The sequence below is a fragment of the Aythya fuligula genome, chromosome 26, assembly GCF_009819795.1.
Source record: "Aythya fuligula isolate bAytFul2 chromosome 26, bAytFul2.pri, whole genome shotgun sequence".
Lineage (NCBI taxonomy): Eukaryota > Metazoa > Chordata > Aves > Anseriformes > Anatidae > Aythya > Aythya fuligula.
This window is the reverse complement of record NC_045584.1, coordinates 4,741,217-4,791,851: the sequence shown is the minus strand read 5'-3', so window position 1 is coordinate 4,791,851 and position 50,635 is coordinate 4,741,217. Positions and strand designations below refer to the sequence as shown.

General features: G+C 54.6%; 2 protein-coding genes across 2 annotated transcripts; one reads left to right on the top strand and one right to left on the bottom strand.

The window, feature by feature from the left end:
* Positions 1 to 3,810: 3,810 nt before the first annotated feature.
* On the top strand, positions 3,811 to 19,677 carry ATP8B3 (ATPase phospholipid transporting 8B3). Its single transcript, XM_032203951.1, has 27 exons — positions 3,811 to 3,865; positions 4,451 to 4,542; positions 4,970 to 5,083; positions 6,029 to 6,127; positions 6,597 to 6,658; positions 7,331 to 7,403; positions 7,495 to 7,565; positions 8,155 to 8,237; positions 8,830 to 8,988; positions 9,523 to 9,611; positions 9,725 to 9,918; positions 10,589 to 10,797; positions 11,681 to 11,715; positions 12,137 to 12,293; positions 12,724 to 12,912; positions 13,338 to 13,450; positions 13,804 to 13,968; positions 14,300 to 14,411; positions 14,698 to 14,773; positions 15,168 to 15,306; positions 15,948 to 16,215; positions 16,643 to 16,866; positions 17,456 to 17,539; positions 17,754 to 17,993; positions 18,284 to 18,422; positions 18,739 to 18,869; positions 19,444 to 19,677. The coding sequence occupies exons 1-27, from the start codon at positions 3,811 to 3,813 to the stop codon at positions 19,675 to 19,677; spliced, it is 3,606 nt and encodes a 1,201-aa protein (XP_032059842.1).
* Positions 19,678 to 27,505: 7,828 nt separating this feature from the next.
* Positions 27,506 to 49,517, bottom strand: ONECUT3 (one cut homeobox 3). Its single transcript, XM_032203678.1, has 2 exons — positions 48,441 to 49,517; positions 27,506 to 29,450 (listed from the first exon to the last, which is right to left on the bottom strand). Exons 1-2 carry the CDS (start codon positions 49,468 to 49,470, stop codon positions 29,158 to 29,160), a joined length of 1,323 nt encoding a protein of 440 aa, XP_032059569.1. The 5' UTR covers positions 49,471 to 49,517; the 3' UTR covers positions 27,506 to 29,157.
* Positions 49,518 to 50,635: the final 1,118 nt, after the last annotated feature.

The window sequence follows — 50,635 nt, the reverse complement described above, 5'->3', positions numbered from 1 at the left end:
GTGATAAGCATGAGCTGGCTGCTGCCAGGCATCTTCATCCACTTGCTCATCGCATGGCGTCGCCCATGGGACAGGGCATCTCTTGTTTTAACCCTATTTAACCAGCAGCATATTTTAAACCTATGTATTTATATATTTATTTGTTTATTTATTTATTTATTGTTTTAAGCATTGCCTGCAGGGGCCCCCATGTATGGGGCTCAGTGAGACCATGTCCAGCAGCGGGCAGACTCTGGTCTGACACAGTCACCCTACTTTTCTGAGCCTCCTCCAGAAATACAGGCACCCCAGGCAGCTGAAACCCAAATGTGATTAATTCTGGTTAAAATCTGAATGTGTGCACTGGGATTAATCACCCTGTTTTGAGCCTGTGGGAACCACGGAGCTGGAGAAGCCCCTGGTGCTCCAGGAACGGGGCGATGCTGGGGGTGCTGGTGGGCAGGTGAGGATCTCCCAGGGCTGTGGGATCGGGGTCCCGGGGGAGCAGGACACCAGCTGGGGCCCCGCAGGGACGCAACAGTCAGGTAAACAAGCTCAGCGATGCTGAGGCTGCTTGCGGCAGTGCCCACGATCCAGCAGAGGTGAGGTCCCCGGCGGGTTGGCACCAAGACCCTCACTCCCTTGTTGTCCCGAGGGGACGTGAGGTTCCCAGGGAGATCCTTTGGCATCTTGGCCAGGAGGTGGCTCGCCCTCAATGAAAAGCAAAGTTGCCAAAACATGGAAAGTCAGGGAGACAACTTAAGCAGATGCTTGATTTAAAACCACAGATTTCTTTAAAATGGAAAACTCAGGTCATCTGAAGCTGACACCATGCTGTCATTTTTTCCCTTAAGCACTGCTGGAGCTCTTTTTTTTTTTTTTTTTTCTTGTGGGGGGGGAGAAGGGAGAGGGGAGAGCAGGCAGGGAAGAAACACAACCAGAAACCCCCAGTTCCGGGCGGTGGCTGCTGTGGGTCTGACAGATGCTCCCAGGGAAGCAAGCACTTTTCATACTAACACCTGTGCTGACCAAAGCAACAACCAAATATTTATGGGGCCATTTCAGAGGCAAAACCATCACAAAATGTGCTGTACAGCCCTTTAACGGGGGGCTAGGGCACTTCAGCCCCTGACAGTCATCTCCACGTGTTTCACTCTCCCAAGCCAGTCCCATTTGGTGCAGTGCCTCTTCCCATTTAAATCCGGTTTATTTGTGTTCATCCATGCAAACCTCCACTAGCCCAAAAGTATAGTTTTGGGTGAGAAAGCCCTGCTTCTTGCCCAGGGCAAAGTGCAGTGTCTTGTCAGCATGAAGCAGCCTCGCCTTGCTGATTTGCAGCTGCATTTTGCTGCTGAGACCCCGGGGACAGACAGGACCGGCCGTTCCCCACTAGGTCAGAGCGCCGGCAGCTGGCGGAGCTTCCCGTGGGCTCGTTAATCGCTGTCAGTGCAGCCGGAGGCTGTCTTCTGCCTTTAGCCATCTCCAGCCCTTTCTTGCCCCACGATGGAGCTCGTGCTCAGGTTTGCCACCTGCCCTGGCACCAGATTAATGCTTGTTCCCACATGCCCAAGGTGTAATTTTTATTTTCAGTTATCAATGTGAGCTCGCTGCTGGTACGTCTTTGGAGCTGTTTCTGCTGTGCTTTGAATCAGTGTTATTTTCCCCTTTTTTGGCCTTTCCCCTGCTCTTAGGGCTTGGATGCAGGGGTTGTTTTCCAGATTGTCTGTGCACAGTGCTCAGCTCCCCAGAGGTCCCCACATCTGACAACTGCTAGTTCCTAATTAGCTGCACCTTCATTTGGCATCATCCAGGAGCACGGGTCCTCTGGAGCTGAGGAGCAGAGCATGGAAGGGGAAACATCAATTGTTAGGTGGTACCAGGGGGCTCATGCATGTGGAGATATGGTGGACATCCACCTTCAGGCCTGATCCTGAGCGCAGAGGCACCTCCTGCAGGGACGGCCACCAGCAGAGCTGAGGTCTTCCAGTGTTTTTCGGTGAGACTCGAGGCAGCATGGACTTAGACTCTTGATCAAAGCAATCACATGTTTTGTTGGTTTGGAGGCAGCAAGCCCAAGCAAACACCTTGGCATGCATCTCTGCCAGCCTCAGCTTTCATGCCTATGTCCTGGAGCAAGGAGCCAGGAGATGCTGTGAGTGATGGGTCAGGGTCCCAAGGGCCCTACCAGGGGTTAACGGCCTCAGCTGGCTGCCAGTGCCAGAGCTGATCCTGACCTGCCTGCTGACTCCCAGGCTGTGGACCTGCCTCATCACCACAAGCCTGCCTGCAGAGCTGGGCTTGGGGGCTGATCCTGGCTGCCATTCCTGGGTCCGCTGGGGACTGCAGGGTGGGCTCGGGCTGGTGAGGACCTCGCTGTGCCTCCCTTGTCTCTTTGCAACATGATGTAGCCCTGGTTATTTGCAGGGGAAAATATCCCCAGCTGACAGCTTCGTGGTTATTAGTGTTCAGCTTCAGGGAGGAAGGTGGGAGCTCTGCATCTCTCTCTGTGTCAAATCCCTCGCCACCTTATTTTACCCAAACCAAGTGGAAATAGCCAGGCTGGGCACTCGGTTCCTGTTCTGTGCAGGAATCTCATCTCTCCAGGCATCCCCACTCTTTCTGCTCCCTCCTATGGAGGAGGCCGTTGGAGCTGTGGGGCTTTGCATGAATATCTCACCACGCATAGCAGCTCTTCTCTGTAGCATCTTCCTTCTCAGTCATGCTGTGAAAATGTTGATGGGACCCAAATGTGCTGACTCTTCAAGTGCAATTTAGGATTCAACTACAAATGCAGAGTCTTTAGTGGTAAAGAAGGATGATGTGGATAAGACTTATTTTTGGCCAAGCTCTTGGACATGGGCATAACCTGGAGCCGAAGTGCTGCCTGTGTTTGGGGCCTCCTTGACCCGGGGTGAGGTGGCAGTGCTGGAGATGGTGGTGTCACCCGAGAGCATCTCAGGGCAGTGACGTGTGTCAGGACCAGCTGATATCAAGTTTGCCTTGTACCAGGAGGAGTGACAGGGAGAGGAGTAGCCAGTTAGTGAAAGAATGGAAAAAAGAAGTGATCAAAGATAAGAGATAAGAAATAACGGCAGGGACAGACTTCTGTGTAGGATTATTTAATAATAAGGTAATTAAAGCTTTACACCTCACTGGCTTCTTTCATGTAAGGATCACAAAGCACTTCACAAACATTAATTAATCTTCCCTAACATCCCTGCAGGGGAGGTCACTGAGCTACTGAGTGTAAGGAAAATTCTTGTCGTTGATGAAGGTGGTTGCTCCCTCAGCACGACGGATGCTTGGGTGTGATGGCAGGATGGGGAGAATTTCTCCTCTGTGCTGTTGACTTCAATGATTTCTCACAACTTCCTCGGAGAGAAAATTTTTGAGTTGTCACAGGCAGCTGGGACTGGGCAAGATGGGTCCGAAAGAGGCTCCACACCACGTCGGATCTTAGCTGTTGCTGGGCCTGCAAAAGGCAAGGAAAAGGAAATCAGGTTTCAAAGAGAGAAGGAAGTTTTCTCATAACAAATATTCAGCCTGACACCCCCCTTCTGTGGCATTCAAGTGGCCACTGAGGACCTCATGTCAATATTGAGGGTGCAGTTTTAACTTTCTGGAGTAGTAAAAAGATCTCGGTTAGTTTGCAGCTTCAGGGAAGTCATCCTGCTGTGCTCAGAAGAAATATCCCTTCTGTGTGATGTCGTGCCCTGGAGGGGCGAAGCCCCCAGCTTTAGAGCCTTCTGGTGGGCCCATGTTGTTGTTGCTCAGCATTGCAAATATTTTTGTGCTTGTTCCTAGATCCAGTTTGTTCCTAGAAGTGTCAGCATGGATGACTGTGACCCAGCCTCAGGCTGCCTGCACGAAAAAAAGAAGCTGCCAGGTCAGCATGCAATGGGTGTGGCTTGGGGTTTTTCTTTATTTAGAGGTGGTTGAGTATAGGACAGGGGATGTGAGGTGGGGAAAATGTCCAGGGGAAATGGTCTGGAAGGATAGGCCATCAGTTGGGGTGCAGGAGCCGGGGAACATGGCTGTGGTGTCCTGTGCTTGGTGCTATCTGCGCTGGGATAACAAAAAATGAAACTGGGAGGGGAACAAACAGCTTTAATAATAGCAAAAATTGTGCCTGGAGGAGTCATTCACCTGCCCTGATTATTCACTGTTAAACCAAAACCTGAGCACAAATGCTTACCCTGAGGCTTCAAGGGGAAGCGTGGGCAGCAGTACTACACCTCTGGAAACTTCTGTTCTCCTGCCAGTTCTGTCCACTCCATAAACCCAGCTGTCCCCAAGACCCAGCTCTGTCCCACCTACACTTGTCTGCTCCCAAAGTGTCACTGCATTATGGAAAGCCCATCTCAGCAGAAGTATGTCACCATGAGCCCAGTGACACCAAAACGGGTCCTCCTGTCCCTGGAGGCCAGAGGTTGGTGGCCAGGGCCTGGCTGATGACCGCTCGCTTTTCCAGCTTTCACCTGGGAAGTGAGGGCCAACAACAGAAGCTACCACATGCAGTTCAAGAAGAAATTTGCCTTCTGCTTGACCAAGAAGAAGTATGCGGTGAGTCAGATTGTGCCAGTCCTCTCTACCAGCTCCTGATGCCCTGAGCTGGTGGTGGCCGGGGGGTGACCTGACAGAGGTGCCATAGAGATCCCCAGTAGGATGGAGAGTCACAAACATAATCCACAATGAAGAGGAAGGGCAGCTCTTTGCCCTTTGCCCTAAATGCCCTCTGGAGCTCTGAGACAAGGAGCAGAACTGTATGAAGGTCAATTTTTAGTCTGATGATCAAATCAAAAGAAAGATTTATGAAAAAAGTTTGGATTGAAAAAAAACATTTTTTTTTTTTTTTCCCAGAGCTAAATAACAAGCATTTTGTTGGGGATCAGTAAGATAAGTTACAGATGATCAGAGGCACAATATTTTGTTTCAGTTTTAAGTCATATAACCTTTTTTTTTTTTTTTTTTTTTTTTTTTTAATTGGAAGGGCAATGCCATTAAGACAGCCAAGTACAACATCCTGACCTTCCTGCCGCTGAACCTTTATGAGCAGTTCCATCGAATGGCCAACGTCTACTTTGTCTTTGTCATCCTCTTACAGGTGAGATGAACACCAAGGTAAAAGCTCCTGTGTGAGAGGCTGTCCAGCTAAGGAGGGTTGGCTGGTGTTCGGAGTACGGGGCTGCCTGACAGGGTACTTGGGTTCCCGTCTCCAACCTTTCTAGAGGACCACTGTGGGATCTCAACCTGTTACTTCTCCTGGGCTTTCTGTTTGGTTAGATGCAGCCCTAAAATATGCAACTATATTCACTGAGCCATCTCATTCATTATGAGAAACAATTCTTCTGTGTGAGGAGCAAAAGGAAGATCTGTGTCTCACAAGATCAGTTGCTGAGACCAGGACAAACTCATATACCCTCCAGGCATTTGAGGTATGACTGCAGAGCAGGTAAGGGATTAAGAAAGCACGGTTCACAGCAAAAGCCAGTAGACGAAAGTCCTGTTGGTGCATGGAGGTGAATCAGATGTTGAAGGAATATCGTTCAAGAGGTTACATGGTGCTTTGAGAGCTTTTCACAATGACAGTAGCCTCATTATTTAAGATTATTTTCTGCAGTTAGTTCACAAAATTTTGGTACGTCTGGTTGCTTCACTAGAGCTGAAGTCAGTTCTTCTTTTGCACTGACAGTATAAAATGGTGTCAAACATACTGGTTTTCAGTGGTGTTCATTGCCTTTTGGGAATTCTGAGGGGCTGAAAATGTTCATTATTTGGCTATTTTGGGTTATTTTAAACTGGTTGTGTTTGGATATAAGCTAAGATCACATAGACAATTCCTAAACAAAACTCCTACCCTCCTCGCTCAGTGATCCACATAAAAAGAGGTAGAAATTTAACAAAGCAGTTTTGTGTAGACAGAGATGCTAATTTGATTCATGTTAGGTTCCAGCCATCCTTGGGCACTGCCTAGGGAGGAGAGCTGAGACCTAAAGTGTCCTAAGGAGGGATGAAAGTTTTGCAGTGAGGTACCGTTCTTCTTCCACAGACCATTCCTGAGATCTCCACACTGCCCTGGTACACGCTGCTGTTCCCCCTGAGCTGTCTTCTCACCATCCGAGCCCTACGAGACCTGATCGATGACATTGTGAGTATGGGCTGGAGGGAGGCTGGGAGTGTTGGGCACAGTTACTGGGGAGCAGGTCAGCAGGAAGGATTCCTTTGCTCTGGGGTGAACTGGAAAGTTTGGGAGATGCCATCATTTGAGGTACCATCAACTCTACCATGTCCAAAGTGCTTTGTTCCCTTTGAAAGGATGTGACCAGACAGTTGCTTTCCTTTAAGACTTGGAGTCCCACGTCTGTTATCCTGTAATGTTTAATATCCCAACCGATGGCTATATTCCCAATTTGGTCCCCAGGGGGATCAATCTTGGGGGATTTCTGCCTCTTTATTCATCAGAATACATCTTCAAATTGCTTCAAAAAGCAGATCTTGTCCCAGGACTGAGGAACCCAGAGATTATGACATTTAAGGGGGTTGTTTTCATAGAACAAGAAAGTCTGACGTGGCCTATGCCTTTCTTTTGGCTTCTTATTTTGCTTGCCTTTGTGCAGGGCCGTCACCAAAGTGACAGAAACATCAACAACAGGCCATGTGAAATCCTGTCTGGGAAGAGGTGAGGGGCTTTGGGGAGCTTTACCTGTGTTTTCTTTACCATCTTGCAGTAAATATGTGTGGAACAGTGGATCATCATGGTGCTGAGCACCCTTGGATGTAGCAGTTATGAAAGGTTTTGATGGGACCATGCCTGACTCTGCAAACTAGCACCACTCCCCAGAATCTGTTGTAGGTTCAGGTGTTTCCCTGTAGGGATGATCATACCCCTTCACAGACGACAGGTCTAAGAAGCATTGGTTTGCTGTGATAAGCTGGGAGGAGAGTTTTCCAGCCACAGAATTTCCTCCAGGTCTTCATAGCTAACCCATTGCTGCATTTCTGCTAAACTCTGATCTAGCAAAAGAACTGGTCCAGGGAAGGACCAGCATTTCCCACCAGGTGCCAGGGCTGAGAGTCAATGCCTCCAATAGGTACATGGGATATGGACAAATAGGTCCCATGCCACTCTCAGTGCTCATCTGTGCTTTGGTCACACAAATAGGAAGCCACCATGATGGCAGAGGAACCAACAGTTTGCAGCCCCAGTTCATGCAAGAAACTGGGGCAGACAGGCTGGTCCAGAGGGCAGAAACAGTATTTGCCTTGCTATGATCCATGTTCCCACTGCCCCATGAAGGTAAAGCACAGCCTCCAGGTTTGCAATGTCCATATTTTCCCCTAAATTCTTCAGCTTCCGCTGGCAGAAATGGTGTGACATCTGCGTTGGGGACATCGTCCGCCTGCGCAAGGAAAGCTTCGTCCCGGTGAGTGATGCCCTGGGGCCAGCAGTGTGCTTGGGCAGAGTATCGTCAAGGAGAGGCTCAGCTGGGTGCTCTTTTCCCTTTGCTCTCCAAGGCCGACATGCTCTTGCTGTGCAGCTCTGAGCCCAGCAGCCTGTGCTACGTGGAGACTGCCGACATCGATGGGTGAGGAGGGTGGCAGGAGATGTCCCAGCTGAAGCCTCCAGCCTTGGGGACCACCAGCACCTGGGGGGGGGCATACTGGGAAGGCCCAAGTCCAGCAGAAATCAGGGCACTGGGGGGCTCCTCCAAAAGCTAAACCTATAGACGCTGCAGAAATGCAATTAAAACCCTAATCTTGGGCCCCACATTTCAAAAATGAAGGGCCAAGAAATTTCTGAGGCAACAGTCTGGGGCCTGTCCAGAGCTGGGGAAAACCCCGAGTCCTGCATGAAGCAGCTCGTGACCTTGGGTCTGTTTCATCATCCCCCAGTTCCCCTCTGCTGCATGGGGACACTGCCTGCCCATCCGCCCTGCCTGTCTGCAGGGTGATTTAATGACAGGGTCTCGGGGCCAGGCCTTTCTCCCTGCATGAGTGCTTGATGCCTGCCATGATAGGTCCCTATCTCGCTCTCCATCGCTAAGCACTACTGTCACTCATGTAATCACCTGATAATTAATGGCAGCCTCTGTCCCATGGGTCTGACAGCAGAATTAACAGCTCTGTCACCCTGCAGGGTTGTTTCAGTTTTCCCTGCCTGGTTCTTGTTTGCAGGGAAACAAACCTGAAGTTCAGGCAGGCCCTTCCAGTCACCCACCGGGAGCTGACGAGCGAGGGCAGCGTGGCCGCCTTTGACGGTGAGCCCCCTACACAGGCCAGGATGTGTCTGTTCCCCTGGGATCACACCCATGTGGCCTCGGGAGGTCTCCGTACTCCTATTGGCCTCACGCTGTCCCCTGGGGCACCAAGTGCCACCACTCTACCAGGAGGCTGCATGTGTCCCTGCCACAAGGCTGGAGGCTGGCTCTAGCTGCAGGCCCTTGCGTGGAGGCCATTCCCCAGCAGCGTGGTTCTGCAATGGGGTTGTGCGCCTTTCCCCCTACCTTGGCTTCTGTTTTCCCTATGAGAATCGAGCACTTAGCTCCCAAACTTGAGTTCAGACCCTGGATTTTTCCCCTTTGGTGCTCCATAGGATGATGTTGGGGGCTCTGGGAATGAAGGGGATTGTGTCCAATTTTCTAGCCCCCTGTGGTCCCTGGGCTGAGCGCCCTCCTAGCACTGAAGGTGGGCGCTCCAGCTCAGCCAGCCTTAACCTGAGTCACCCATACAACAACCACACTAGAGAAATCTCAATTTCCCCTCTTCTCTGGAGGGGACAGGCACGGGGAGGAGAGGAAGGACCCCATGTTTCCCCCAAAGCCAACACCTGCATCGTATCCTCTGATCAAGGGAGGGTGACCTGCGAGGAGCCCAACAGCCGCATGCACAGCTTCACCGGCACGCTGCAGTGGCAGGGCGAGACGTACTCGCTTGACAGTGAAAGGATCTTGCTGCGAGGCTGCAAGCTTCGCAACACCGACTTTTGCTATGGCTTAGTCATCTACGCAGGTGAGTGTCCAGGTCGGGGGGAGAAGGGGGCAAGAAACATCCAGGGCCTCAGGGATTTTAAGCTGCCCAAGTGCTTTCAGTGTCAGGAGGTCCCATTCTCTGCTGATGCAAAGTAAACAGACCACCAGGACTTGCTGCAGTAAACAGACCACCAAAAGTTTCTCCCAAGATTTCCTGGTGTTGGTCTCACTGGTAGGCAGGTGATGTGGTGGTTCCAAACATCCCCCTGTTCCAGGTTATATTTCACCTGCATCACATCCTGGCTCCACTTCACTTTGTTGCCTCCTGCACAGACAGCACAGACAGCTCAGACAGCTGAGAGCTTGGCCACGGATAACTCCGGGCAGAGAGGAGGGATGAGCGCTGGTATAAGCAGCACTTTGAGTGTGCAGATGTGGCTTCATTAACCACTGATCAAGGGACATGGTCCTCTGAATCCTTTAGAGCCAGGGCAGAAAGCAGCATCTCTTAGCTGCAAGGTGACCTTCTGGGGACTGTGGACTTGTTTTTACTTCTAAAATGTTTCTCGCACAGGATTTGATTCCAAAATTATGAGGAACTGTGGAAAGATCAAGCAGAAGAAAACCAAGCTGGACCGCATGATGGACCGGCTGGTGATCATAGTAAGTGCAGTGTGAACACACAGTTAGATGAGACAGACAGACTAGCAGGGCCCATAGAAAAGGCTGGTGGGCTCTGTGTGATGTGGTGCTCTCATCCTGGTTTCCCATCTCAGATCTTCCTGGTGCTGTTGGCCATGTCATTGTGCCTTGCCATTGCCTCCGGGTTCTGGGCCAAGACGTTCCAGGAGAAGCACACCTACCTCTCTGCTCTCTACAAACACACTGCTCCTGCCAAGCAGGCCTTCTTCAGCTTCTGGGGCTTCGCAATCCTCCTGAGCATCATCATACCCATGTCCATGTATATAACGTAAGAACGACAGAGATTGCAAACAATCAGCATTCAGCACCCTTCTCCCTGCCCTTGACCCTCATCTGGCGCCTTGGATTTTAGCCACAAAATAGGGATGCATGCAAGGTCCATCTGAGCAAGTCGTTTTCGTGTGTTCCATTGGCTGTAAGAGGGTATGGGTGGAATAAAAACATTGATAACATCCTTTGAGGTCTCCTCAGAGGAAAGCCGGAAAAGAGACGTAAAGACATGATGTACTGATGTTGGAAATTGGGGCCAGACTGAAGAGGACAGACTGATAAAGGAGGTGTTTCCCCATGGAGCAGCAGCGGGGTGGGGAAGAGAAGGGCACAGGCATTACAAGCAGGCGCTAATCACAACTTGTGCAGGGAAAAGCCCTTGACAGACTTTTTAGACCCTCCACATCTATGAATTTTGATATCAAGGACCAGATTTCCAGAGGAGTCCAGCTGCCTGGGACCCAGCGGGCTCCCTGTCTGGTGTGATGTGCCTTCTGGAAACCTGGCCACCAACAAAAACTTGCTTATCCCCAGCTCAGAGCAGCAGGACCTAGGCAGGCAGTTCCTCTCTGCCCTTTCTCCCCAAGGCAGATCCCCAAGTCCCCCTGGGCTGTGACTAATGCATTCTCCTTCCCTGGTGTAAGCTTTCTTCCATTCTCACTCCATAGGTTTGAATTCATCTATCTGGTGAACAGCTTCTTTATCAACTGGGACTTGGAAATGTATTATGCTGTCAAGGATATTCCAGCAAAGGCCAGAAGCACCAGCCTCAATGACCAGCTTGGCCAGATTGAATACATCTTCTCAGACAAGACTGGCACCTTGACACAAAATATTATGAGCTTCAAGAAATGCTGCATTAATGGGACTGTTTACGGTAACTTTTATTGGTAGCAGGTTTGTGGGGACTCCTGAGTGAGGTAGACCTTGAATTTAGGCTGCTTTGGTTCTTTTCTCTCCTCCTGGCTTCCTAGGAAGCTTGGGGCATGTGGGTGGATCTTGGTGGTCTGGTGTGTGGGGCTGAAGACACTGTTTCCAAGTCTGGGTACTTTGAGACTCTTGGGTGACCTATGGTGGAGGTAGAGAAGTCATCCTTCCTTTTATGTTGTTTCTTTATGGCGAATGCATGTAACGATCTTTTTTTTTTTTCTTTTTTTTTTTTTTCTTTCCCCTTAGAATCCTAAGAACTGCCAAGTCCTTCCTTCACTTACTGCTCCATTTATTTGAGTTCTTGGCTGCCTTTTGGGGGCTGTCACGGTGCTTAATTAGTGAAAGCAGTGAGGGCTAGAGCTTTAGTATGGAGCTCCTTTTTCCTGAGATACTTATCAACCACTTGAGACAAATGGATAGTGACAAAAGCAAAGAGAAGGGAAAAAAAATCTAGCAAAGTTTTTAAGCAGGCATAAAAACAGTTTTTCTCTGTCTGATGCATCATGTTGCACCTCTGATAGCAGCATCGCCATAATCCTTCCAGTCTCCTGGGAAATGTGGATGAAAGCCAGACCTGCATTTTTAACAGGAAAAACATATAGTTTGAACAGTCTGAACTGTCCAAGAGCCAAATAAGTCAAATGTGGATGTCCTAATGGAGCGTGGCTCACAATGGACAGACACCAAGCAGGTGCTGAAAATCTTTCCCTTCTTGCCAGTGTTTTTGGCCAGCAAAAGAAGCAGTTCATTGTAGAAATAACTGCTTGAAGCCCTTGCTAGTCATGCTCCCTGCCAGCTCTCTAGTAACTGAATTATTTTTATTTTGGCAGGTTTGGGCACGGGCCGTGAGAACAAACAGCCATCGGTACGTAATTCCCCTCTCCTGCGTAACTCAGGGCCAAACGCTGCTCATCACCGGGGCCAAAGCCGTAGCAGTTACTGGTTATGGCAGCAGCAGGAGATGCCTTTTGCTGTGGAGCACGGCTTTCTGACAACTGTGGTACCATCCTGTGAGGTGGAGGGATGTGCTTCCTTGGGCTGGCGGGTTTGCTGCTCTTCAGCTGCTGGTAAAGGACAAGGGAACAGGGTTATAGAACGCTGCCAATCTGATTTTCTAGCCTTTTAATACTCACCCCCTTAGTGTTGGCAGCAGAAAGCAAGGTTTCTGACTTGGATCAGACCATGCCAGCACAGGGTTGCTATATCACACCCTAGCAACACCCCCACGGCAGAGCCTTGCAGGGTGGCCCCATTCTTGGTGTCTCAGGTGCCCATGTCTCTTGCAGGGGTCAGGGCTGACCTGGAGCCACCGTGGGGAGAAGATGTCAGACTCCAATGATGTGGCACTACTGGAAGCTGCTCGGCGAGACAGTGACCCTGTGCTGAGGGAGTTCCTGCGGCTGCTGGCCCTCTGCCACACCGTCATGGTAGAGGAGAGAGGCGGTGGGTCGGCTGCACTGTCAGCTCTGTGCGGGGTCCAGCTCCCCTGCAGGGCACAGGGGGGCTGCGGTGGCTTTTCCACCACATGGCAAAGCTCTGCTGTGGTGAGGAGAAGGTGCCCTGAGAGCCTGGGGATGCTTTGGGGCAGTCTTAGCATCAGCCTCTGGCCCAGACATGGGCATTTTGGGGTTGTTTTAAAGCCACATAGTTGGAGCAGAAGCACAGGGAGGATAATCCATCCCTGTCTGGACACTTTTACCACCCAAGGAGCAGAAGAAAAGAGACAAGAGGGGCTGAGATTCCTTAGCTTGGTGGCTTGGACTTCAGGCTCTCCATAGATAATGTTGGTGCTGGGCAAGAACGAGGTGTTTCAGGTGTGTAAGAGACTCTCGGATGGGATTCTCCTTGCCCAAGCCTTGCTCCTCTTCCACAGACCAGCTGGTTTATCAGGCGGCTTCACCGGATGAAGAAGCACTGGTGCTGGCAGCCAGGGACTTGGGATATGTCTTTCTAACCCGAACACAAGACACGATCACCATCAGTGAGCTGGGAGTGAAGAGGACCTACGAAGTGCTGGCCATGCTGGACTTCAACAGTGATCGCAAGAGGATGTCTGTCCTGGGTGAGTGGGTTGGGGTGTCTCAGGGGGACCTTCTCTGCCTACAGAGGGTCCCCTCCTTTCTCAACCCTACAGGGGGTGGCACCAGGGTGGCTGCAATTGATGGCAGCTGGCACAGGAACTCCAGTCATCTCTGTGGTTTTGCTTGCCCTGATATCTTGGTGAAGGCAATAGAGAAGGGTATGAGCAGCTGAGAGAGCAAGTAAAGCAGGGGCCCAGAGGAGGTGTGTAAGGAAGTGACAGCCCTCGAGGCCTGGTTCTGCCTCATGGTGATGTAGATCTGGAGAAATTCCTGTGCTTCCTGTGACTGTGGGTACCAAACCACCAGTGTCACCTGCGGTGCCTCCTGCAGCACAGCCAGGTTGGCCTGTGTGGGGATGGCAATCCCCAGATGGGGTGGCAGCTCCTTGTCCTTCCCCTCCTCCCAGTGCGAGACCCCCAGGGCACAATCCGGCTCTACACCAAGGGGGCTGACACCGTGATCCTGGAGCGACTGCGCAGCCGAGGGCCCAGTGAGACCTTCACCGAGAGGGCGCTGGATGTGAGTCCCTCACCAGCCAGGGGTGGGATGGGCTGGTCCCTGCTGCTGGCTTTGGGTTGGGTGCCCCAGGGTCCCCTGCAACTCTGCTCCCACTCTGGCTTCAGAAGCTGGCTCTTCCTTGCTCCCTTCTGCTCTAGGAGCTCCACCTGCATGTGGGACAGGGGCTAAGAGGGCATCAAATCCACCCTTGGGGCTCTGCATGGACTGGTTGCATCACTGGGGATGACAGTGGGTGGGGGGACAGCCAGTGCCCAGAGAAAACCCTCAAACCCTGGTGGGTCTCCAGCTCTGACCATGGGGACACTGAGTCGTCCCGGACAAGGCAAGGGAACCACGATGTCTTGTCCCTGTAGCGCTTTGCAGAGGAGACCCTGAGGACTTTATGCCTGGCCAGCAAGGTGGTGAGTGAGGCTGAGTACTGCGAGTGGAGCCGGAGGCATCAGGAGGCCAGCATCCTGTTGCAGGACCGCGTGTGGCAGCTGGACAGCCTGTACGAAGAGATGGAGCAGAACCTGGAGGTGGGATGAAGTTGGGGATTAGGAAGAAGCACCTGCACTGGTCCCCACAGCCCATGAAGGGCAGGAGGGTGGAGTTCAGCTATTTGGGGTGATGGGGTGTTCAGCCCAACACCCACACCCTGGGTAGGAGGGCAGGTAGAGATACCCCTAGGGTGACTTTGTGACATGTCAGTAGACACCCAGATGGAAACCTGCTGGGTCATGTCCACCCATGGGAAGGAGTGTGCAGGGACACAGGACCCCTGGTTGGATCCAGGGGTAATTCCCACCTCTGTATCTTGCCCTGGCACCCTGCCCCACGTCATGACACCCCATCCAACCTTCCTTCCAGCTGCTTGGGGTCACAGCCATTGAGGACAAGTTGCAAGACGGAGTTCCTGAGACCATCCAGCTGCTGAAACTGGGCAACATTAAAGTGTGGGTGCTGACGGGAGACAAACAAGGTCAGTGGAGACAGCCAACACATTTCAGCTTCTCCCCAAGCCAGGGCCAGAGAGTGGATGAGACCCTGGGAGGAGGCAACAACCAGGCCCTGCTGTTGCCTTTAATATACAACAGCATGTCCCACAGATCATGTCACCCATGGGAAACCGAGGCAGGGGAATCCATCTGCATGTTGGCACAGAGCTGGAGCAGAGCCCCAGCATCTGCTGCCCACCCAGGGCTGAGGGACCCTAGGGTGGGGGCTGGGACAGGGGGCACAACAGACCACTGATGCCCTTGTTGCAGAGACAGCAATGAACATCGGCTATGCGTGCAAACTGCTCACAGATGACATGGAGATCCTGGAGGAGAAGGAAGTAAGGTGAGTCTTCATGACCTTCTAGCTCAGGACATCAGGTTGGTGGGGACACATGGGTGCTGAACATGCTGAACACACTCACTCTTCTCCATCCCAGCCTGGATGGCCATGGCCATCACTATCTGCTAATGTCTTCTCAGTTCTCCCCATCTGTTTATGCCCCTATAGCTCTCTTCTTGGCAAGATTTGGCCAGAAAGTGCTTAGCCTGGTTCTCTTGCCTCCATATCACATGGGCCAGGGCTGATTTCTGATATCAGGGAGCCCCATCTCTGTCCCCCCTGTTCCCACCACTGGGTTACCAGCCCCTTCTCTCTGGAGCTGGCTTTGAGACGGCAAAGGCCAACCATGCTCTTTGGCCAAAACCACTCAGTGTGCCCGATGTCCCCTCCTACACAGCGAGATCCTCGAGGCTCACTGGGTGAGAAACAGCTGCAGCAGCAGCAGGAAAGCCCCTGGTAGCGGCCGCCTCTCCCAGCAGCACCCAGGGACTTCGTGCCACAAGAAGAAAGCTCTCGTCATCAGTGGGGACTTCCTGGTAAGGTGGCACTTGGGAGGCACCCCTGCTCCTGTCCTTGCTGGCAGATGGTTGTTTCTGCCCCAGGGCTATCAAAACATTTGGTGGCACCAGCACTTGGAGGAGGTGACACCCGTCCTGCACAGGGTGGGTGGGAAAAGCCACAGGAACCCTGTCTTGGGCTGGGGAATGGATGATGGAGGCGGAGATGACCTCACACCAATTGCTTGGTGTTGGGGGGTTTCAGCCACACATGTCCAGCTGGTCTGCTGGTGGGTGATATCTTGCTCTGCTGGTCATTACTGGGACAAACTGGTCTCATGGTTATATTTGGTACTCCTAATGCAAGACAAACTTGGAGAAAATGGTTTGTTTTTCTGAGCTTCAAGAGCATCACTGAGACACTGGGGACCCTCTCACTGTGACATCCCTGGTGGTCTTTAGAAAAAGTCAGCTCTGAATGTTATCCTCTTTCCTTGCCCATGTTAGTGTCCCTACAACTGAGGGGATGCAGAAGTGCATTTGTACCTGCCCAAAATTTGTGTGAATGTGCAGGAGATGAGACCAGCCCCACCCATCCCTGCTTGTGGGAGAGCCCTTGGGCCTCATCCCTCTGTGCTGGCCACGGCAGGAGGCCCCAACCACGTGTGCTCTCTCCTAAGGACAAAATCCTTCACACGGGAGAGGTGCTGATGAAGAAGGAGGGGCAGCTGTGGCAGTGGCTGCCTTGCCGTGGGGCCACGGACCCGCAGGAGCAGGGCAGCCTGGTGGAGAGGGCCTTCGTGGACCTGGCCACCAGCTGCCAGGCTGTGATCTGCTGCAGGGTCACCCCCAAGCAGAAGGCCCTCATCGTGCAGCTGGTGAAGAAGCACAAGAAGGCCACCACACTGGCTATTGGGGATGGGGCCAACGACGTCAACATGATCAAAAGTGAGGCGGGGGGCTGTGGTAGAACTGGGTTTTGGCCAGCATGGCCCTCTGATGGGGGTGGGGTGTCCCAGTCCCCAATGTGGCTGTGCTGGGGGGGGGGAAGGAGCAAAAGGCATGAGGCCAGGACCAGCCTGGGGCAGAAGCAGGGCCCCGCTTGCTTTGGCAGTGGAGATGGTTTGAAGTTTCTTCAAGCTCCAGCCTGGGCAACTGGCAAAGAACTCCCTGCCCCTCCAGCAGCCCCCGATATATGGCTGCTACTTGCCCAGCTTTGCCTGGCGTCACTCCAGCAGCTGTGGGACACGCAGGAGGGCTTTTCCCCTTTGCCTATCGCTTCTGGATTCCCCCTCTGTCCATCAGCCTGGGAGCAACCTGCTGGGAAACCAAACATCGCAAAGGGCTCCCCAAAAACCTCCCGCGTCCTCCGCAGCTGCTGACATTGGGGTGGGCATCAGCGGGCTGGAGGGCATGCAAGCCGTGCAGTGCAGCGACTACGCCCTGGCGCAGTTCTCCTACCTGCAGCGCCTCCTGCTCGTCCACGGCCGCTGGGCCTATCTCCGCATCTGCAAGTTCCTCCGCTACTTCTTCTACAAGACTTTTGCCGGTCTCATGGCCCAGGTCTGGTTCGCTTTCCACAGCGGATTCACGGCTCAGGTGAGGGCTGCTGCTGGTGTGTTGGGAGCGTATTGGCAGGGACACATCCATTCTGTGGATGTCCACAATTCACCTGCTGGGGACCCAGTGCAGGTTTCACGCCTGGTACCACCCAATGGGCACATGTCCCCATCACCACCCTGGTCTCTTTTCTCCCTGGATTTTTGGGGTAGCCGGTTAATTGTGTTTGGGATGGTTTGATTGGGAAAAGCACCCTGAGGAGATTCAGGGTGTCCTTGGAGGCAGTGGCAGCTCTTGTGAGCAATAGCTCAACCTTACACAGATGTAGGGAAAGATGCCACTTGCCTTAATCTATTTTCCCCCAAAATGGAAGCTTTTACTTAGGGACAAAGGTCATCAGCATGACTTGACCACCATGGTGTGGCTTCAGCCCCCTGACCCTGCAGCACAGTCCCATGGACCTGCAGAGCACTGAGGACAACCCAGGGCTGATGCAGAGTTCAGAACAAGTCCATAGGGCTTTCCCTGGGGTTTGGATGTGAGACTTACACCTTCCACAGTGCCTGGGCATCCTTTCTGAGTCTTTTGAAAACAGCACTGAACTCAGACACTTTATTCTCCCTTCTAGCCTCTGTATGAGGGCTGGTTCCTTGCTCTCTACAACGTCTTCTACACTGCCCACCCCGTGCTTTCTGTGGGCCTTCTGGAGCAGGTATGGGTTCCCTGGGCTGCAACCAGCCCCTGTACCTGGAGGCTGCATCCTCAGCAGGTGTAAATCAGCCCAGCAGTAGGCTGGATTCCAGTTCCCCACCCCTCTGGGACAAGCAGGTGGAGGACGCGCTGCAAATCTCCCAAAGGGTGTCACGGGTGGGGTGGCCCAATCCTGGCGGGGAGGGTGATGCTTAGCACCCTCCTTGTCCCAGCAGGACGTGAGTGCCAAGAAGAGCCTGGAGTTCCCTGAGCTCTATGCCATCGGGCAGCAAGACGAGCTCTTCAACTACCGCATCTTTGGCGTGACACTCCTGCATGGTGTCAGCACCTCACTTGCCAGCTTCTATATCGCACTCTGGGCCTTCAAGGACTGTGTTGGCAGCAAAGTCGTGGGTGACTACGAGTCCTTTTCGGTCACGGTGGCCACCTCGGCTTTGCTGTCAGTCCTCGTGGAGGTGAGCACCAGTCTGCCCTTCCCTATGCTGATCTCTGGTGCCTGAGTTGGGAATGGGTGGAGTGTGGTGGCACTGGAGGCTGCTGGCAAGGACGTGGGATTGAAGGCCACCAAACCAAATGGCACATGGGTTGTGAGACAGATGGACCCTAGGCATGTTCCAACACTGCCCAGTGTGGCTGGGGGACAATCCCCCAGGAGACTGGGGAGGAATTAGAGACAAGTGTCCAAATGAAAGGGGGTTCCCCCAGCCTCCATGAGGCACTGTGTGCTCTGCCATTGCCCCTGTAGATCATCCTGGATATCAAGCACTGGACGGCATTGTCCTTCCTGATGGTCACAGCCAGCCTGCTGCTCTTCTGCCTTTTCTCCTACTTGACGCAGAGCATCAATGCCTTCAGGATAGCCCCTGCCATCTTCCGCTTCCCAGGTGGGATACCCCAAGCATCCCTGCACACCGTTCCCTTCTGGAGCCAGGGGAACCCACTGGACTCAGTGCTAGCGGCTGTTCCCCATGTTGTAGATCACGGCTTCTCTTGCCTAGATCACATCCCTTGGCCAGATCCTCCTGCTGTATGGTCCCAGGGGACAAACTTGCTGGCTCTTGATCTTGCTGTGTTGATTTCTGACTCTAGTTTAGGAGCCATCTTCTCTTTAGACCCCTCAGCAACTTTGCGGGTGGGGGCCTGTTCCTTCCCCATTGTTCTCTCTCCTCTCCACCTCCACTGCTTGACCATTGCCCACAGATGCCAGCCAGAACGCCCTGACAGATCCCTACGTCCTGCTTGTGGTCCTGCTGTCCCTGGTGGTGAACACCATTCCCTCGCTCACCGTCCGCTCGTACCATGCCATCACAGGCAGACGCAGCATCCAGCAGGTGAGGGCTCTGGGGAGGAGGATGTGCCTCCGACCAGCACAAGTCTGGGGCTGGCAAGGAGGTTGCTGGTGCTGGGGAGGGTGAGGATCCCTAGGGAAGCCACCAGGGCCATGTCACCTCTGCTTGATGGCACCCTGCTCTCAGGACACTGGTGCTCAAGTCCGGTTCCATGGCCCTCTTCCTGAGTCAGTTCATGAGGAGGAGGCTGTGGGCAGGCTGCTCCAGCTTCTGGAGAAGGTCTGCAGGCAGGAACTGGCTTCCAGAACTCCCAGGTTAGGAGGCACCAGGTCTGGTTCATGTCCCACTGCTGCCCCCTATAGCCTTGGGTCCATCTCCATCCATGTGTCATCCCTTCCTGGTGGTACAGAGGGGATTGTGCTCCAGAGCTCTGTGAGCTTCAGAGACACCCAAGAAGATCCCCACCCTACAGACCCCCCCCCAGAGGCTTGGGCCATGGTGGAGCTGGGAGCCAAACCCCATCTCGATGGAGGGCGTCTCTGCTTTGTACCCACCTTCAGGGCGAGAGCTTGGCCAAGAGGTGCCCACAGCCCTGATGTCTCCTTTCTCCTTGCAGAAGATCTGCTCAAAGGCCAGGCGTGAGCCGGAGCCCTCGGTGGAGCTGCGTGCCCATGTCCACCGTGGCTCTTTCCGCCGCCGCTCCAGCTACGCCTTCTCCCACCAGGAGGGCTACGCCGGCCTCATCACCCGCGGGGACAGCCTGCGCACCAAGGGCACCCGTGCCACCGGGGGTCTCCATCCCCAGGGAACAGCCCCACCTTCAACCTCCTGCCTCGACCCCTCGCCATAGCCAACCTGGCCGTGTCCTGCTGGGGCAGGGGGGCTTCCTTCTCCTGAGGGCTTTTTAATCCAAGTTGGATGGGTTTGCTGCATGGGCAGCCCCTGTGGTCTGCTGCAGGACCCTGGGGCTTGTCCCACCAGCAGCTCCATCTGCTGCACCAACTCCGTGGCTTCACTGGAGCCTGGAAAACTGTGAAAAGTGGTCATCAGCTGGTGGACCTTGCAGGTGTCCTTTCCTTACCCCTCCACATCTTTGCAATCTCCGCATGAGATGCACACAGCAGTGCCTCAGCCCACAGCAGTGCTGTGCCCTCCGTGCCATGTCCCGTCCCAACCCTGCCACATCCTGCTCCCCAGGACCATCCTGGGGACAGCTGTGGCCCCATAATGTTTGCTGCAAAACCTCCAAAGCTCCCAGCAGAGCTGGTGTGGCCAGGGACCATGCACAGCCCAAGGGATGCTGCAGAGCAGGTACCTGTGTGCATGTCCTGAAGCGCCACCACTCAGGGACAGCAGCAGCTGCTGGGGAAGTGTGTGAACAACTGACTGGTGACTGGATCACCTTGTTTTTTATTCTTATTTTTTAATAATATTAAAAGGACTCTGGCTTTCCTCTCCTCTCCTATAACTCTCTGCTGTACTACCAGCAAATTTCCTAGGAAGAAAGCTGCAAAGTAAGGGGCTGCAGGTGTCCCTTGGTGTGTGCAGGCAGCTCTCTGGCACTCACCAATGCTTGTGCCATGGCACAATGCATGGTAGGAAGAGATAATCAAGTAAATATCAAAAAATATCAGCCTTAGGGTTTTGGACCTGCTTCCAGCACACGACTTGATGTGTTTGTTTAACAAGTGCTTTGGTCTCATCTGCACTGAATTTATGAGAATTAAAGTGTTTCCTTTGGGCTCTGGCCAGGAGGTTGCTGGGTCGTGCCAAGAGAGAAATAAATGGATCTGAGGCTTTCTGTGGGAAAGCTCTTGCCCATGCAGGTATGTGCTGGGAAATCCCAGGGAGCAACTTCTCCCAGTTGGTTGGGGATGCTCCCCAGATCTGCACCCAGATGCTCATGGAGGGCAGTTGGGCTGCCTGATATGGGGCTGGGCTGGATTCTCCTGAGCCAAGCTCTGTGTTCCTCGCTGACATCGATCCCTCTCCTCTGCGGAGCATGGAGCAGTCAGAAGAGAACCGACCCATGTGCTTCACTGCACAAGTGCAAGGAAAAGCAACAAAAGAATGTAGAAAAGGAACACAGGTTTCCCTCCCCAGGCAGGATGAAAAATTCCCCAATGTGCAAATTGCTGAAAGCAAAAAGGATTCACTCCCTGCTCATCTCTGAGTGTGGACACATGTAAGTGCTCCAGCAAATTGTCCCAGGGGCTGTGGGTGCAGCCTCGGCAGCATGACCAGGACCCTTGTGCCAGTGCGGGACACGCACACCAGAGTGAATGACTAGAAAATAATTTATTGAAGAAACAGAAAGCTGCAGAAATACAACACAGTCATGACGAGTAGAGGATGAACAAATAGAGATTTTTTTTCTCTTTTAAAACCTGTTGACAGGCTGGAGTTAAGTTTCCTGCTAATTTCCCCTGCATAAGTCATTGCAAAGAACAAGGAACAAACTCCAGAGCACACAGCACAGTTTGGATAAAGTGCCTGACACATAAGACTTTTTTTTGTCTTTTTTTTTTTTTTTCTTTTTTAGCATTTGTAAATAGCTTAAACAAATATAATTGCAAGACACAGAGGAGTAACAATTGCATTTTGCTGTAGAGTAAAACCTATCCCATGAGATTAACAATGAAGCAGCAGCAAAAAATAAAAATAAAATCCAATTTAGTTAGAAGGAAAAAGTCATTTAAAAACTCAGGGATGCAGCCCCCAGACCACACGGGATGGGGTGAGTGTTACCTATTGCTATGCAGAAAAATGAGCAATGCTTTCTCAAGGTGGCTGGACTGGCAAGCCTGGCACTGTGGGTTCTTCCTGGCCAGGATTAATTCAGCTTGACTTCTTGTTTTCCTTTAGAAATTTAAGAGGTGGAAAGAAAAAAAAAAAAAAAAAAACAAAACCGTTTGTTTTTCTTTACATTTTTAATTTCCTCTCTTTAAAAACCATGAACAAAGAAATACGCAAAAGGAACTGAAGCATCCGTATGTCCAGCCCCAGCCCCAGCTCCAGCGCCTCTTTTGCTGCAGGTGTCCTCTGAGACAAGGGAAAAGGAGCCAATTTAACACCAGGGATGCACGGTGCTGATGTTCCCACGGTCCTGGGCTGCTTTGGTGTAGCCTCCAAAAGCAGACCCCAGCACACACCCAGGGTTTGCACCTGGGAATTGGGCAGCGCAGCTTGGCTGCTCTTGGCTGCACGCTGTCCCCATCGCCCTCCCGATCAGACCCAGGGCTGGATGTGCCCATGGGTTTCAGTTCTGTTCAGGAAGAGGCATTGCAAAAAAAGGACCTCACCCCAATGCTCCCAGGCTTGGCATGGAGAAGTGTGCGCTCCTGGCCCCCTCTGTGCTGGTGTTCCATCATCAGAGCCGTCGTTAGAGCTGGGAAAGCTCAGCTCTGGCTGTGTTATAATGGAATATCTACGCCTAAAGCCTAGCTTTGAGGCCCCATCAGCCCTGTGCTCCTTCCAGTGAGCCTGGAGACCTTGCTGCACTGCTGAGAATTTAGTGATTTATTTATTTGTTTTTGGCACATGCAAAAGCCAACAGTGAAGACCAAAGGGGAAAACCAGCCTGAGGCTTCACAAGTAATGAAATGACCCCAATCCCTGAAAACTTCCACAAATGGAATAGGGCACGATCGCCGGACTGAACCATGGGGCTCAGTGGGGCAAGAGTTCCCGGGCTCCCTCCTCTTCCTTGCCCTCCATCAGCAGCCGGAGCCCCAGGCTTTGCTCCCCGATGGTCCCCACCAGGCAGGAGCTGTTCTCGTTGTCCTCTGAGGTGCCCCATGGGGCCTTGGTTCTGCTCCTGTTCCCCACAGCACAAAAATGCCTTTTGGGGCAACCCTGGTCCAGAGAATTGTCTTTAGGACAGAATTTGGATTGTCATTAACTGCAGGGAAAAAAAAAAATCTTTGGTATCGTGGCAAGTTGCTCCTCAAGGCATTTTTGGTAGGTGTGTGCAGCAGGCAAGGCCGGATCCCATGTGGGGCAGAGCTTTGGTCCAGTGGGTCCTGGTGGGCTGAAGGACAAGGACAACTCTCAGTGCTCAGCTCCTCCGGGTTTCCCAAGCCACTCAGTTCATAACTGGAGGTGGAAACACGCTGGTCTCTGCAGGGACCGAGGACTTGTGGCTGTGGGTTACGCCAGGCTTGGTGAGAGCTTCTTGTGGGTGGAAGCAAGGTCTTGGCTGCCAAACACCAAAGCTTCTCTCCCTGGGAGAGGTCTTGCAGGAAGAGCTGGGGCTCAAGGGGATGCAGAGCTCCCCAGAGGACAGGAGAAGGGATGTTTAGTAGATGGATGGTGCTGCTGGAAGAAACCACGTCTCCTCCTAAAGCCCAAATCTTTAGTCAGTGAGTCCTGTCTGTCCCCCCTCCACTTGGTACTGAGCATCTTGCTTAGTGCCGGCCACAAAGAAGGCGAAGGCTGCAGGGACACTGCTTTAAATGCAGATAAAAACCCTACTATGCCTTTGGGGGCCACGTTGATGGGGCCCAAAGAAGCTGGGATCTCACTCCTCTCAGTGGGCTGAACTTTGGAGCTGCATCTGGTGACAGAGGTGAAGGATGGAGAGGTGAAGAGGCAGAAGGAGACTGAAGAATCGGCATTTCCAAGTAAATGCTGTTGTCATGTTGGGAAAGCGGAAACAAGCAGTTAACATTGCTTCCTCCTGGCCCCATCACCTTCCTGTCCCCCAAAGACATGACTCCTCATTCTTACTCTCCTCCCATCTTTAAGGAAGAAGAGGAGCAGGGGATGCAGCCTGTTCAGGAGGACTCTGTGGACATTTGGGGAGAGCTCCCCAGGGCAGGCAGGGGACCCTCCCAATGTCCTCTGAGACCTGCTGGTGAGATGGGGTCTTCCAGGATCACGTCTTCTGGCCAGAATCTTCTTCTTTGTACCCCTTCAGATGGAGAAGGTGTCTCTGTGAAGGGCTGGGGCCAGGCCAGGTGGCATGGGAGAGCCTCACAGGGGCAGATGCTGTGAGCTGAATGATGCCACTGACCCAAATACATCCTTGGGTAGAAATCCATTGGAAACAGGTCACTCCAGTCCATCTCTGGGGCAGGTTGACACTGATGCAGCACCACCTCCAGTGCCTCTTCCCATGGAGGGCAAGGACGGAGGCAGGTCTTCAAGGCCACTCCGAGGGACAGCAGCTTGGGGCGATCATAGAAGCACAGCATGGTTTGGCATGGAAGGGACCCTTGAAGATCACCCAGTCCCACCCCTGCCATGTGCAGGGACATCCTTCACCAGCCCAGGCTGCTCAAAGCCCCATCCCTTGAACACCTCCAGGGATGGAGCATCCACAGCTTCTCTGGGCAGCCCGATCCAGCACCTCGTCATCCTCAGCAGGAAAAGCTTCCACTGCCCAGAGGGTTCCAGCACAGGGAGCGTTGGGGCACCAGGACCATTTCCCTTGTCTCAGAGCACATGAAGAGCCTGGGGCGTCACAAAATCAGGTGGAGGTGGCTGATTGTCTCTGTCTCTCTTCTGCACGAAGACACTTGGGGTTTGACACACAGATCTGGATAAACCACAAAAAAAAGCCCCAAACCCAAGAGGTACGGGACCTGGCAGGTTGGTTTGGCATGGGTGGACAGGTGGGTGCACAGTGGGGTCCCGTGTCCCAGACACCTGTACCCAGATTGGGGCACGCACAGGGCTGCGTCCCCCCGTGCTCCCCAGAGCCCCTCTGCTGGGGCAACGTGATGGGCAGAGAACGGAAAAGGAAGAAACGAGGCGAGCAAACCAACAAGGGGATAAAGGACGACTCTCCCATGATTGCGTGATTTGGAAAAAAAAAATAAAAAATAAAAAAATGATCCATGCAGAGAAGTCCTAATCAACCCAAAATCATGGACAAAAAAAGCACAGTTTGTCCCCTCCCGCTCCCACCCAACCACCCCTCCCCGAATAATTATTACATTACTTCAAGAAAGAGTATATTTTTTCATGCATAAATCAAATTCTCATCTTGTCTTTTTTTTTTGTCTTTTTTTTTTGTCTTCTTTAAATTACATTTGAACACAGAACACATATAATAAATACTCTTGTACGACATGACTCAGAGAAAAGTAACACATCTGAACGCAAAGGTATCATCATCATTATTAGTTTTTCTTTTTTTTCTTTTTTTTTTTAAAAGGACTTGTTTAAATACGAAATCTGTAAACTCCAAGGGTCCTTTTTTAATCTTTCTCTCTCTCTTTCTCTCTCTCTTTCTCTCTCTCTTTTTTTCATCGTGAAACTATCCAGCTTTCATTTCCTTAACATTCAATATGTCTCCCATTGAACGCATCAAAGAAATAAGAACATGCCGTCTTCTGCAAAATTATAATTTAACAGTATAAAGCTTCAAGTCACAAATTCCAAAAACTAGCTAAGTAATTTTTTTTTTTATCACATAAACTATACATTAAATATTTTGAGGTATTTCAGAGAACATTGTCAAAGGCTTGTAAGGTCTGTGCTGGGTGGTAAAGAAGGCTTTCTCCTGCATAGAGAACGTCTTTGGTATCACAAGCCATGTGGGTGTTAGGTAGAAGCGGGGTCGGGCAGGATCTGGCCAAGGCAATAGTGCGGAGGGGAAGGGGACAGGGAAGGTGAGGGGGGGATGCTCTGACCTGATCTCAGGGGCATGCAGGGGCTGGGGCCAGCTTGTGGTGCCCCTGCGGGGGTCCCGGCCAGGGTCACAATTTTGGCCAAGTTTGGTCCAATTCGAAAGGAGTGATTTCCTGCAAGCTGCATTGCATGGAGCCCGTCTGGATGGTGAGGCCACCAATCTGCTCCCATTGCGGCTGGAAATCTTTACCCAAAAAGAAGGGGAAGAAAAAGAAAAAAAAAAAAAAAGAAACCAAGTAGGTAAAAGAACCAAGTAGGTACAATTCAACCCAAGGTTTCCCTAAGCTAGTCGTCTGGGGATTCCTCTAGAAGAGTATCTTCTGAGGGTCCTCCCGTTGCCTTTTTCTAAAGCAGAGCTGCCCCCACCTCGCCCAACAAGCCCAAACTGCTTCTGCAGGAACCTGGAAACATTTCCTGCTGAAACACTTCAGGCTCCAAACTGCTCACTAAAAGAGAGGCTTGGAGAACACCAGTGGTAAGAAATGCCAGGAACCTTCCCTGGGCTACCAAAAAGGGAAACCAAGGCTCGAGTCTGAGCTGAGTGGAGAAGAAACCTCCTGTGGTGGAAGCCACAACTTCACGGTCCCAGAAGTGAGCAAGCCCTGTCCCCACAAGAAGGGACAGAGCCACCAGGTCAGTGCTGGTGGGACACGGCCAGACTGGGGACAGGAGCTGGAGGGGGGACCCTGGGGATCGGGGCAGGTTGGAGGAAACAGGGACACTGGGGGGGGGGGGGGAGGGGGGGGAACACGCTGGGGATACAGCTCAGCGAGAGGGAAGGGCGATGCTTTCTCTTCCATTAGGACAAGAATTTGTTTTTTTCGTTTGTTTTGTTTTCTCCATCCCAACACCCAAAGACTACAAGAGTTGCCAGAATCCATCCGTTCGGAGAGCTGAGGTAACAGTGAGTCTTCAGGACAAAAGCGGAGGAGCAAAGAAATGGCCACACACCTTTGGTACAAGAAAAAGGCACTCATCGACCACGCTGCCATCCCGGGGACGCTCGCTCGCCTTCTCTCGCTCTCTGGGGACTCATGGGGCACGGGCGCAGGGAAAGCGGCGCTGCCAGCACAGACCAGACAAGGCAACAAAATCTTTGGTATCAGACGTGATTTTCAAATCACAAAAATTGAAAACTCAAGTGAGGTAGCCTTTATTCTCGGGTTCTCACTAGAAATGTCTTTGCATCCTTGAGGGCCTGTGGCGTTTACTTTTTTTTTTTGTGTGTGTGTGTGTGTGTGTATGGTTTTTTTTCTTTTTTTCTTTTTTTTTTTTTTCTGCATGTTTTTCACTTCCCAAACCAAGGCCCCCTTCCTGGCTTTTCAGCCCTTGAATACTACCTGATGGGGTTCAGGAAGCCACCCCCATCGTCACCACGTCACGACAAGACAAGAAGAAACAATGTTAGGGGAACACCAGTGGCGGGGAGCGGGGTGCTGGGGGTGGGATTCGCTTTGCTGTTCCTTTTTGGTTCTGGTTGGCACCTGCCCCTTCCTGGCCCTTCCTCCTCTCCATCACCCTCCTCTCACCCAGCCTCTCCCTCTGGCAATGGTTCGGGGCTGTTTGTGGGGCCATGCCCGCTCCAGACCCCTTCCCCTTCCCTCCCACCTGCCCCATCAGCTCTTTGGTAAAACTGTCCAAAAGTCGTCCCCTAACCCCACCGGTGAGCGCAGTGGGCTGGGGCTTCTCTTGCAGGTTTTTTTCTTTCTCTCTTTCATTCTTTCGTCCTTTCTTTCCTCATTTTTTGGGGTGCTTTTTTTTTTTTTTTTTTTTTTTTTTTTTTGTGTATGTGTACATGACACTTTTTTTTTCTCCTTTTTTTCCTTCTTTTCAACAAGGTGCCTTCCTATTACACAACAGATCGCTCTCAAAGTAAAGTAAATCGAAGAAACCATAGCGCTAGAACACAGATGGTACTATTTTACCCGCATAAATTCAATAGTGAATTCCATTATTTTTTTGGTTGGTTTTGGAGGATTTTTCTTTTTCCCCAAGTGACGGGGGCGGGAGGGGGGGACCTGGCCTTCCCCTCCATCCCCAAGCCTATCCCAGCCCTTCCCCATCCCCGTGGCCCCTCCGTCCCCCTGGGGACACCACGGAGCCCGCAGGGCTGGGGCGACGGCCGATTGCAACGGTTTGGCCTCGTGATTGCTTTTCATATGGCACAAGTCACCATCGAGAGCTCGGAGGGAACGACCGTTTTGAAGCTAGTACCATTGCTCCAGAATTGCGCGTTTAAGGCAGGTTGTTAATTGGCACAAAAAAAAAAAAAATCTTGTCTTTTTGTAAAGTTGACGGTCTTTGCGTTGAGCTTGCTTGGTTGTGGTTTCTGTTGTTATTCTGTTGGGGTTTGTTTTTTCCCTTTCGAGCTCGCTGGGGAGTTTTCCCCTTCTTACACACAGGATTTTGCAACCAGGTCCGTGGGATTTTCCTTCTCCGTGCTCCGACGCTGCCTCCCAGGAGGGATTTTGTTGTTGGGTTTTTGGTTTTGCAACTTCTTTGGTAACAGAGATGAAAACAGGATGCAGAGAGGGGGCAATAGTGTGTGGAGGGGAGGACAGGGCGAGACACAAAGCCAACAAAACTGCTTTGTCTGAGTTCATTCCTCAACCCAAAAGTGAACCAGAAATCACGTGGCAAATGCTGGAGCCAGCCTGGCCCCAAGCTGGTTGCCGTGAAAGATGCGATCCTTTGCTCCAAGTCTCTCCTCCTGTCTCCTCTCAAACAATTAGTATTTTTAAATACCCGATTTCTGTAGCTAAAATGTGCTTCTTGACCTGCATGGGCGCGAGGTGGTGCGGCCGCGGTGCCCGCTGGCCGTGGCGCTGGGGATGCTCGGGCCCATGGAGTCGCTCAGGGGGACCCGGGGATGGGGTCGGGGTGCTCATGTGCATGGGGGGGCTGGGAGGTCGTGGGGTGGGTGCTCCTGGGGGTTTCCGGGAAGGGGAGTGGAGGAAGGTACCTGTGGAGGAGAGCGGGGCTGTGGGATGCCCCTGGGTGGGTTTCCAAAAGCTTTGAGGGAGAGGTGAGCCCAGGTTTCAATGGCAAAGGGGGTCTGGCTGCTTTGGGAAAGCCTGCTGCACTTAGGGCAGCAAAAAGCTTCAGCAACCAGAGACTTGGGGTCACCTCCAGGCATGCAGGGAGCATCTTCCCTGCCCATCCCCTGCCTTAAAAAACGAGGGTTTTGGCCCTGGCAAAACAGGGTTGTGCAAGAACCTGGCCCCACGACTCCACCTCTTGCATCCCCTCCGCCTTTACCCTTCTACCCTACAGGTGGTTGTGTTGGAGGTGGAAGTTGTGGGAGGGAACAGGAGGGGATGGGGTGCCCCTCTCCCCAAAAACCAGACCCTGACAGCTGGGTAAAGATGAGGTCTGTGAGGTCTCCCAGGGCAGCACCTCGCCCCCTCATCCCTCATCCCTCGCTCCACGGGGGTTTCCTCCAAGACCCTTTGAGAAGGAGCTGGCCTGGCTGCAAGCCCTGTCCCTGCTCCTCGAGCTGGGAGGAGGTGGCAGCAGGACGTGGCACCAGGCTCACGTCCACGGGTGACACCCAGCTGAGGGGGCGGGAGGCCTAGGGACATGCAGCACCCAAAAGCACCCACCCCGCTCGGCTCGGGGCATGCGTGTGAGGCTGGGTTGGCTTTGTCATGAGGAGGATGTCCGGGAAGGGATGTCCAGGGAGGGCTGGGGGACATCATGCTTTGGAGAAAGTGCTTGTAGAAGAAGAGGGGACTCCGGGGTTGGTGCCTGGCTCCTCCTGCCAGCGGTTCATACACCGCCGGCGGGCATTCATGAAGAAGTTGCTGACAGTGTTGAGCTCCAAGCCCAGCTGCTGCGAGATGGTCATCTGCATCTCCTTGGACGGGCGCTTGTTCTCCTTGAAGATGGCAATCAGGGTGCGGCGCTGGAGGTCCGTGAAGACCAGCCGCTGCTTCTTGGGCTGCAGGCTCCTGTCTTTCTGCTGCTCTTGCTCTTTGCGTTTGCAAGCTAAATGTTCAAAAGAGAGAACAGGGCCATTAATCGGTGCTGACCACCCTGGCCCACTGGCAGGCTGCCTGGCTGCCTCCCAAAACCTGGCCCTTCCCTCCAGGGGAACCTGCTGGCTTTTTTGCCCACCGTTCCCTTGGCTGCCTCCCTCCTCTTCCTCCCTGGGCCTCCCAAACATCTGCTGGGGTGGGACAAGAGCCCGTTGCATCAGCATGAGCAAAGCCTGTGAGAAGCTCAGCACCTCTGGCCACCCAGGAAAACAACAAGTCTCAGCATAAGCTGCTGACCCTGGGACAAGAGACTGAGGACCGGGCTGCCTCTGCTCCCACAGCTACAGGGACCTGCTCCATTCCCAAATTACAGGGATTATTCATCAGCCTCCCTCCCTTGCTGCACTCCAGTCTCCACTGCCTCCTCATCGCATCTGCAGTTCTCGCAGGGACCACTCAGGGACCATCTCTTGGCCATCACATCCAGCTGCCAGCTGCAAAACACAGGGAACAGCCAGGGATGGGGACGGGGGGACTGGCTGGGCTGCAGCTGACGTCTCAAGGCACAGGCTGGATGATCGGTCTCATTTGCAGCCGCTCTGGAAAGGGTTTTCCTGCCTCCAGAGGCTGGAGAAGAGCCTGAGCCACCTGCAGCTCCAGGATATTGAGGCTCCCTGCATGGCTTCACGACCAGCTCTGTTGGCACGAGCATCAGGTTGAGCCTGCACCTAATTAAAAGTCTTCCCTGCTGATTGTCTTTTGTGGTAGGTCAGGCCAGAGGGGCTGTGGGTGGCACATGGGGACAGGCAGCTGGGGCCAGGAAAGCCCCTCTGACAGCACCACACGGACTGCGAGGAACAGAGGGAGGTCAGCATGCACATTGTGGTAAATACGTGAATGCCAGCTGCAGGAATATCAGGCACACGGTCAGTGGGAATGGGGAGAAAAGGTGCCTTTTGCTATGATATTTTTCTAGCAAATTACAGAATAACTGAGGCTGGTGGAGGTTACTGTCCCCACTCAAAGCAGGTCCACCACAAAGCCATGCTGAGCCTCAAGGGGACATCAGGGTGCCCAGGGACCTGGCTGGGTCAGGACCTGGGCAAGGCTGGGCACACACTGTTTCTTCCTGGAAGCTCACAAGAGAGCAAGACAGCCAGGAAAATGTGATCTAAAGACTTTCTGAGGAAAGTCCCACCCTTGCCCCATTTTTTTTGTGGGTTTCTTCGTTTGGCTCTTCCAAAGGATTGTGCAGGGAGGGAACTTTGAGGCATTTTCTGCTGGGAGGTGGCTGGATGGCAGCTCTCCACTTGCAGGCACCTCCAGGAGCCTCGTCGAGCTGCTGCGGACCTTGGAGGGGCCAGAAGCCAGGGCTGAGGGCAGCGATGGGGCAGCACCGCTGGTCCACGGCCGTTTATTGCCTTGGGGTGACCACCTGCCTGCTCTACAGATGCACCTCCCCTGCCAGCCTGGGTAAAACATCAGGGAGCCATGCAGCCTCGGAGTAATAGGAGGGTGCTGGAAGTCACTTCTTCCTAGCTAGAGAATGAGCAAAGTCTCTCTCTTTAATTTTTTTTTTTTTTTTTTTTTGATGCAGCTCGCCTGCTCTACAGGTCCTCTTTGCACCACCTTGAGCTCACAGAGAAGGATGATTTCACCCCGTTCCACCCAAACCTGGGGAGACCTCGTGCTCAGCAAAGCAGGTAATTCACCCAACACATTTAACCTCCTTTCCCTGGCTGCTGGGCTCGGTCCTCAGTGGGCACTCAGTCAAAATCAGCTGTCCCTGGTAAAGCAGAGAGCCTTAGAGCCTTCCTCCCCCTCCCTTCCTCCTCCCCCAGCAAGGTTTGCAAAATTCCCTGAGTCCAGAGGCTGCAAACCAGCATCCGCAGGGACAAGAGACAGTCCCAGCCCTGGTGCAGCCTGTCCCAGGGGCACCATACTCAAATAGCCACCAGAGAAGGGTTGAGTGGAAACCTACCCTATGACCATCAGATGCTTGCAAAAAGAACAAACAAAAAAAAGCCTTTATAGAAAATTTGACTTTTTTTTTTTTTCCAGACATGATTTAAAATTAAAAATAGATGCCCACCCAAATGCCCCCCAGAAAAACAAATGGAGAAAGTCCCCCCGCCCTGGTGTGGAGCAGCACGTCATCACCCTGATGGACCCTGCACCCCCCGCTGCTGCATGCCCTCCCTGTGTCCCCCGGTGTCCCCCCGGCATGCTGGGCTCCAGCCCCGTGTTGGCAGCGTGGGTGGGCACCCTGCACCCTGCACCCACCCCTTTTGCTCCACACGGATGGCACATACAGCATACATACAGCAGGTGTGTATCGGTGTGTGTAAATATAGACATCCCCCCATGGGAAATGCCTGCTGCGATCCCAGTAAAGCCCCCGGCATCCATCCTGCCCTGCCCAGCAGCACCCGTTCCCACCGGTGGTGCGGGATGGCCAGCCCATCACCCAGCATGTTGGCTTTGCAAACCCACATTTCTCACTCCCTGCTTCAGTTATTACAAATAATTATCACAAACCAGTCGCCCATTAATAATCCACAGCTCTGAGGCAAACACTGACTGTCAGGGTCTTGCTGGCCAAACCATGCCCCAGCACTAGGACTGGTGCTGAGCATTGCATGGACAATGGACAGAGGTGATGCCCTGCTATGCACCCCCCTACCCCCCTACCCCCTTATTTTTAGGCTGCGATGAGGCGGTGGATGCATCCTGTGTTTCCTGTGCTCGTTTGTTTATTTATTAATTTATTTTCCTGCTGACGCAGCCCAGCACCCCCCTCCCCAGCTCCATCTAATTACAGCTCCGCACAGCAGAAATCGATAGTGACGCTGGTCAGATCTATTTACAGCCACTACCCCCCCGCGGAGGGTCCTTCTGCTCCCCCCCCGCAGTGTGGCTGTGGCATCCCCAAAGGCAGTGGGGACAGGGGACAGCGGGGCATGGCTTAGACACCCACCCAGGCCAGCATGGAACAGTTTTTTGTGCTTCTGAATCCTTTTTTTTCTTTTTTTTTTTTTTTTTTCCCCATAAGCCCTGAACTCCAAATCACTCATCCATGGCTTAATGATGTTCTCCTTCCTGTCCCTCTGGGGTCTCTGGGTCTGACCCCAGTCCTTGGGGACAGCTTCCATGCCTGCCTCTGAGATATTTATTTAGCAATGCCCAAAGCACAGAGTCTGTTCCCTGGCTAGTCTGCAGTACCAGGACTGACGCTGGGGGAAAAGGACCAGAGCTCCCCATAGCGCAGAGGTGGGCAGTGTGGGGCTGAGCCCACCCATCCCCACTATGAAGGCCTTCCTCTCCTCTCCTTCTCTCCTCCCGGCTCACTGAACGTGTGCACCTCTGAGACCTCAACAGCTCAGCCAGGCTTGGCTGCAAGCAGCCAACAAGAGCGGGAGTTACAAGGAGGGAATGACAGATGCATTTGGACAAGGCGATTGCACGGAGACCCTTCCTTTAGGACACTAGGCACGCAATCCGACTGGTATTTCATCCCCAAGACAGCTCATCTGACAGCAGAAAAAACACAGGGAGAACAGTCAAGGAGCAAGCTCAGAGGGAGAAGCATGAGGAAAGACCTCTGAGAGCAGCGGCATCCCAACCACTTTCCCCGAAGACTTCTGCCAAGGGTTTCTGCCTCCTTGGAGACTTATGTCAGAGGGACAGCGCTTTCCTTGACTTAACCTTGACAGCTCAAAGCAAAATATCTCCCAAATCATTTCTAAAGGGACATAATAGAGACAATCAAATGGCTGCTGTTCAGAAGCTGCGATTATGCCTCGCAGCGTGAACTCCACGAAGCATTTAACTAATACCTGATGGCTTTGTAGGCTTCCGCAGCCTGCCAGACACTGGTTTCTCTATTATACCCGCAAACCTCTGTTTTCTCAGCCCCAGCGTGCTCTCCCTCTCCATTCACTTGCAATACAACCTGTAATTTTCTGCCCACTTTGCTTAAGTGCTGGTGATTTGTTGAAATCACAAAAGACAGCCAGGGGCTTTCAGAGCCAGCATGCTGGCTGTAAGCGAGGTTAGGGGGAAAAAACACCAGCTTTTCTCCCTGTCAAATCGGCTTGCAGCAGTGTGAAGGGGCAGAGGAGCATTTGGGGGCTCCAGTGGAGAAGGCTATAGGCCCTGGGCTGTCTCAGTTCCAGGTTTTAGTGTCTGTGGCTATGAGCAAACTGGGATGAGCCCTGGCTTATCCTGAACAGAATCAACATCATGGCATCTGCACCCCAAATCTGGAGCAAAGTCTGGGACAATGCTCAAGGGGCTTCATCTGCAAAAGAAGAACCCCTTGGTCCACAGCTGGGCTGGCCAGGATGCTCAGAGCTGAGGCAATTTAGTAACTGCAAGAGGTTTGTTTGACTTTTCTTCATGGTGTAGGAAAGAAGCCCAAGGAGATTTGTCACAAACAGGCTTCCCCAGCAGAATTTCAGTCTTTTTCAGTGTTAAGCACACTGGTGCAGAGCCTCCTGTGTGCTGCCCTTCTGCAGCCCCTCAGGCTTTGGCTTCCCCCTGGGTGTCCCCAGGAGCTGCCGGAGGATGATTCCCGCAGCTGGGGAGAGCCCCTGGTCATTGGTATGCAGCCAGCATGCTGCAGGGTGAGCGCTTCTTCGAGCCCAGCAAATTAAATCTTCCTCTGAACGCTGTGGATTAGGAGATGAGATGAGATGAAGCACTCGCGTGTGCGTTGCTGGGTGTATTTTCCTTCCCTTGTGAAGGATTTTGGCAACTCGTGCCAACAAGCGGCTCCAATAGAGATGCATGGTGCTGTGAGGCATCACCAGCCACCTGCACTGGTGTCCCCAGCTGAGTCCCCAACAGCTTTTAGAGCCATGCAGGCTGGCAGTTGGAGGGAAGGGACTGGAAGCAAAGGAACAAATCCTCAGCCCTTCACTTGGGCTGGGAGCTGCAGAGGCTGGTGGAGACTGCACAGCCACGTCGCACCGACACGCAGCTCCTTCTGATCCACAGCAAGCAAAGCAGCGATGCCAGTGCTGTGGAACACCTCCTTTTGACTCTCCTGTACTTTCTAAGCACTGTCTGTATTTCAATGGCAGGCTATTTTCAGCTTTTCCAATCCTAGAGCTAACGAGTTTGGTCAGAGCACGTGTGAGGGGACATGAACAACAAGCTGCGGCCGATCCAGGTGCGTTTGGCACCATCCCGCAGTGTTTGCTGTGTTTTATTCTTGACCTTTCCACACAACCTCCTGCGGCCCTGCCAGCCCTGGGCTGTGTCTGACCCCTTTCCTGGGCACACGAAGAGACGACTTTTAGCTGCCTAGAAAACCGGGTTTGGCTGCCAACAGCATCTCCATTGTGCTTTTTGCTCTGCTGTGCAACAGGGAGCAGGCAGGGCCGGGTCAGGGTGCCTGGTGGCAGCCTGGCCATGCTCCGTGCCCCCGTCCCTGCTCACCACTCCCCGCCACTTAGCGTGACGGCACAAATTAGTGCTAATGAAGTGCTGTGGTCAGGCTGGGTGACACCGGCATCACCGCCAGCAGGGCAGCTCGTCGCCTCGTGTGAGAGAGGAGAAGGGGGAAATTGAAACACGCGTTTGTCCATTGCCTTGCGTTTTCTGCATTGCCTTGTGTTTTCTGCATTTCCTTGTGTTTTCTGCATTTCCTGACTAACCCCAGCGGGTGTATCAGGTGGGAAGCTCCTGCAGCGCTCGGCTGAGGCAGCTCTCCAACGGCAGCCGCTTTTCTGCGGCACTGTGCAACCACAGAGCCTTCAGCCCTCAGGCTGGGCACCGGGGCTTTGCCCTGCCGGGGCTGGGGGCTCCGGGCACGGCCGGGCCGGGGCAGGGTCCCCCCAGCTCCCGGCCGCCGTCGAGGCCCGATGCCCGCCCCGCCGCGCGGCCCCGCCGCCATTTTGGGGCCTTGGAGCCGCCCGGTGCGCCCCGTGCCCTCCCCCTCAGCACGGAATGGTTCGGCCCGCCCCTCGCCGCCCGTCCCCCCCCGCCGCAGCCGCGATGGGCCGTCCCCGCCGCGCTGGCGCCCCCCCGCGGACGGACAGCGGCACTCCCGCCGAGGGGCGGGGTCAAGGGTGGGCACGCCCCCTGCCGCTGCCCAATGGCGCGTGCCGGCCGCCCCCTGCCGCCGAGGGGCTGGGGCGTCCCGAGTCCCCCCCCTGCTTGGCGCGATGGGCCGCTCCCACCGCCCCTGGTGCACGGGGCTGGGGCGGTCCATTCGTATCTCGGGGTGGGGAAGGGCTCACAGAGCCCCGGGAGGCGCTGGAAGGGCTGCTGGTGGCGGGGCGGCTCTGCGGGGCGAGGAGCCTGCACCAGGCCCGTGGCTGCCCTACGGCTGCCTCAAAGTCACTGTGTACACGGCATAGACTGCCCCACAGCTGCCCCAGTGTCACTGCATGCACTGCATACACTGCCCCAGTATCACTGCATACACTGCCCCTGGCTGCCCTAGTGTCACTGCATACACTGTGTACACTGCGTACACTGTCCCACAGCTGCCCCAATGTCACTGCATAGACTGCATACACTGCCCCTGACTGCCCTAGGGTCACTGCATACACTGCGTATACTGCCCCAAAGCTGTCCCAAAGTCACTCTACACACCGCACCATTGCTGCCCCAATGTCACTTCATCCATGACCCCACTGCTGCCCCACAGCCACTCAGCCCGTCCCCTAAGATGGAGACCCAATGCACCCAGCAGGGATCGGCCTGGGGCCGCATCCTGCCCTCGCCATGCCTAGAGGCATGTGGCTCAGCATCGCCCTGCGGTCATGAGCTGGGGGGGCTCAGGGACCCCTCCCCAGCCTCAGGAGGTGGCTCCCGAGTGGCTGGTGAGGCACTGGCTCCAACAACCAACAGAGCCAGTGGGGGGGGACAGCACTGAACATGGCCCCAAAGCGTGCTGAGGGCTCGCCCTCAGCCCAGCTGAGGTGGGCAGGGGGCTCCCACCTCCCCTCGCTGGGATCGGGAGCACGGAAGGAAACTTCCGCCCCGCTGTTGCCTTTAAAGATGACCCCCGCGTGGAGCTGCTGCTTCTGGTAACGAAGCAATTAATCATGGCAAGCATGGGATGGATTTGTAATCAGGTCCCTGCCAGGCCCCCTCCCGCATTTCACAGCCCTGGATGTTTTCCGGCCCCGCGCCGTGTGCCGGGGAGGCCGGGAGGAGCTGGTGCAGAGCATTGATCCTGCCCGGTCGATTTTATTGAAACTCCCACGAGTGGCTTTAACTCCGCGTCGGATATTGCTGGCACATCAGTTTGATGGCGACGTGCCTGGCTGGGTGCTGGCCCTGGGGTGTGCAAGGAGGAACGTGGCACGAAGGGGTTTGGGGGGTCTTTGGTAGGTCTGTGGGTGCAGGAGTGGCCCTGCCAGGCCAGGGACACCCCCCAGAGCCGGGGGCACAGCACCATGGCTGGGGGAGTGTGGCTGGATGTCTGTGGTCTGGTCAGAGGAGGTTATCTCCTTGAGTAAGTGTAGTTGTGTTCTGGAAAAGGTTCTGTTTGGGGAAAATGTTCCAAGGAAGAAAGGGAAAGAAAGGGGAAAAAAATGGAAGAAAGGGGAAGAAAAGGATTAAAAAAAAAAAAAAAAGGCAGGGGGAGGACAGGACGGGAAAGGAAAGGAAAGGAAAGGAAAGGAAAGGAAAGGAAAGGAAAGGAAAGGAAAGGAAAGGAAAGGAAAGGAAAGGAAAGGAAAGGAAAGGAAAGGAAAGGAAAGGAAAGGAAAGGAAAGGAAAGGAATAGGGAAAGGAATAGGGAAAGGAATAAAAGGAAAAAGAAGAGAAAAAGGACTGAAAGGAGAGCAATCACTGGTGGGTGTTGCAGCTCTACTGAAGGCTCAGCTGCATGCAGCCCAGCGGTTTTCTGCTCTTTGTTTTCACTGGTTTTCCACCACGTTCTCCCTCCTGTCCTTTCTTCAATTTTTTACAGAGGCAGTTTAAATAACAGCTGGGGTTCCTGCAGAGGGTGGTGGTAGCTGGGGCCAGATCCTGCCCCCCCCAGTTGCCCCAGCATGGACACTAGATTCCACTGGATCCCCCAGACGGTTGCTGATGCTTGGCAGAGCCAGAGGCACCAGCGTGAGATAAAGACATCTCCAAAGACAACGCACAAGCCCTATGGAAAACACAACTCAAAAAGATCCTGCGTGCTGGAAATGGCCCTGGCTCTGGTCCTAAGCATGCAGAAAAACATCCAGCCCAAAGAAATCACCATCTGCAAGTAACTGTCTTGTATGGGTACACGCACACATGGGCACAGCACTCATCCTTCCTGCCCACACACCCACATCACCCCACATTTGGGGGTGGCTCCAAAAGGAAAAGAAAAGAAAGGAAAAGAATCACCCATTTATTTCTTAAAGCCTTGAAGCCAGCTGCATTGCTGGGAATGATTGGTTTGGGGTGGAAAAGGTTGTTTCAGTTTCAGAGACGCTTTCAAATTTTCTTAGGCTAAAGAAAGATATTTTGACATCAGCATTATTCTGAATGAGAGTACTGATTTTGGGTGACTTTTTTCAATTTCTCTTTTTTTCTCTTTATGTGCAAGCAATCTGATGAAAACAGCATACATTGGCATTTTTTGACTTGGCATTTTTTGCCCCATTTGTGAACCATCCAAAATCTTGACCAGCTGCAAGGCAGATGTGATACAAGCAAGCCCCTAAATATAAACACCTGACGGAAAGCTGCTAAAATGCCCCAAATCAGGCACAGACCCACTCCCGGCTGCCTTGCATATCAGTACCGATGCTTGTACAGAGCTCTCCCACAAACATCAATGTTGGCAAACCTCTGTGTTTGGAGAGACAAATTTTCCTGGAGTTCCAGTAAAACATTGGAGTTGATGCATTTGTCTTTGGGTTGGGATATTGTGGGTGTCTGGAGCAGAATCCAGACCACAATTGGTGGAGGCGCCTGGGTTTCACTGAGCTGGAGCATTGCAGCCATGGGAGAACTCAGTGGACACTTTTTTTTTTTTTTTTTCCACATCAGAAATGTCACCAAACACGTGAAATTTGTCACCCACCCACCCAAAAGAACTAAAGTTCTCAGACAGGCATTGATCCATGGATCTATTTGCAGAGGCCTTTTATTGAAATCTTGAATCACTCTGCCTATGTGAGAAGGTAACTCGGAAGAAAAGCAGCACGATGCCAAATGTCCTGCTCCTTCTCCTTGCAGTTTGGGGAATGGTTGGGTGGGAACACCTCCATCCCAGAGGCTCTGGAAGCAGAAACTCCCACAGCACCAACTCCACCACTTTTTAGAGCCAGACTGGGTCTGATGCTGCCCTTGATCCCACTGCTCCGTCCACCAACAACCAGCACACCAAACCCCATGGAGATCCATCCTGAATCCGAACATCAAGGGCTGTAATTTCTCTGTGCAGATGTTGTGTGCAGGCCAAATAACAGATGGTACAAAATAAAGAGTACGGGCAGATTTCTGCAAAAATTATGCATGCCACCAGCGTGGCCAAGACGTGTGCCCGTGGGCAGTGGGCTGGCGCGGCACACTGTCCCCATCCCCAGGACAGGCTGCATGCCGCTGTCGCTCGTGCTCTTCAAAGCTCTGCAATGGCAGCAGCCTTTGCCGGCTGCAGAGGCAGACGCGTTGATATCTCTGTCAGCCCCTGATACCATCACCCGTCAGCAGCTCCGAATACATTTGCAATTTTATCCCTAATGGAGAGAGTTTGCTCATTACCTGCTCTTTATCAGCCACGGGTAGCATGACTTCCCACAAAGGGGCATCGCTCTCTGGAGCTAATCTTCCTGCTTAAAGACCTGGCCTTTTACAAAACATCGCAGAGTTCATCGGCTTTAGTAACCCGGCACCGCTTACTTGATATACTCTGTGGAAGTGTTGTCGTCCCCACTGTACATGAGAGGAAACTGAGGCACGGGGTGAGCCGGGTGGGAAGTGTGGATGCTTGAAGAGCCAACCCATGGCAAAGCCACCCCTCACATCCCTTCGGTCACATTGTGGCACTGCATGTGGGGCACAGGAACCGAAGCTGAGCCTGCTGGCCCCAGATTTTACGGCTTCCTATGCTGACACCCATACCAGGAGACCTCAGTTCTCCTGCCTGGATGGGGCTGAGCAGCTGCTTCTCCCAGCCCCTGCTCTCCGTGCTCCCCTGGCAGTGCTGCATTTGGAGCACCCATAGCAAGAGAGGGTTAGCCCTGCCTGTGCCATAAGCAACAGAAGAAGTTGCAATTTGCTTTTCCTTCCTTCCCTCCTCCCCCAATATTTTGTCATTCATGTTTTTTCTTGCCTGTCTGCAAGCAAGGAACCCACGGCAAGGCCCAGCGAGGCCCCTCGCACAGCCAGCGCTGGTTCCTCCTGCGTGGGGATTTTCTGTCTCCATCTTCTATGGGACTGTGCTGAGCCCCAGGGGACACAAAGACCCCAAAGGGTTGGGGTCTTGGTGATTTCTGTACGTGTGTTTGCCTCAGACTTGGGTGGAGAAAATAAAGAGTGATGACCACAGAGGTTCACAGCAAAGCCAGGATGGCGGGTCCAGGTCTCTCTTTGTGCTTTCTAAAGGCTCGAGCCGCTCCTTAGGCTCCTGAGCAGGGATCAGTGGGGCACCCCTTCTTCCCCAAGGTCAGGAATTGCTCCCCACCCCAAATTCACAGGGACACCATATTCTACACAAGAGACACTGGAGGAAATAAGGGCACGGTTTGGTCAGGGCAGCACGGTCCTGCAGGGCAGAGCTTTTAAGCTAAACCCAGGGGACAAGAAGGTGAAGGAAAGGACAAGCACTGATCCCCAAGTAATGGGAAAAAAGTGGTACCTGCCAGGGAAGGGGAACAGAAGCATCCCTGCAGCATCCCTGCCCATGTCTCGCCCGTCGCAGCTGACATGGATGGAGGTCACTGTACATGCTCTTGTGGTGCAGCATCGCCAGCCCCATTGCAGCTGCTTGACCGGAGCCAAGCAAAACACAGTGGGCCTTAATTTTGCTGCCTGCAAAATGCAGTGAACCGCACTGAATGATTAAAATGATTTTAAAATTTAAATGATTTCTGAACCTCTCTCGCACTCCAAAAGCCACCAGTGCTTTAAAGAGCTGTAGTGCATACCCCTAACTGAACATATAACTTAAGATAGATAACGATATAATTCCTGAAATCCTAACCATGTCTGTGTAAATGTGCATGGTTTTTTTAATACTTAAAATAAAAATAAAAATAAAAATTCTTTTTTTGGTGGGAGCCCCATCTTTTTAAAACATTCAGTGTCCCCTCCTTTCAACACAAGACAATCCAGGTTGCTTTTTGTTTCGCTATTCCGTAACAACCCCCAAAATGTTCTAAAATCCATCATCCATTTTGCCTGTCCGCCCCTTCCTGGGTTTAAATCTTGCTGAAGATGATCTATATCATTTGAGGTATTAACGAGATTTTGAATTTCCGTTTAATCAGCAAATCTTGCCACTCGATTGCCACAGTCGTGCGCGGAGGAGCCATTAATAAATTCACTCGCAGGCGGCGGCGGCTGAAACGTGCCGCCGGCTCACTGCTCCCCGGCCGCCCCGCTGCAGCCCTGCGCCGCTCGCCTATCGCCCATTTGCCGATTGCACCCACCCAGCTTTGCTTTCAGCTGCGGACAGATGGTCCGGAGGAGGATTTTTTTTTTTTTTTTGCTCCCTTTTTGAGCAGTGTTTGAAGGCAGAGGCTGACCCCAGCCCCTCTCCGCTGCCTTTCATGCTGTGCAGGTAGAAGGCAACAGCCAAAAGCACATCCTGGATTGATCGGAATTCAAACATCCTTATTTCGATGCTGAGCCACGGGCTCATACCTCGCTCGTGGCAGCTCAGCTCCAAAAAGGGAGCTGAGGCTGAACTGTGTGCACGCGTGGAGCTGGGGCTAGGATGGATCAAAGCCTTCTGCAGCGCTCCAGGGTGGAGGGCTGCATGCTGACAATCCTCGGGGAATTAGGCAGCATGGTGGGAAACTTCTCCCCTAAATACTGCACCGGGCTGGGGTGCTTCTGCTGTGGCACCTGTGGGAAACACAGCCAACCCCAAAACTGCACCCCAAAGTCTGGATGGGAGGGACAGGTTGTGTCCCGAATTTGTGGGGATCTGGAAAGCCTCAGCCCTTTTGGTTGGATTTTTAAAAATTTCCTCTTAATTTTTTGTTTGCACCGCAAGGCAACAGCCTCACTGGTGATGTGCAAAGACTTTGCATGGGGAGATTCAAGTGCCCAGGAGTGGAGGAGTGTCCTGTGCAGGATTTCTGGTTCCTGTACATGCAGGATTTTTGGTTCCTGTACACCCAGGTGTTGCTGCAGGGTTGCTGGCAGAGGCAAGGCGCCGTGCCCAGTATGTGCAGAGGGGACGGGGACGATCCCAAAGCAGGAGTAGGGAGCCTGGGCCCTGCTGCTGGTCTTCTCCCATCTCCAGCCATCCCTCCCCTTCCTCCGCTTTGTTCACCAGGTGCTTAAAAACCAAGCAGAGATGGCGAACCGCCTGCAACTTCAGGCCTGTGATTTGCAGCATCCAAGCCTGGGAGCAGCGCAGTGGCTCGAGGGATTCCCACCCTGGCAGCTCAGGGACTGAGCAGCCCAGAAATCTGCCGCTGCTCAGGCCCATCCAGGTCCCACAAGCCCCAGACCCACGTTTTGTCCCCATTTTGGTGTTTGTTCAGGAACCCGCACAGAAGCCCCCAGGGTGGGTGTGTGGCAGAGCCCCCACGGTGGCCCCAGCCTCTCCGGAGGCAACGGCTCCCCTCTCCACGGCGCAAGCTGCCCAGCCCTGCAACTGAGCAGAATGAGAAAATATTGGATTTGTTTTCTGGAGGAAAAAAAAAAAAATCCAATATTCTGTCTGCAATCCCAGACTCTGCGCCTGGTTATGGCAGGAAAATGCTGTAAATCTCCCCTTTCCCCACCAGCAGGGGAAGAAAGATGAATTCTCTTTTAATATTCTTATTTTCTCTCCTGGTTTAAGCCCCATCATTTTGCAGGCAGCTCTGCAATCTCTTTGTTGACCAGGGTTTAAACCTGCTCTCCCGGCTCCCCCGACCCCAGGAAGTCTGCCTCGCACACCCTGCCCAGCAGCTCTCAGGCAGCGGCAATGAGATTTTAATAGATGTATTTTCAAATTAGTTCTGGGCCTTTCAAGACTTATCAGTTAAATGAGGTTTTTCAAATTGATTCAAAGGTCACTGCGAGAGTTTTCTCTTCTCTGTTATCTCTCCCTTATGGTTTCAGTGGCGATTGACAGGACAGAGGGAAAAAAAAATCGCCCCCACATCGTACACCCAGAAAAAAAAAATTAAAAAAATCCACCCCAAATGGACACCCCCAAAAAAATGACAGCCGAGAGGTGACTGCACGCAAAGCCGCAGGCTGGGGCTCGGCTTTGGGCCCCTCCCCAGGGCAGGGCCGAGAGGAACTCGGCGGGGCCGAGGGGTTTTGGGGTTGGGGTGCGGGGTGGTGCTGGGGAGGGTTGTCCGGGGGTTGGGGTGCGCAGCTGCCCCCGGCGGAGCGGGGAGCCCATTTCCTCGTGGGGAAGGGGGGGAGAAGGCAGATTTAATATTTAACCGACGGGAGGTTTATTGGCCCCTTCTGACGCGCAGATTAGGAGCAAACAGAAAAATAGCTGCGGGCGGAGCGAGGCGGCCCCGGCGCGCTGATAAGGGAGGCGGCGCGGTGCGGGGCGCGGTGCGGTGCGGCACCGTGCGGGGCGGTGCGGGACGGGATGCGGGGCGCGGTGCGGGGCGGTGCGGGGTGTGCGGGGCGCGCAGCGGCCGCCCCCGCGGAGCTGGAGGCGCCGGGTCCCGGCTGGTCCCGGTGGGCGGCTCCGCGCCGGCGGAGGGAAGGTGCTGTTATTAGCGCCTGAACTCCCAAGTGAAAATAAGAATAAATAACGCTAAAAGAGGGGTTCCCTGGGGGAAATGGATTTCTTCCCCTTCTTACTTTCTTTTATTTTCGTTTCGTTTTCTTTTCCTCTTTCATTTTATTTTTTTCTTTTTCTTTTCTTTTTCTTTTCTTTTTCTTTTTTTTTTCTTTTTCCTTTTCTTTTTCTTTCTCCTTTTCTTTTTCTTCCTCCTTTTCGTTTTCTTCTTTTTCTTTTTCTTTTTCTTTTTCTTTTTCTTTTCCTTTTCTTTTTCTTTCTCCTTTTCTTTTCTTTTCTTTTCTTTTTTTTTCTTTCTCCTTTTCTTTTCTTCCTATTCTTCTTCTTCTTCTTCTTCTTCTTCTTCTTCTTCTTTTTCTTCTTCGTCTCTTTCTCCTCCTCCTCCTCCTTCTTTTTCTTCGTCTTCCTTTTCTTCTTCTTCTCCTTCTCTTTTTTCTTCTTCTACTTCTTAATTTTCTTCTCCTTCTCCATCTCTTCTTCCTTTCTTTCTTTCTTCCTTTCTTTCTTTCTTTCTTTCTTTCTTTCTTTCTTTCTTTCTTTCTTTCTTTCTTTCTTTCTTTCTTTCTTTCTCTTTCTTTCTTTCTTTCTTTCTTTCTTTCTTTCTTTCTTTCTTTCTTTCTTTCTTTCTTCCTTTCTTCCTTTCTTCCTTTCTTCCTTTCTTCCTTTCTTCCTTTCTTCCTTTCTTCCTTTCTTCCTTTCTTCCTTTCTTTCTTTCTTTCGTCTTTTTCGTCTTTTTCTTCCTCTTCTTCTTTTTCTTTTTCTTCTTCTTCTCCTTCTCCTTCTTTTTTCTTCTTTCTTTTTTTATATCCGGGTGTTCGGCCCCTTGCCGGGGCTGGAAGGTGAGGAGCGGCCCCGGTTGCAGCCCTTCACAGCGGTTTTCCCCTGGTTTACAGCAGCGAAACAAATCGCTCCGGTGCCGCGGAGGCGCCCCGCTGCCGGGGGGCTTCTCACAGGCACCCTTGGGAGGACTCCGCGCTCCCTGCCCTGGGCCGCTGCCGTGGGGGCACCGCGGTTGGGCCGAAGTCGTTGGAGTGAAGCTGAAATTGAAACAAAACTCGGCCGATGTTCCCCTATTCCCCCAGGTTTTCCGCAGCGTGTTCATGTCCCTTGTGCTGGCGATTCGGAGTGCTAGCTCGAGTTATTAATTAGTGGCATTAATTACTGGCGTTGCCAAAGCTCTCGGGCATTTGTGGCCCTTTGCTTTGGCTCAGCCCCGCGCTGATGCCTTCGGGGTTTTCGTTTGTCGGGGTGCTTTTGGTTTTATGAATAGCGACACCCGGTCGGGTAGTGACGGAGAATCGGTCGGGGAGAGCAGGTGAAAAAGTAGGAACAGAACAGAACAGAACAGAACAGAACAGAACAGAACAGAACAGAACAGAAAAGAAAAGAAAAGAAAAGAAAAGAAAAGAAAAGAAAAGAAAAGAAAAGAAAAGAAAAGAAAAGAAAAGAAAAGAAAAGAAAAGAAAAGAAAGAAAAATAACAGAATCAAAAAGAAAAGAAATTTTAAAAAAGGAAAGGAAAGGAAAGGAAAGGAAAGGAAAGGAAAGGAAAGGAAAGGAAAGGAAAGGAAAGGAAAGGAAAGGAAAGGAAAGGAAAGGAAAGGAAAGGAAAGGAAAGGAAAGGAAAGGAAAGGAAAGGAAAAATAGAAGAAATGGAAAAACGAAAACAAAACGTAAACAACAAAAAAAAGTAAAGGGAAATTAAACAAAAATACAAGGGACAAGAAATTTTTTAAAAATGGCAAAGGGAGAGGGAAAGAAACATAGAAGCAAAAGACGAAAACGAAAACGCGTCCGGGCAGCGCTCAGCGAAGCTCCCGGCCCGCAGCGAGCGGCGGCTCCGTCCCGGCCCCCCCGGGGCAGCACAACCGGGGGCGTTTGGGCCGAGAGGGGCCGTGCCGGGAACCCACTCGGGACCGCGCTGCCACCGGGCCGGGCGACCCCGGCTGCTCTCAGACGGCCTCGAATCCCAGCCGTGGCTCAAAGCCCTGGGGCGAGCGGCCGAATTTCACGCGTGTTCCTGCGTGCCCGCGGGGCAAGGCGAAAACCACGGGCCGATGGTTTCTGGCCGAGTTTAGCACAAATGGACACGAAGCTAAAAGGCCACAACGAGGTCTTGGCTCTCCCAGGTTCTAACCACGGGAGGATTCCCAAATCCTGCGTGCAGGAATAAACCCGTGGCGGGGACGGGGTGTCCACACGCGGGTGCGCAGGAGCGGGGGCTCCTACAGGGCACCCACGGGCACGCAGGGTGGGAGGGCACCCACCGGCTGTCAGCATGAGAGGATGGGAGAGTGCCCACGGAGACGAGTGGTGGGGGGACTCCCACTGCCCTCTGCGGACACGCGGGGACCCAGCTGAGCCCATGAGAACGGAGCCACTTCCTTGCACGGAGCCGTGGGGCCTCCTAAGCCCCGCGAGGATCACGGGTGTGTGTGTGGGGAGGGGGGTCACGAAGTTTGCAGAGCTGCATCTGGACCGGGGAGGGGGACACACACGGGGACACAATGCGGCGGTGACAGCGGGTGTCCGAGATGGATGGCCCGAGGGGACGGGACGGGCACCGCCAGCTGCTGCCCAGATGCTTCCCCGTGGGGCACCCCTATTTTGGGGACCCCCCGGGGGGAGCGGAGCCAATGCCCCCACCGCCCCCCGGCACCGGAGGGAGCGGTGCGGGGCCGTTGGGGGCCGCAGCCCCTCACCTCCCACCCCCCACCCCCGCTGCGGCTCTGCCCGGGCCCCGGCTGAATAATTAATGGTTCATCTGCGCACGGGGCGGCGAGAGGGGGAATTGGAGTGGAAAGAGGAGAAAAGCAGCAATTGCCATTTCGAGGGGCCCGGCGTGTTTATCGATCCGCGATTTACTGCCTCGGACTAATACACCGGGTGGGCTCCTGAACACGGCGAACGGCCCGGGTCCCCCCGGTTGGACCCCCCCAACCCCTCCGTTGTGTTTGTACAGGGGGGACGAGGCCGGCCCCTGCCAGGCTGCTCGCCGCGCGGTAGTCGCGGCCCTACGGCCCCTCCAGCAGCGGCGGGGTGGAAAAAAAGCGAGCAGGATCGAACCGCGGCCCCAGGACGGCCGGGTTGGGGGGGGGATCGCCGACTCCCGGCGCGCCCCCTCCCTTATAAGCGCCTTTTCCGTGGGCGTGGGGCTGAGCCGTGGCCGCGCCGTCGAGGAACGGGGTCGGTGGCGGCCGTGGGGTCTCGCTCCCCCGGCGGCCTCCCCCGGCCTCGTTTCCCGGCGGGACAAAGGCAGCACGGGGAGCCCCGCGCACCCCGAGCCTCCGCCCGGCGTCCCGGAGCGCCCGTCGAGGGGCGAGAGCTATGGGGGGGAGGGAGAACGAAACGAAACCGGGCCCCAGCGGGGCGGCAGTGGGGCCGGGAGCCGGGAACAAAGAGGGGAGAGCCGCGGGGAGGCCGGGGTTGTGGGGAGGCCCGGGCTTGCATGGAGGCCCGGGGCTGAGTGGAGGCCCGGCCGGCGGATCCTCCGTGGGGCGGCCCGGTGGGGTGAGAGCCACGGCCTGGTCCAGTCGGGGTCGCCGGGGTTTAGCAGAGGCGAGTTCCTCGCGGGGTGCGTTGTATTTGATCGTCCTCGCAGAAAGCAGGGAATTAAACCCCCGTCCCTACGAAATTTGGATTTTCTATTTCCGGAAATATCGTCTCTTGGCGCAAAGCGCCGCTGGGACCCAGGGAAACGCGGCGTAAGGAATTAAAAACCATTTTAAGGAAAATAAATCTCCCCCGACAGCTCGGGGACGACCGGAGCGATGGAAGCGGGGGCAGAACCCGACTCCCCCGGCCTCCGCCGCACCGGGCCGGGCCGAGGGGGACGGAGCTCCCGCAGCCTCCCCGAGCCGGGGATTCATTCCCACCCTCAAAACCACGGGTATTATTTCAAATTTTGGCGAGCCAGGAGGCAGCCACCCGCCGCTCAATTAGCCCGAACAACGGGGGCATTAAACGGCCGATCGCGGCAGTGTTTAAATCTTTATTTACCAGAACCTTGTAAAGCCAGGAACAATTTGCATTCTATTAACTGCTTTTCAATAGGGCATCGACTGGAACTAAAAGATGCCACTACCCTGCCCTAATTAAAGAGCAACTGAATTACACTAAATACATATGAACGCTGCTCTCCTCCATAAATAACGGCCGGCTCCTCGCCGTGCGCAGCCCCCAGCGGGCCGGACTCTGCCCGGTCGCCCCGGGAGCTGCGATCTCCGCAATTTTTCTCCCGGGTGGTGGCAGCCCCCGGCCACCCCCGCCTGGCCCCGCGGAGCCCTGGAGCGGTTCTGTCGGGGCCGGTGCGGAGGAGCGGGGATGCGGGAGGGTGGCGGGGGGGGCTCTGACACCTCCTCCAGCTCTCCTGCCCTTTCGTCCGCGCACCAACATCGTGACCCCTCCGAGCCCCCGCGCACAGAAAACGCATTTTTTGTGCATGTGTGTAATTTTTTTTTTCTTTTCTTCCCCCAGCAAACGCACGTCCCTCGGCCCAGCGCCGGGCTGAGGCCGAACGAGCCTCGCCGGCTGGGTTGGGCGCGGAGCCTCCGTGCGCTCCGCACCCGCGGTGCGTCCCCGGGGCAACCCTCGGTTCCCCCGGGCGATTCTCCTACGGGCAGCGTTTGCGGTGCCCCGGGGAGCGGAGCGCAGCCCCGGGTGTCTCCCCCTGATTTTCACCATCCACCTCCCCCGCAGCAGCACGGCTTCCCCGGTGCAAGCCCCCGGTAACGGAGGAGGGACCGGAGCCTGCCCGCAGCGCAGCCGGGGCTGCGGGGACCCAGCGGCGGTGCCAAGCGCGACGCGGCCCCACCGGTGGCTCTCCGGGGGGGGGAAACGGGGCCGGGGCAGCGGGTGGGACCGCACGGGAAACGACCCCCAGGGGGAGAGGCAGCCCACCGAGGGACAGTGCCGTGAGCACCCGGCTCCTGCCGCCTCCGAGCTCCCGTTTCCCGCTGTCAGGAGCAGGCCCGGGGCGGGGGGGTTGCATTGAGGAGAATTTCCATCCTTGTCTTCGTAAGGCTCGGTAACCCCCGACCCGGCCCCGACCCGGCTCCCCGCTACCCGGGGCGCTCCTGGGAAGGGTCCCCACGCGTGTCGGTCCCCTCGCACCTCCGCCGTGCCCTACCTGCGAGCCTGAGCGCCGACATCCTCTGAAATTCCGGCTCCTGCAACCATTTCCACATCCTCCGGAAAGTCTCCCTGCCCGACTTGAGCTTACTCCAGGGCTTGGGGTTCCGCAGCAGGTCCGAGAGGGTCCCTTGCGAGCGGCACAAGATCCTCTGCGCGAAGATCGCCTGCGGGATGCTGTAGCGCTTCAGCTCGGCCGTGATCCTCTGAGCCACCTCCTTGGTGTTGATCTCCTCCACCTGCCCGGAGGCTCCGGGCTGCGAGCCGGCGGCCGAGGCCTGGCGCTCCCGCTCGCCCAGGAGCGAGCCCCCGGGCTGGGCGTGCGGGTGGCCGTGCGGGTGCATCCCGTTGAGCGGGGGCATCATGGCCGAGCTGGGGGCCGCCAGCCCCCGCGCCAGGTGCTCCTCGCCCCGGGACAGCATCGCGGCGTGCGAGTCGAAGCCGTTGGGCGAGAGCATCTTCTCGTTGGGCAAGTGGCCGCCGGGGCCGTAGGGAGCCAGCGGCTGCTGGGCGTTGTGCAGGCTGCCCAGCCCGTTGGGGAGCGGCGAGAGGGGCTGCCCCATGGCCGGCATGTCCTTGGGGTAGTGGCTGTAGAGGTTGCCCATGGAGGCGAGGCTCCGCTCGTCGCGCATGAGGGTGAAGCTGCCGCTCACGTTGCCGGCGAGGCGCTGGTGCGGGTGGTGGTGGTGGTGGTGGTGGTGCGGGTGGTGGAACTTCTCCGACACGGTGGAGATGGGCGGCAGGTGCTGCAGGGGGGTCAGCGTGGTGTAGGTGCTGCTCAGGCTCATGCCGGACGGCGACTCGCAGGACATGCTCATGGCGGGGTGCAGCGGGGCGGCCAGGCTGTGCTCGGCGCGGTAGTCGCCCCCCTCCAGGATGGAGGCCATGCCCGACACCATGGCGGGCCGGCCGTGCGGCACCAGGTTGCGGTGCGAGCCCTGCCGCCCGTGCGCCGGGCTCAGCAGCTCGGCGGGCTGCGAGTGCGGGACGCCGTGCAGGCTGCCCAGGTTCTCCATCGCCAGCTCCATGGTGGCCGCCGGGCTCTGCCGCTGTCCTCGCCCGCTCGCTCGCTGCCTTCCTCCCCCAGCCCCGCCGCCGCCGCCGCCGCCTCCTCCTCCTCCTCCTCCTCCTCCTCCTCCTCCTCCTCCTCCTCCTCCTCCTCCTCCTCCACCGCCCCCCCCCTCCCCGCGCCTGCTGCCCGGATTAATTCAGACTCCGCGCTCCGGGGATCGATCTCCCTCGCCCCTCGCTCAGGCCGGCATGCCGCGCCGCCCCTGCCCGGCCTCGGGGCGCTGCCGGCTCTGCTCTGCGCTGCGCTGCGCGGGGGCTGCGCGGAGCGGAGCGGGGCGCGGGGCGTGCGCTCGGGGCGGCTGCGGCGCGCCTCGGCCGCCGGCTCCCGGCAGCCTCGCTCTGGGCCGCGGCGTGACGTCAGCGCCGCCCCGCCCCCCCGTTCCCCCCCCCCAGCCCCCCCGCACCGAACCGAGCCGTGCCGCCCCCCCCATATCCCCCCCCCCCGCCGCTTTCCCCGGTCCTTGGGAACGGAGGTGCCTGGCGCATGGGGCTGCGCACCCCTCCTGCCCTATAGTGACCCCCTCCCTGAAACTGACCCCCTCCTATAGTGACACCCCCCATAATGCCCCCCCCCTCCAGAGCTGACCCCCCCCAGGGGCTGACCCCCACCCCTCAGGGTGACCTCCCCCATCATCGGTGCTCCCCTCCCCCCCCGGGCACCCAGCGCACATCTGGCGGCGCTGCGCGGTGCCCCCCGCATACACCTGTGCCCCCGCACATCTGGCTGACCCCCCCCACATCTGGCTGACACCCCCCCCCACGCGCACCTCTGGCTGTCCCCACCCTTGTGTGTGCTCCCAAAGGACCTGTGTCCAACGCCCCCCCTGCACCCCCTCTGCACCCCCCTGCTCCCCCCCGCACCTGCTGCGCCCCCAAGAGTTCCCCCCAAATTCTTTCTTTACCCAGGGCCTGGTTGACCCCCCCCAGCCGCTTCCCCCCCCCCCGTCTGCCCCAAACACTCCCCCTCTCTCGCACCTATGTCCCCACGCGTGTCCCCCCCACCTGCCCGCACCCACACTTGTGGCCCCCCTCCCCCCCTCCGGGTCCCGGGCAGCTTTTAGGGGATGGGGGGGGGGGGGGGGGGGGGCGCCTCCGCACGGGGAAGGCGACAGGGACGCGCGG

Bases quoted from the DNA above. Each gene is read 5' to 3' on its own strand.
- ATP8B3 (XM_032203951.1), top strand. From the start codon at position 3,811: ATGGATGACTGTGACCCAGCCTCAGGCTGCCTGCACGAAAAAAAGAAG. The intron at 8,238-8,829 runs GTGAGCCCCCTA...CCTCTGATCAAG, and splicing joins CAGCGTGGCCGCCTTTGACG to GGAGGGTGACCTGCGAGGAG. The intron at 9,612-9,724 runs GTAAGTGCAGTG...TTCCCATCTCAG, and splicing joins TGGACCGGCTGGTGATCATA to ATCTTCCTGGTGCTGTTGGC.
- ONECUT3 (XM_032203678.1), bottom strand. From the start codon at position 49,470: ATGGAGCTGGCGATGGAGAACCTGGGCAGCCTGCACGGCGTCCCGCAC. The intron at 29,451-48,440 runs GTAGGGCACGGC...TTGAACATTTAG, and splicing joins GTCGGCGCTCAGGCTCGCAG to CTTGCAAACGCAAAGAGCAA.